The sequence below is a fragment of the Corylus avellana genome, chromosome 3 (genome assembly GCF_965113065.1).
Source record: "Corylus avellana chromosome 3, dhCorAvel1.hap1.2, whole genome shotgun sequence".
NCBI classification, from domain to species: domain Eukaryota; kingdom Viridiplantae; phylum Streptophyta; class Magnoliopsida; order Fagales; family Betulaceae; genus Corylus; species Corylus avellana.
This window is the reverse complement of record NC_142492.1, coordinates 8,751,316-8,812,263: the sequence shown is the minus strand read 5'-3', so window position 1 is coordinate 8,812,263 and position 60,948 is coordinate 8,751,316. Positions and strand designations below refer to the sequence as shown.

Here is a 60,948-nt window from a genome sequence, read left to right as displayed (position 1 = left end):
CTTGTGTAGGTCTAATGATGTTCATTGAGGGTAAGATCAATCATACAGACATTATTAAATGGAAAACACTCACTAGTACCGATGCAGATATTGATGTTTTACAAATGGGGAACAAGTGGAAAACCAAAGTGCTCATTGTAAAGGGTGAAATTAAGACGAATATAATGATTGATCCACAAGTGTGTCCTTCAGCATTTTTTAACTAGTGGGTTGTGTTTTCGAATTGTTTATGTATTAGAGGCTTTGAACAGGGATTTTGAGTTTTAACTTTGATAACTTATTTTTATTTTAATTGAATATTTCATATGTTAGACTTTCTGAACTTTCACGCGTTATGAAATGATATTTTTAATGTTCAAAACTCTTAATTTAGGATATTAAACTTTCAATTTTTTGCAATGCCTCCGTCCGTTAAAATATTCCATTAAATCTAGTCAAAATTCACAAAATACCCCTTTTATTAAAAAAAAATTGCAAAGATTCAGGTGTATGTATTTTTTGCAAATTCAGTTAAATTCTAACGTCTGAATCTTTACAATTTTTATTTTATTTTTTTATAATTAAAAAAAATGGTATTTTGAAGATTTTGACAAGATTTAACTGAAAATCCTAATAGATGGAAGACATTGCAAAAAATGGAAAGTTTAATACCCCAAATCGAGAGTTTTTGAACATTGAGGGGGTAATGTCAAAACGCGTAAAAGTTCATAAGGGTTTTGTAAAGTTTTTTCTTAATTGATCATTTTTTTAAGCTTAAACATTTAGAATAAACAACGTATTAATAAAATTATATTCCAAAACGCCAAAAAAAAAAAAAAAAAAAATGATGTTGGTGTACGTAATGCTAGTTTGAATGGAAACCTTACTATAATCTCACAGACAAAAGCTAATGGACATTGCAATGTGATATGATTAGTACTCTAATGCCTCTGCCAAAAAAAGCATCATCTAAGATTTTCATTACTTACCTCTTCTCTCTTCTAAACATAGATTTTGAAGGCCATGAAAGAGCCAAATATGTAAAGACAAGAATTATAATTTTATATTAGAGTATGATATCTTCATGCTATTTTTCTGCAGCTTTTCATGTAGCTATTAAAATATCAACAAAAAAAATAAAAAACCACAATCATTGAATCACTGCAAAAATAGTTGTGAAAATAAAGAAAAAATAATTTTCAAAACTAAGCCTAGCCTTCTGATAAGATGCAAACACAATATAAAAAAATAAAATAAAATTAAAAATTAAAAAATTAAAAAAAAAAAAATCATTTTCATATCCAACTTTCCCATCAACTTGAAAGCCACGCTTGGAGGCTTACAATTTTTTCTCTTACAAAAAGAAGTTTGCTTTATACCTAGGCTTATCTCCTAAATAAAAGTAGATGATTTGTGAGTGGCTTCAGAATATGAAAGCAAAGTTTAAGGAAAAAGTTTTCCTCCAAAGAAATTCTTGCAAGTCAATTTATCAAACTGACATCTACCAAAGATGCATATAAAAACACATATACTTTAGATAGATGCCAGTTTAATAGATAGAATTGAAAAAAAAAATTTCTCATATTCAGTTTGATTGAAAGAAAACTTTGCCAAAGTTTAACAAAGAAGCATGGCAATCTCACACCTTATGCTTTGGACCACAGCATTATTATTAGCAGATCCGACCTACCCATAATCTATCTTGCTCAAAGGTTTCTAGGAAGGAATTTTTGTTTACACCTTTTATTTTCTTTTTTAAGATGCATATATAAACCGATGGAACAATATAGGAATATTATGTTAATTGACATATCGGCTGCTTCAAATTGGTCTATACTTTGTCTCTAACAAATCAGTCAATAAATACGCGGGAAAAGACCCTCATTTTTCCATCATGACTTACGAGGACTATTATTGTTGGTAGGATTTTCGTGTTAAATTACCGTTTATTTTAAAAATTTAAGCCAACTTAGACCAATAAGAAATTATTGATTTAATACTCTTAACTGACACATTAATTGACATGACGTGTTTTACGTAGTTAACGCTTTTTTCTTTTTTTTTTCAAGTGAATGACATGAAAAGCTGTGTGACATAAATATACATAGGCATGACAAATAAGTGTAAAGAATATCATTACATACTCTTTCTAGAAAGCATTAGAAATCAGTGAGAAAGGTACAAGGTACCCAAAGTAGTTTTGGCATTTAATACACTACCAATGTATTTTTTTTTTTTTTCAAGTATCTTTTTATTAAAACCAAAGTGACATCAACATCTCAAGAGAGATCTGATCATGGGGGGATTTATAAGCATGATATGGCCCTTGCATTCTCATCACGCACTACAAATCCTCCACCACCATCTCTCTTCCTTAATTGGCCGTTACAAAAAGCCCACCAATTGCTCCTCCTTTCCAACACCCTCACGAAACCCATGCACTCGCATATAATTAATATTATCTAACAAGACTCCTGCTGGTTCATATCTATATCCGGAGCAGACCCAGCAAACCCTTTTTCTCTGCAACAATGTCTGAAACTGAGAAAACCATTAATAACCCACCTTCATCTCCTACACCTATAACTCCATGGCCAACTACCATGGCAAAGGTTATGCTTTTGGAGCTGAAAGTGCAGAGGGGAATTGCTGCTCCTTTGGTAGCAATGAACTTAACATGGTTTGCAAAGCTATCAATCACAACAGCTTTCTTAGGTCGGCTTGGGGAACTCAAACTGGCCGGCGGCGTGCTCGGGTTCACGTTTGCTAATGTCACCGGCTTCTCTGTCTTGAACGGGCTCTGTGGCGCCATGGAACCCATCTGTGGTCAAGCTTATGGAGCTAAAAACTTTAAGCTACTTCACAAAACCCTTCTCATAGCTATCTTCTTGTTGCTTCTAGCCATACTGCCTATAACTTTCTTGTGGCTCAATGTTGATAAGATCCTTGTCCGTTTTGGCCAACAAGAAGACATTTCCGCCATCGCGAAGAGCTATCTTTTCTATCTCCTCCCTGATTTGGTAGTCAATGCATTTTTGTGTCCTCTCAAAGCCTACTTGAGCACACAGAGCATAACGGTTCCTATAATGTTTAGCTCGGCTATGGCGCTTGCTTTTCATGTGCCCATCAACATATTGCTTGCAAAAGCTAAGGGTCTTGAGGGAGTTTCAATGGCAGTGTGGGTCTCTGATCTCATAGTAGTGATTTTACTTGCCTTGTATGTGTTTTTTATGGAAAATGGTAAGGAAAGAAGGTGGAAGGAAGGAGGGTGGTGGGATCACAGCGTTAGTGACTGGCTCAGGCTGCTCAAGCTCTGCGGGCCATGTTGTCTCACCACCTGCCTTGAATGGTGGTGTTATGAGATTCTAGTCTTGCTCACAGGCCGGCTAGCAAATGCCAAGCAGGCAGTTGGAGTGTTAGCCATTGTGCTGAACTTCGACTATCTGCTCTACTCTGTGATGCTTTCACTGGCCACGTGCGCCTCCACCCGTGTCTCGAATGAGCTCGGTGCCAACCGAGCCAGCGCTGCATACCGATCAGCATATGTGTCTCTGTCAGCAAGCATTGTCGCTGGTTGCATAGGTGGCTTAGTGATGGTTGCAGCCAGGGGAATATGGGGGCCCTTGTTTAGCCATGACAAGGGAGTTATAAGAGGTGTGAAGAAGATGATGCTGCTAATGGCTTTGGTGGAAGTAGCGAATTTTCCATTAGCAGTATGTGGAGGAATTGTCCGTGGAACAGCTAGGCCATGGTTGGGCATGTATGCCAATCTTGGTGGGTTCTACCTTCTGGCCCTGCCCTTGAGTGTGGTTCTAGCCTTCAAGGCTGCTCTTGGACTTAGTGGGCTGCTGTTAGGGTTCTTGGTCGGCATGGTAGCCTGCTTGGTTTTGCTGTTGGTCTTTGTCACAAGGATCGACTGGGTTGAAGAAGCAGGCAAGGCTCAAATACTTGCCTGTAATGCGGACATTGTTAAGGAAGAAGAAAATCACAGGAGACCTGTGGAAACAGTCAGTAATGCTGAAGTATGAAAATAATTTCAAAATATTTGTTTGTATTAATAAGCATCTCTACCATCACAACACAAATTAGAGTTTTCTTTCAAATTGGGTTCAAAGAAATTTCTCCAATCCAGTCTATTAAACTAACGTCTCCAAAATGCATGTGATTTTTGGATGCATTTTAAACACATGTCAGTTTAATATACTGAGTTGAAGGAAAACTTTGTCCAATTGAGAAGATATAACCCCACAAGTGGCATCAATTCCCTTAAGGAAGCCCATTTAGAATGAAACTGCAGCCAAGCAAGGAAAGTATGACAACCAAAAAAGTTAAACGATTGTCATGACATTAAACTAGCTGCCAAAGATGAGCTCCAAAACATTAGTTGCTCAAAACACTAATCCATATGGAGAAAAAGTTACATTGGCAAGCTCAAAAGGGAAGCAATCTGCGAAGTCCCAAAGGATGAACTCATGAGACAACTTGTAACTTCGAAGGAAAGCAGAGACAGCATCATTTATCCACAGCTGATGAAAAGAATTACACTAATGGTAACCATAGGAATCGAATGAATGCTTCAATCATCTACAATTCCAGATTCAGAACTTAAAGACTCCAGCTCTTTGGCTTTCTCATCATTAAAACCAAGGGTAGCCATTATCTTATGACCTGGCGATCCTGCTTCAGACCATATGCCAAGAAGCAGATGAGATGTTAAAATTTCCCCACCATCACCTGCAGGTCATAGGTTAATCAAGCAGTGAATGTTAAGAAGAATGATCTGGAAAAATTGGGATCATTGGGTGCAACATTGCTTCCTTGGAATTCCAAGGCACAGCAGAGCTGTCTCGAATACAGAGAATTTTATTGAGTACATAAAGCATTATAGCAGCAAGATATTTTAATTTTCATTTATCAGTATTTGAAAGAATCATTCAAAAATCCCACCTAGCAAAATAGTTAAATATACACTAAATATATCCTATCTAGAACAGAAACAATAGGTCCCACTATGCTTCTATCTATACAAAATGTTTTATGCATCCAGAGATTAAAAATACATCATTTGTACCTTAGAGAACGTGGCAGCCATCTCACAAGTGACATCAAGTAAAAGTAGTATTAGCTAAGGACCGCTTAAAAGACACTTATTTTGCATGTCTTCTACAATAGTCTACTCCATATAATTAATTGTTATCCTAGAATACTCGTAAAATTTTAATGCAGCGACATGGAGTGCATACTCTTATGTTATTTTTCTCTTTTCTTAAGTCATTCATAGACACTGCAGGACAGAACTTCTCATTATATAATGGAAACCACTTTGATCTTTGCTTTCTCATTCATAATACTAAGATTTATAATTAGAAGATCTAAAAAGATAAAGAAAACAGAAAAACACTCCAAAACTCGGAGTCTCTCCATGATCAATGCTTCATGTATGACACAGGCTATCTCAGAACATAAAATAAAAAATCCCACTCAGACAACATGAATAGATAATGATATCAAAACAATATTTGGATTTTTTATGTTCTTAACCACAGAGTTGTCAAAGGTAGAAGACCTCAAGGCACCCAAGTCCTTGGCTTGAAAATAAGCAATTACTCTATGTTGAGATCATCTCAGCTATTTTACATAACTTTTCAAACAACTAACTTCTTGTGCAATTGTTTGCATGATCATTATACCCTTCATCTGACCATCTATGTATTCCCCTTTTTGTTTGTGTACATATCTCCAACTATAGCATATGCTCATAAAACATAAAAGAAAGAAATACTACTACATAGAAATTACAACACTAACTGCCAATCGACAGGAACTTACCAGCTTTTAGTTTCTGATCAACAGCCCAGTCAAGGGCCCTTTGAGCTGCTTCAGTCAGGGGAGGATGCTCAGGACTAAAAAAATACATCTCGCCTTTCCCAAGTAACTTGATAGTTTCATCACGCACCTTGAAAAGTGTAATTCCATTCGCCCGCAAAAACTTTGAAGCCAGACTAGTGCCTGCAGCACAAAGGAAAAGATTCAGTATAGTGCATAATAACTGCAGAATAATTGTATTATAAAAGGTGACCATTGAGTGGTGGTGATGATGGTGGCCGATCTTACCGTCTAAGGTCTAACGTGCCCTTAGCAGCAGTGCCATTGGTGAAAGTGGTGTGGATCCAATGGCAAGAGAAGTAGCACAGGTTGGTAAAGATAAACGCGCAAGATGAATGGAAAAATAGGTGTGGAGGGGGGAAGGTGATTTCTTTTTCCCTCCTCTTCCCCTCCCTAATTCCCTGCCCCCTGGGTCAAAGTAAGACATCCCACTTCAACATGGGTGGAAGGCACCATTTGGTCACAACTGCTATATATCCATCAATTGATGTTACATTATTGGTTTTGCTATATGTACAATTAAGTTTTCATGAATAAGGTTGCCGATGAACTCTAGTGCAAATAGTATTTCCTACCTCCATAAGAGGGCAACATCATGGATTCAAGACCCCTTCATTGCGCCCTTTGCGTTCTTAATGAAGTTCTTTTACTCATCAAATAAAAAACAAAGAAAAAAAGTCTTCATGCATAAGGTTGTCACACGAAAGGCTCTAGTTCACCCAAAATATTATAGTCATCAGCAGTGTCCGTTCCGTGGCACATCCAACTTCTTACTTCAACTAACACAAGCTCACGCCTCAAAAATGTCAGGAAAATATTACGATTTAATTAGCCAAATCATCTCAAGATCGTCCACTGCAGTCAATCTTAGATGAATTTAAGACTACCACTTTAAGTTAATTAATCATAACTTTGTTTCACTTTTTGTATTTTCAGGCTTCAACATTCTTACATGTGAAATTCAGGCATAATAATAACATGTAGAAGCATCACTTAATAGTTTATGCCACTGATATTAGCGAGAGACGAATGACTAAATACAGCTACTGAAATATACTTAAGAGAAAAATAAAATCAGGAAAAGAAAAGGCAAAGGTGAATGGAGCTTGGTTTCGTACCCTCAATGAGAATCCCCATGAGAAGGGCTTCAGTCCCAGTAGTTGGATACTTGAGCTTCCGCGCTTCCAATTCCCCCATAGCAAATGACTTGATTGCCTTCCTAGACCATCTGCTCCATTCACCCACTGCAAATGCTCAATCCCCACCAACCCAAAACAAAAACCCCCAAAAAACAAAAAGAAAACCCAACAAAATTTCGACAAAACTCACTTGGGAACTTTCTCAGCTGAGGAAAGTCTCTCTGGGTTCCTGCAAAATCAAAAGAATCTGAAATAACAACTTGGGTACATCCAAAAATGGTGAAAATTTTCCAAGACCGGTGCTTTTCAGTAGTGTGAGAGTTGGAATTTACGCAGTGGGGAGGCTGGACAACACCGAGGCGGCGATGGGTCGGTGCTTTGACTGTTCGTGGGGTCTGAGGTTTGAGTACCGAAGCGAGACGTTGTTGGTGCCTAGCCATGGGAGAGGTAGGCTTTGTGGCCGTCTTCTTCTGGTATTGGAGTTGGAGAATAAGGATGCTGATGTCGAAGATGTTGTTGGGAGCTTCGAGAGCGTGTGAGCAGCCATTTTTGGTTGTTTCCAATTGCGTACGAGTGTACCAAGGATAGAGGATTAGCACACACTAAAACGACACCGCATAGCTCATTGGTGGGTTTTGTCCAGCTAGATTGATGCAAAATCAGAAGGTTTTTTTTTTTTTTTTGGTTTTTAAAATAAAATCAGAGGGTTTTGGCTAGGCTTGAAGGAGTGCAAATTGGGAATGTTTTGGGGATTCTGAATTTCTGATCGGCAGCAATACGGTATGAGAGAGTATTTAGGGTCTCGTTTATTTCAGTAGGGAGTTCAGACGTATATTTGAACTCTCCGAACACTTATCCAATCAAGTGGGAGCTCAGTAATCCTCTAACATGAGTTGTCTATATTGCATGCAATACGTGCGGCTCATTGTACTTTATCCCTATAATTTGAGCTTAGTTCATAGGCAAGCTGAATGTACGGTCCGTCTAAGAGTACAGTATAGATAAGTTCACATGATAAACACTTTGGTGAGTCTTTTCGTTGAGATTAGTATAATAATATTAAAATACCACTGAATCTAAAAGCTTAAACTAATAGTTTAGACCTAATTATGTGATAGTTATGATATTATTTTAAATGTAAGACTTAATTCTTGTTTATTCACAAATGTGTACTCAATGCACTCGTTTACTTCTTCCTATTGGGAAGACATAACCTTTATAATCAAATGTTAGTTTTGGATTCTTTTGTTTAAGTTGATTGGAGGTTTTGAACTAATACACTGCCTTCTGGGATGTAGCAATCTGCATTCTCCTTAAACACTAGACTTTGTTCAATAATTCTTTTTTTCAAAACAAAAATATTAATAGATAATTCAAAACATAAAATACTTACAATAGATTCAAAACTACTTTTATTTTTTATGTCATATCACAATGTGTTTTCAAACAAAAAAAAAACATTTAAAAAAGTATTAACAAATGAAGTCTTAATCTTGTCTGGTACGACACCAAGATCATAAATTCAAATAGATATTCCCTAGCAATATTGTTAGCAATTCAAGCAGCAAATGTGAAAAAGCTTTTATAAGACTTAGTTATTCGAGCAAGTCAAGGATAGTTTACCCGCTTACTCGACAAATAAATCCTATGAAAACTCTTTTACATTTACTGTTCAAGTTATTATCAATTCAAACAATAAATTGCCATAAATTTACATGAGGCCATATGCAATGGGCCGAGACTAGAAGAAAGAGAGTAAAAGAGAACCCAATTGGTATATGACCAGCCCAACCTCCTGAATTTGCTGTCATCGTCCAAGGAACAGAACAGTAAGGAATAGAACTGACGGGCCCAGGCCTACCAGAAAGGATGTATGTGAATTGGTGATACCTTGTCCCAGGTATTGCCCATTTAATATTGGGCATACAAGCCACTGAAGATAATATTCTTTTCCCTAACTTTTTGGGCCTCTAATGCAATGCTAAGAAATTATGTAACAACAAGAGGGATATTTCTAATATGTGCGTCTTCCAAATATATTCTTAAAAAACATTTAGGATACTACCGTTTTTACTATAGTATTTTTTAGTCAACTGCCACGTAACCCGTCACGTCAATTTATAAGAAACTTATAATAAATAGTGTACGGCAAAATGAAAGTTTGATACCCTAACTACTGCATGGTACGTAGAAATAGTGTATCCCTAGATATACAAGTAGACTTGTAGCTTTTATGGAATCCAAAAATAACACATACTAATAAAAACACTATCCTTAACAGCAATTCAAGTATGCCCTTTTTTTCACGGCTCTCGAGAGAATCTTGGGTCTCTCGGTTAACCATTTCTTTTCTGAATAGCTTTGTTTGTTAATGCTTTTTTATTCTCTATTTCCTTTGTTTTTCATTTTCAAACAAAAATATTAACAAACAACCAAAAACACAAAATACTTAAAACTATCAATTAATAAAAAGTTACAACATGATTACAAGGCAAGACCTGAACGTTAAACCATCAATTAACCTAAATGGATTCGCCCGACCACCGTTAATCGAGGAAAATGTCCAGAAAAACCAGACCCAAAACTTTATTACAACATCATGTGGTGCCACAATGTCATGTGATTAGGCAACAAGTGAGGGACCAAATAAAATCTCTCAAGGGGCACAAAACCCTTTGGGCAGAACCAAAGGTCAACCTTGTATATGAACACTTTCACATGATTATGTTATATTATGTTATGTCAATCTCTGCAAAGAAAAATCTTGCACAGTCCCAAGCTCTAGACCTTCTTTAATTACTACCCCACAGCCCATCACCATAGCCGACCAGCTGTGGAAGATAATCCTCCGTGACATGTTGCAGTAGATTGAGGAAGATTTACAGAGAATTGGGTTGACTGAATGGTCAAATTTGAATCTTCTTTTTTTTTTTTTTTTTGGTTGATAGAAAAAAAGCAGTCAAAACTAGAATTGGGGAGAACATGTGGGGATCGGACATGGAGATCTCTGCATGTGCAGCTACCGCCTATCAGATCTCGTGTGTGGGACCCAAATCCAGCTTCGCATGTGCTCTTGTGCAGTACATTAGCCTCACCATATTGACGTTACTCGTTTGAGGAGTAAATTTAATTTTTTTTTTTTTAAAAAAAAAAAATTAATTACTTATATTTGGGCTCTTTATTTTAGTTTTTTTATTTTTATTTTTTTTTAGAGAAGAGAGAATGTTATATATTAAAAAATACTTTATTTTTATATTTGGTGAGTAAATAATTCATCAAATATTCTTTTAAATTGTTGAGCGGTAAGCAACTTATTTTGCTTCTATTTTAACATATCCGCTAACCAAAGTAACACTTAATTGGCTTGCCATATGAGAATTCTTTGTACAATGTTCTTTTGAATTTTCTATTTGTGCAATGTCTTCGCTTAAACTACTCTTTGGGTTTCAATGTCCCTTTTTTGTGCAAAAAATTACAAAAATATCCCTAATAAAAAAAATTAAAAGAAAAATTCGAAGTTTTTTTTTTTTTTTTTTTCTTCGCACAAAATGAGTATATTGCAACCCGAATAATAGTTTAGGAGAGATATTTTACGAATTGAAAGTTTAAGATGAAACATTGCAACTCGCTTAATAGTTAGAAGATGATAAATGCACTTTCCTCTTTTTTTTCTTTTTAAGGATTCCCAAGGTAAAGAATTTTCAAAAATTATATCATTTATAATTTTTTTTTACAACTTACTAGACATGTTAACATGCAATTGGAGTCACGTTAGTGATTAAAAATAGAGAAATGATTGATGTCAATAATTTATTCATATTTTTCTCATATTCTCCTATAAATTTAAGAGTTAATCATTAGATTTGTATAATACACCATTGACTTATATGAAATTCACAGAAGTCCACAAATCTAGTAGTTGATTTGTAAAATTAGATAAAAAAAATATACATATATATGAAAAAAATATTGACACCAATTATTTCTTATGTTAACGCCTTTCAATTATATGTTAATACGTGTCTATCAGTTATAGTTACATGTAAGATTTTCAGATAACATATATTTGGTTTAAGGTCCGTGGACTCGTGGAATTGTTCAATTCAAGGGCATCAGACACGTTATCATGAATTCGGGTGTGTTTTGGAAATGTCATTGGAACCACACCACACACGCGAAGAAATATGAGTCCGCAGGGTCCCACAAAGGTATTTGTGTTTAGATTTTTATTTGAATGTAATTGAGGCTGATTTTTGAATTTTTCTGTCTCGTTTCACATTACGGTTCTCTGTTTGGTTGCTGAGGAAAAGTAGGAAAGAAATTGACTTTAAACGTGGAAAAAAAACAGGTCCTTTGTTTTGCTTCCAGATGGAATGATACAGATTTTCTTTGCATGGAAGATGAGATATTTGCTTGATTCAGTGCTTAGTTTTATAGATTGAGCACTTGGTAGTAAAATTACTAGGACATAGAGATTAATGAATTACAATACCAATTTTAGCATGCATTCCAACTAAAAGGAAAAATAATAACGAGGGGATAAAAAATAATATGTAAATAAAATAAATAGAGATTTATGGCCTATTTGGGATTGCGTTTGATGGGTTTAAAAGTGCGTTTAATACTCAAAAAGTTCGTTTGAAGAAAAAAATATTCGTTTGGTAAAAAAATTAAAAGCGCTTTTAAGGGTTTAAAAAGTCTAAAAATGGCAAAAACGTACTTTTAACAAAAGTTTTAAAATGAAGCTTTTGCCAAAAAGTAATTTTTGATTTAAAAACTCTATTTCTTAAACGCAATCCTAAATAGGCTCTTAGAGAATTTGTTGTTAAGTACTTTTGGAATAGTAGCTACACTAGGAATAAAATAAAAAAAGGATTTTTCTAGCCATATTTTAGCTAGAGAGTAGATAGTTCAAAACATTCACATTCGACTAGTAAAGTTTCTCTCAATTTCAGCTAAAAATTCACATTTTTTTATTTTACTTATTCATTTTTCTAAAACACATATATCTCACTTTCTATTTTGGTTACCCACTTCCACCATTCCAATTAAATATGATTTATCCATAATTTTTTTATTCTTTCTTTTGATGAGTGAAGAATAATGAAATTTAAAATATATATATAAAAAAAAAAAAAATTATAGATTGAGAATAAGGAAATAATATTTAAATGAAATAAAAAGAGATTTAGAGAATTTGTTATTGTGTACTTTTGGAAAGTGAGTAGCTAAATTAAAAAAATAAATAATAACCAATAAAAACTAGCTACTGCACAACATTCACATTCTAACTTAGTAAATTTTCTCTCAATTTTAACGAAAAAAATCACAATTTTATATTTTACGTACTAATTTTTTTTCTTTATTTTTTTTAAACGGAATCAATACCAGTCTCATTCATAGAAATCATGAGCATAAAGCTCTTACAAGCAACCATAGCCAAATTACGAGGCTACAAACGTCACAGATGACGTATTATATTTCAGACTCAAAACCAATCCACTAACCTATGACTAATTTACATATTAAAAAAATAGATATGTGCCAAACAAACTCAAATTAATGCATAGATAGTGTTTATTCCTCGAAACTGACGGTAGACAAACTTCCAACCAAAACTCTTCCTTTTCGACCCAACCTACTGATCTTTCTAAAGCACCTACATCTCTCAATTCTTATATTGGCTATCAATTTCCACTATTCAATTTAAATATTCATTCTCCATAATTTCTATGTTCTTTCATTGGGTGAGTGGAGATTTTTTTTTTGGTATACTAGTGATGAGCATAAAAATTTGGCGAACACGGTAGTTTTGTTAATCGAATGTCAATGATTTTTCACCAAAATTTACATTCCGCCCAGCCAAAATAAAAATAGATTTGTACTTAATTATTTGTTTATCATTTGGGGGGGAGCCCTGGCCACTTCCAGTCCCCCCTTCCTGAGGCGAGAACTTAGAAAGTGTCACAACTTCAATGTTGACGACTTAATCATAGTTTAAGACATCTTAAACTAGTGGATGTCATAAACAAATCAACTTGTCACCATCTCCATATAAACAAATAAAAATGTATGAATTGCAAGTCCATGGAGGGCAAAATAAGATGGAGGGGAGAGAGTTAACTAATTAAAAAATGGGAAAATATATATATATATATATATATATATATATATATATATATATAAAGTCCCATGTGAAAGGGTCCCATGTGAAAGGCACCCACATGACCTAAAATCTGCTTAGGGCACCCACATGCAACCCTATATTTGCGGATATATGAAGACTGTTGCATACCAGTGGTTAAGGGAAGACTAAAAAGGATTTCACATGTGAGTTAATTAATTGTGATGCACAGATTATTGGAGTTGTTTTTAGAGATCGACTTAAGGAAACGACAAACCTGGAAATCCGCGTGATTAATTGCAGCTTATCATTTGGAATCTTTCTGGTCATCGCTTCATGACCTCCATCAATATAAACATTATCCCAGTTTTCTAGCATTGTGTCAAAGATCCCCTTCCACGTTGAAGGTTAGATGTCAAGATCCTCATTTAAGACATATATAATTAATAATAATTAGATCATCATTTTACCCTTTCCAATATTTAGGTTTTTGGGATAAGTGATAATAAGTTGTTTTTTAATCAAGAGACGGTGGGCCTGGTGGTTTTATCAATGGGTATTTTGTCAAGAAAAGAAAAATAATTTGGTGTTAAAAGTTATATTATTTTTTGGTGTTTTAAGCTTAGGTGTCTATTTCATATTCGATTGTGCAAAATACCCAGTTTACATCACAACCTGATTGAAGTTATTCTCTTACAGCAAAGCTCTGGTAATAAGTTTGAAATTGAGTAATGCTACTCTTTGCACTTATATATTACACGCATTTCACACTAGTTGACTTTGTCATGTTTTTTTAAGTAGGTTTTTTTTGAAGTGGCTAATATTAGAAGCTAATTAAAACACATCATGTCAACTGGGTATAATAAATAAGTGAAGAGTAGCATTATTCTTTGAAATTTCACATATTAAGCTCTACTGATCATTAAAAGGAGAGTATTGCTAGAAACCACATTCTTATTCCATAATTATCTCACAATACTAATGTGGGAGTTCCAACCAACTCTTTAATCAGTCCAAAAAAAATTAAAAATTAAAAAGTCCAATGGTTAGTTGAGATTGTGACATCAACATTGTAAAATAGTTATGAGATAAAAATATGATTTCTAAGAAGATTGGCAATTCATGTGTGTAACGAAAGTGAGAGACTTTCCTTACTTACCATAGCTGAAACATGTGGTAAATACAACATAACACATATTGTTACTGAACTAATCTTTTCCTTAACCAGTGCTGAACTTTCTACCTTCTTCAACCTAAGGGTGTTGAATGTTCTCTCACATTCAACTAAAATGATCGAGCAAACCATCCTGCTCAAATAAGGCTTCGAATGATTTACTGTCGGATTGGATTTCTTAGATGTCATCCCTCATTCAACCAAAAGAGTCAAGTATGCGACCTTGCTTAACTAGGGCGCCGCATATGAACTTCATACGACTTAAGTTTGTTGAGCGCACCACCCTGCTCAACTTTGGGTAGCGAAGGGCTAACCCATTCGATTTGGGCACATTGAGCATGGGCTCAACACTAAGTTTTGAACACATAATCCCCGATCGAACTAGGTTATATATCATGTGTTGGAATTATCCCACATCGGTTGCGGAAGGGGCTGGTAGTCAGTTTATAAGTATGAGGAAAAGCCTCACTTCTTGAGCTAGCTTTTGGGGTCGAAAGAAGTCTAAGACCACCCAACACGGCTATCAAAGCCTAGGTTCAATCAACAAGTCTCAATCCAACATTTCACGAGAAAAACGGGTTGTCTCTGGTCCAACCCAATGCTCAATGTGTAAGGAAGTGATTATTGGGATTGTCCCACATCAATTGTGGAAGGAGTTGATGGTCAATTTATAAATGTGAGGAAAAGCCTCACCTTTAAGCTAAGTTTTGGGTTTGAGAGAAGCCCAAGACCATCTAACACGGGTATTATAGCACAAATTCAACCAACAAGTCTCGGTCCAACAGTCCAAGAGAGAAACGGATTGTCTCTGCTCCGACCTAGGACTCGATGTGTGAGGGTAAGATTATTGGGATTATTCCACATCGGTTGTGGAATGAGCTGGTAGTCAGTTTATAAATGTGAAAAAAAGTCTCACCTCTTGATAGAGCTACCTTTTGGGGTTGAGAGATGCCCAAGACCACCCAACATCTTGAGTAAAATTTCATACTTTATTCTTTATACCTTTAATTTATTTAATCATAAGACTAGTCTTAAAAATAACCTCTAACATTTGATCCAAGTTGTGATACGTACGCATACTAAGAGCAAAATAAATCAGCCCTTCGACAAAGTTTCAAAAGTAAAATATGTTTCACTTATATAATATTGCATTAATATTTGATCCAATTAGTTGTGGCCTGCTAGACACTATTGTCTTCATCAAAAGTGTACGGATGAATAAATATTGCAAGAAAACTGATATCAAGATTTTTATTTTATTTTTTTACTTTTTTTTTAAATAATCTTTAAAATATAATAGCCATTTGAAAAGCCTAAAAGATCATGATATCTAGGGGAATAATATTTTAACTAGAGATCAATCCATAGGAACAAAGCCTACAAGATAAGAATAAAGACAACAATATATATATATACCCGATAGTTCTTTCTAGTCCTCAGTTGTCGATCTGTGCTGGACCAAGAATTATGCTTGAGATGAGTTATTTAATGAGGTAAATACAGATATGATAATATAAAACATTCTTTCTTTTGTAAATAATGATATCCACAGTACTTTTGAGTCATATAAATCAAAACCAATAGGGTTCAAGAAATAAATGTTTTATTTCACAAGCAACAACAATATCATATTGATGCCTAGGGAAAAAGTCATTTAATTAATGGCGATTTGGATCATTCTTTCTTGCACAATAAATCCTAATTGATTTTTGGCAAAGACCAATAGAGGAATATTGAATCCCTCTGCCAACAATTAAGTAAATTAAAGAGTACACACACTTCATGTCAATAGCATCATATTATTCTAGAATTGCAATTAATGAGTTCGATAGTAATAAGATTTATAACACATTACATATACCTAAATCATAATCAACAAACCAAACCCATGCTATAGGTTCACACAAATATGAGCCTTAGGGGTCCTTAGGTTTTGTTGAGGTTTTTCATTAAATTCTTACATATATATATATACTCTTTCAAGCTCAGATAATTATTTTGCTTGTAGTTTGAGCGATATAATTATTTTGCTTGTAGTTTGAGCAATATGGGCCTGGCACAAATATATAGGCTCAGATAATTATTTGACTTGTGGACTGTGTAAGTTTTGGTGAATGGGCTTGATTGTGATAATGATATGTTATTGTCTGGTTGTGGGCTGTGTGTGGGTGTGGGTATGGTGTTTTTTAATCCATGAAGTAATTTTTCTTCTAAATATTATAATTTTTATTATAATTCATTCACAAACTTAAGTAATACATTTTATGAAAATGAGTATCACATGGACTACTATATAGCAATTTACATTTTAGTGGTTGATACATTGTATTTACATTTATTGTAAATACAATAAATGTTATGTGAACTGTTACATGGCTTCACATTTTAGTGCTTGACTTAGTAAGTGTCACATAAACTATCACATCGATCAGTTTATGAGTGATTTTTTAGTAAAAACTGTAATACCCCTAACAACAATACTCTTAAGATAATGGTTACCGGTTAAAATATATACACCCATGTTTGCTTTGGATTTGATTTTGCATGAATTATAGTACAATTGAAAGTCTTTGTTATTCGTTTACGAGTAATGTTATATACCATATAAGCATTCCATAAATATTTTACAAAGCTGAAGTAATATCACAGACTTAGAATCTAACTCGATCATCTTCTAGAACCCATAGTTCGTACATATAGTAACCTCACTAACTTAAAACTACTTGTGGCAAAAACCAATTATTGGGACACATACCTAGTGGAAGAGATTCATCGAATTTTTATGTATTAAATTGGATCAACATAATCCCATTAATTGTTGGATTCTGCACCAGCTTGTAATCATTAATGGATAGGATAATAAGTCATCATTTCCATCATTATTATCATTATACTCTTTTTATAGATTAAAAAAAAAAAAAAACACTTGGATAGTACTAGAGTTCAATCTAATCCATTGGCTCAGATAGAGGTATTCAATTAAGATAGTGTCAAAACATGTATGATAAATATTATACGTCTAAGTTAAATTTTTGTGCACACTGTATTGTGTAACGGAGTCTTAAGTTAAATTTTTATGTATACTGCACTGCGTAAATGATCAATATGGTATTTTCTTTTACGTTGTCATTAAGGTTTCGTGCCAATATATAAAGATGATGACTCATATCCCAAATAAAAAAAAATATCAGAGACTTTAATATAAAGGTCATATGAGTGGAGCATAGCGGAAGGAGTAGAGTGTACGCGAACTATTTCCCCAAAAAAAACCCTAACATGATAAATATTTGAGATGTTTGAAGCAACATGCGATTAATGGACATAATACTCGTATTGATTGTAATGTAATGTAGTAAACGATTTAGGCTAATTAACTTTGGGTGGAAAATGAGACATCTCCTGAATGGTCCAAATTAAACGTCGTTTTTATTAATTTATATGCTCTATCGTTATTGTGTGTGTTGTGTTAGAAATTCTAATGAAGACAATTCTGAGTCTTTTATTTTTCGAAATCGACATGGAAAGTTGTCTATTAATTTCTACTGTCATCAATCAATCATTGTCTGGACAAAGTGAAGAGGAACACATTTGATTCCACGACTAAAGCACAAAGGCCTTGTCAACTGTCAAGGACTCTGGTGCTCTCTCACTAGAATACAGCCAACTCACACCATGCACTCTCCTAACAAACTTGGGAAAGGAATCTCTACATCAGTAATCGACTACTAGCGAGAATTTCTGAAACCCTAGAAGGAAGTGCGAGGATCCAAAGCCTATAAAAGGAGTAGGAGGGTATTCGTTCAGGTATGCCTAATTGACCATATCATTACACTGTTAAAATTCCCTCTTACCGCACCAAAACTGACTTGGCAAACTTCCTTGCATATCCTCCCCGTAGCTAGCGATGTGCGATCACTATATTAACACAGCAAATTAAGCTTCTCTTTAATTTGAAATATATATATATATAATTTTGAATGCATCGATCATTGAACAATGATGGTAACTAAGTAAATCATGAATGGGCATTAATGATCCCTATCTTTTTCCGTTATATGGTGACCAACTAATCATATGTAAGTTGCTCTTCTGCAGTACTTTTTTATTCCGTAATCATCATCATAACTAAAACGTCATAACATGCTCATATGGGCCACTTGACAAATAGCTAGAGATAAAGCTTCCCACCTGCTAGTACTTGGCCTCATCTCTCACTCAGTGCCACTTCCACTTTACATCTATAGTAGTGCTGAATCTAGCTTTCTTTTCATTGCAAAGTGGACATGGAGAGAAACTAGCTAGGTCAGGTGCCTCTACCTTTACAACAAAATATGAATATAGCCCTCCCTTTTGTGATGTACATGCTGCCTATGATTGATGAATGCATGTTGTATTTAAAAATCCATTTATTTGTTAAGCTTAATTTGTTAAAATATTAATTAAATTTATCGTTTAAATGAAATAACGGGTGATTTAACATGTCATGAGTTTTAATTTTTAAGATAAATCATAATTCAACAAGCTCGATGGAAAATATATATATATATATTAAAAAAATGCTTTCTTTGTTATGTTCCTCATATTTTTTTCAACATCTCCCTTGATTCGCAGTACATTCCTGAAATCCTTGAAAGTTGCACTAAAAATACTCGATCTTCTTATGTTCTTTATACTAAAATTCCTCCTAAAATTTAATACCTAGTTTTAAAGACTATGGCAACTTGTCCTTACTCTTATTCTTATTCTTATTCGTCAACCTAACATTCATATTGCAGATTTGCATAAATTAAGAAAGTATTATGGAATTAATCTCATCGAACTTCGAGTCATACAAGCAACAAATTCACCCATAGTCAATGCGAAAATAGATGCCCACCCAAGATTGATTCTTCAACATTTTTATGCTCATGAACAAACCATTAAATTACTATGTATCCCAGAAGTTTAAGTTAATAAGAAACGAAAATTTTAATTATTTAATTAATATTCTAATACTCTTTCTCACATGTTTTTTTAATATCGTGTTAAATTATCGCTTATCTCGAAAGCTTGAAATGATTATAAAAATAAATAAATTTAATCATTTGAAAAACTCTAAACAGATAAATATCATAATTTTATGCGGAATTAATGGATATTTAAATCTAAGCAAACAATCACCAAAAACAAGTAAAATCAAACACAGATTTTGGTGACGAAAATGAAATCTTTTAGAAAACGTTCTAAAAGTAAAACCTCTCCAGAGCAGCCAAACCCAAGAAATCACTATCAAAAGATTATCCAGAGATTACAGACACTAGGAACACTTACAACCCTTTGCAAGACTTTGACTCTGTAAGATCAACAAGCTTCCAACTTGTCTCCTCGCTCACAATCTTCTTCAACGTGATTCTCCTTTATCGGACCCTTCCGATAGACTTCAATTAAGCACACAATCAAAACTAACAAAAATCTTCTAAGAGGGATCAATTTGGCTCACAACAAAATAATCACTAAAGCACAGCCTCACACGAACTCTCTGGGGTTGAAGATTTGTACCTCTCTCTTCTATAATGATGTATATATACCCCCGACAAAACCCACTTAAAATCACGTTTTTGGGCCTAAAACTTACGGGGTGTCCGGACAGGGCTTTACGGAGCAGAAACAGAGTTTCTGGAAATGCGGTCCGGACCCGGGGAAGGCCTGTTCGGACAGGGCATGCAAGGGGTGAAACAGCATTTTGGAAATGCTGTCCAGTCTTAATCAACAGCTCCGATCGATAGGCGTTTGTGGTCCGATTGAGCTAAAATTTTGCAGGGACATTCATAACACATGAATCTACATTATGAGCAGTGGAGATTGGATTCTGAGCATTCTATACCAGTGTTTGAGTTTGTAAACAGTAACATTTACATTTTGAAACTGAATTAAACCAACACAATAGCTATCATTTAATTAATATTTTAATACGCGAAGAAGTCGATGCAAGCTATGTTACAGCCATCTTGTGTAGGTCTAATGATGTTCATTGAGGGTAAGATCAATCATACAGACATTATTAAATGGAAAACACTCACTAGTACCGATGCAGATATTGATGTTTTACAAATGGGGAACAAGTGGAAAACCAAAGTGCTCATTGTAAAGGGTGAAATTAAGACGAATATAATGATTGATCCACAAGTGTGTCCTTCAGCATTTTTTAACTAGTGGGTTTTGTGTTTTCGAATTGTTTATGTATTAGAGGCTTTGAACAGGGATTTTGAGTTTGAACTTTGATAACTTATTTTTATTTTAATTGAATATTTCATATGTTAGACTTTCTGAACTTTCACGCGTTATGAAATGACATTTTTAATGTTTAAAAACTCTTAATTTAGGATATTAAACTTTCAATTTTTTGCAATGCCTCCGTCCGTTAGAATATTCCATTAAATCTAGTCAAAATTCACAAAATACCCCTTTTATTAAAAAAAATTGCAAAGATTCAGGTGTATGTATTTTTTGCAAATTCAGTTAAATTCTAACGTCTGAATCTTTACAATTTTTATTTTATTTTTTTATAATTAAAAAAAAATGGTATTTTGAAGATTTTGACAAGATTTAACTGAAAATCCTAATAGAGGGGGACATTGCAAAAAATGGAAAGTTTAATACCCCAAATCGAGAGTTTTTGAACATTGAGGGGGTAATGTCAAAACGCGTGAAAGTTCATAGGGGTTTTGTAAAGTTTTTTCTTAATTGATCATTTTTTTAAGCTTATACATTTAGAATAAACAACGTATTAATAAAATTCTACTCCAAAACGCAAAAAAAAAAAAAAAAAAAAAGAAAGAAAGAAAATGATGTTGGTGTACATAATGCTAGTTTGAATGGAAACCTTACTATAATTTCACAGACAAAAGCTAATGGACATTGCAATGTGATATGATTAGTACTCTCATGCCTCTGCCAAAAAAAGCATCATCTAAGATTTTCATTACTTACCTCTTCTCTCTTCTAAACATAGATTTTGAAGGCCATGAAAGAGCCAAATATGTAAAGACAAGAATTATAATTTTATATTAGAGTATGATATCTTCATGCTATTTTTCTGCAGCTTTTCATGTAGCTATTAAAATATCAACAACAAAAAATAAAAAACCACAATCATTGAATCACTGCAAAAATAGTTGTGAAAATAAATAAAAATTAATTTTCAAAACTAAGCCTAGCCTTCTGATAAGATGCAAACACAATATAAAAAAATAAAATAAAATAAAAAATAAAAAAATAAAAAAATAAAAAAAAAATCATTTTCATATCCAACTTTCCCATCAACTTGAAAGCCACGCTTGGAGGCTTACAATTTTTTCTCTTACAAAAAGAAGTTTGCTTTATACCTAGGCTTATCTCCTAAATAAAAGTAGATGATTTGTGAGTGGCTTCAGAATATGAAAGCAAAGTTTAAGGAAAAAGTTTTCCTCCAAAGAAATTCTTGCAAGTCAATTTATCAAACTGACATCTACCAAAGATGCATATAAAAACACATATACTTTAGATAGATGCCAGTTTAATAGATAGAATTGAAAAAAAATTTCTAATATTCAGTTTGATTGAAAGAAAACTTTGCCAAAGTTTAACAGAGAAGCATGGCAATCTCACACCTTATGCTTTGGACCACAGCATTATTATTAGCAGATCCGACCTACCCGTAATCTATCTTGCTCAAAGGTTTCTAGGAAGGAATTTTTGTTTACACCTTTTATTTTCTTTTTTAAGATGCATATATAAACCGATGGAACAATATAGGAATATTATGTTAATTGACATATCGGCTGCTTCAAATTGGTCTATACTTTGTCTCTAACAAATCAGTCAATAAATACGCGGGAAAAGACCCTCATTTTTCCATCATGACTTACGAGGACTATTATTGTTGGTAGGATTTTCGTGTTAAATTACCGTTTATTTTAAAAATTTAAGCCAACTTAGACCAATAAGAAATTATTGATTTAATACTCTTAACTGACACATTAATTGACATGACGTGTTTTACGTAGTTAACGCTTTTTTCTTTTTTTTTTCAAGTGAATGACATGAAAAGCTGTGTGACATAAATATACATAGGCATGACAAATAAGTGTAAAGAATATCATTACATACTCTTTCTAGAAAGCATTAGAAATCAGTGAGAAAGGTACAAGGTACCCAAAGTAGTTTTGGCATTTAATACACTACCAATGTATTTTTTTTTTTTTTCAAGTATCTTTTTATTAAAACCAAAGTGACATCAACATCTCAAGAGAGATCTGATCATGGGGGGATTTATAAGCATGATATGGCCCTTGCATTCTCATCACGCACTACAAATCCTCCACCACCATCTCTCTTCCTTAATTGGCCGTTACAAAAAGCCCACCAATTGCTCCTCCTTTCCAACACCCTCACGAAACCCATGCACTCGCATATAATTAATATTATCTAACAAGACTCCTGCTGGTTCATATCTATATCCGGAGCAGACCCAGCAAACCCTTTTTCTCTGCAACAATGTCTGAAACTGAGAAAACCATTAATAACCCACCTTCATCTCCTACACCTATAACTCCATGGCCAACTACCATGGCAAAGGTTATGCTTTTGGAGCTGAAAGTGCAGAGGGGAATTGCTGCTCCTTTGGTAGCAATGAACTTAACATGGTTTGCAAAGCTATCAATCACAACAGCTTTCTTAGGTCGGCTTGGGGAACTCAAACTGGCCGGCGGCGTGCTCGGGTTCACGTTTGCTAATGTCACCGGCTTCTCTGTCTTGAACGGGCTCTGTGGCGCCATGGAACCCATCTGTGGTCAAGCTTATGGAGCTAAAAACTTTAAGCTACTTCACAAAACCCTTCTCATAGCTATCTTCTTGTTGCTTCTAGCCATACTGCCTATAACTTTCTTGTGGCTCAATGTTGATAAGATCCTTGTCCGTTTTGGCCAACAAGAAGACATTTCCGCCATCGCGAAGAGCTATCTTTTCTATCTCCTCCCTGATTTGGTAGTCAATGCATTTTTGTGTCCTCTCAAAGCCTACTTGAGCACACAGAGCATAACGGTTCCTATAATGTTTAGCTCGGCTATGGCGCTTGCTTTTCATGTGCCCATCAACATATTGCTTGCAAAAGCTAAGGGTCTTGAGGGAGTTTCAATGGCAGTGTGGGTCTCTGATCTCATAGTAGTGATTTTACTTGCCTTGTATGTGTTTTTTATGGAAAATGGTAAGGAAAGAAGGTGGAAGGAAGGAGGGTGGTGGGATCACAGCGTTAGTGACTGGCTCAGGCTGCTCAAGCTCTGCGGGCCATGTTGTCTCACCACCTGCCTTGAATGGTGGTGTTATGAGATTCTAGTCTTGCTCACAGGCCGGCTAGCAAATGCCAAGCAGGCAGTTGGAGTGTTAGCCATTGTGCTGAACTTCGACTATCTGCTCTACTCTGTGATGCTTTCACTGGCCACGTGCGCCTCCACCCGTGTCTCGAATGAGCTCGGTGCCAACCGAGCCAGCGCTGCATACCGATCAGCATATGTGTCTCTGTCAGCAAGCATTGTCGCTGGTTGCATAGGTGGCTTAGTGATGGTTGCAGCCAGGGGAATATGGGGGCCCTTGTTTAGCCATGACAAGGGAGTTATAAGAGGTGTGAAGAAGATGATGCTGCTAATGGCTTTGGTGGAAGTAGCGAATTTTCCATTAGCAGTATGTGGAGGAATTGTCCGTGGAACAGCTAGGCCATGGTTGGGCATGTATGCCAATCTTGGTGGGTTCTACCTTCTGGCCCTGCCCTTGAGTGTGGTTCTAGCCTTCAAGGCTGCTCTTGGACTTAGTGGGCTGCTGTTAGGGTTCTTGGTCGGCATGGTAGCCTGCTTGGTTTTGCTGTTGGTCTTTGTCACAAGGATCGACTGGGTTGAAGAAGCAGGCAAGGCTCAAATACTTGCCTGTAATGCGGACATTGTTAAGGAAGAAGAAAATCACAGGAGACCTGTGGAAACAGTCAGTAATGCTGAAGTATGAAAATAATTTCAAAATATTTGTTTGTATTAATAAGCATCTCTACCATCACAACACAAATTAGAGTTTTCTTTCAAATTGGGTTCAAAGAAATTTCTCCAATCCAGTCTATTAAACTAACGTCTCCAAAATGCATGTGATTTTTGGATGCATTTTAAACACATGTCAGTTTAATATACTGAGTTGAAGGAAAACTTTGTCCAATTGAGAAGATATAACCCCACAAGTGGCATCAATTCCCTTAAGGAAGCCCATTTAGAATGAAACTGCAGCCAAGCAAGGAAAGTATGACAACCAAAAAAGTTAAACGATTGTCATGACATTAAACTAGCTGCCAAAGATGAGCTCCAAAACATTAGTTGCTCAAAACACTAATCCATATGGAGAAAAAGTTACATTGGCAAGCTCAAAAGGGAAGCAATCTGCGAAGTCCCAAAGGATGAACTCATGAGACAACTTGTAACTTCGAAGGAAAGCAGAGACAGCATCATTTATCCACAGCTGATGAAAAGAATTACACTAATGGTAACCATAGGAATCGAATGAATGCTTCAATCATCTACAATTCCAGATTCAGAACTTAAAGACTCCAGCTCTTTGGCTTTCTCATCATTAAAACCAAGGGTAGCCATTATCTTATGACCTGGCGATCCTGCTTCAGACCATATGCCAAGAAGCAGATGAGATGTTAAAATTTCCCCACCATCACCTGCAGGTCATAGGTTAATCAAGCAGTGAATGTTAAGAAGAATGATCTGGAAAAATTGGGATCATTGGGTGCAACATTGCTTCCTTGGAATTCCAAGGCACAGCAGAGCTGTCTCGAATACAGAGAATTTTATTGAGTACATAAAGCATTATAGCAGCAAGATATTTTAATTTTCATTTATCAGTATTTGAAAGAATCATTCAAAAATCCCACCTAGCAAAATAGTTAAATATACACTAAATATATCCTATCTAGAACAGAAACAATAGGTCCCACTATGCTTCTATCTATACAAAATGTTTTATGCATCCAGAGATTAAAAATACATCATTTGTACCTTAGAGAACGTGGCAGCCATCTCACAAGTGACATCAAGTAAAAGTAGTATTAGCTAAGGACCGCTTAAAAGACACTTATTTTGCATGTCTTCTACAATAGTCTACTCCATATAATTAATTGTTATCCTAGAATACTCGTAAAATTTTAATGCAGCGACATGGAGTGCATACTCTTATGTTATTTTTCTCTTTTCTTAAGTCATTCATAGACACTGCAGGACAGAACTTCTCATTATATAATGGAAACCACTTTGATCTTTGCTTTCTCATTCATAATACTAAGATTTATAATTAGAAGATCTAAAAAGATAAAGAAAACAGAAAAACACTCCAAAACTCGGAGTCTCTCCATGATCAATGCTTCATGTATGACACAGGCTATCTCAGAACATAAAATAAAAAATCCCACTCAGACAACATGAATAGATAATGATATCAAAACAATATTTGGATTTTTTATGTTCTTAACCACAGAGTTGTCAAAGGTAGAAGACCTCAAGGCACCCAAGTCCTTGGCTTGAAAATAAGCAATTACTCTATGTTGAGATCATCTCAGCTATTTTACATAACTTTTCAAACAACTAACTTCTTGTGCAATTGTTTGCATGATCATTATACCCTTCATCTGACCATCTATGTATTCCCCTTTTTGTTTGTGTACATATCTCCAACTATAGCATATGCTCATAAAACATAAAAGAAAGAAATACTACTACATAGAAATTACAACACTAACTGCCAATCGACAGGAACTTACCAGCTTTTAGTTTCTGATCAACAGCCCAGTCAAGGGCCCTTTGAGCTGCTTCAGTCAGGGGAGGATGCTCAGGACTAAAAAAATACATCTCGCCTTTCCCAAGTAACTTGATAGTTTCATCACGCACCTTGAAAAGTGTAATTCCATTCGCCCGCAAAAACTTTGAAGCCAGACTAGTGCCTGCAGCACAAAGGAAAAGATTCAGTATAGTGCATAATAACTGCAGAATAATTGTATTATAAAAGGTGACCATTGAGTGGTGGTGATGATGGTGGCCGATCTTACCGTCTAAGGTCTAACGTGCCCTTAGCAGCAGTGCCATTGGTGAAAGTGGTGTGGATCCAATGGCAAGAGAAGTAGCACAGGTTGGTAAAGATAAACGCGCAAGATGAATGGAAAAATAGGTGTGGAGGGGGGAAGGTGATTTCTTTTTCCCTCCTCTTCCCCTCCCTAATTCCCTGCCCCCTGGGTCAAAGTAAGACATCCCACTTCAACATGGGTGGAAGGCACCATTTGGTCACAACTGCTATATATCCATCAATTGATGTTACATTATTGGTTTTGCTATATGTACAATTAAGTTTTCATGAATAAGGTTGCCGATGAACTCTAGTGCAAATAGTATTTCCTACCTCCATAAGAGGGCAACATCATGGATTCAAGACCCCTTCATTGCGCCCTTTGCGTTCTTAATGAAGTTCTTTTACTCATCAAATAAAAAACAAAGAAAAAAAGTCTTCATGCATAAGGTTGTCACACGAAAGGCTCTAGTTCACCCAAAATATTATAGTCATCAGCAGTGTCCGTTCCGTGGCACATCCAACTTCTTACTTCAACTAACACAAGCTCACGCCTCAAAAATGTCAGGAAAATATTACGATTTAATTAGCCAAATCATCTCAAGATCGTCCACTGCAGTCAATCTTAGATGAATTTAAGACTACCACTTTAAGTTAATTAATCATAACTTTGTTTCACTTTTTGTATTTTCAGGCTTCAACATTCTTACATGTGAAATTCAGGCATAATAATAACATGTAGAAGCATCACTTAATAGTTTATGCCACTGATATTAGCGAGAGACGAATGACTAAATACAGCTACTGAAATATACTTAAGAGAAAAATAAAATCAGGAAAAGAAAAGGCAAAGGTGAATGGAGCTTGGTTTCGTACCCTCAATGAGAATCCCCATGAGAAGGGCTTCAGTCCCAGTAGTTGGATACTTGAGCTTCCGCGCTTCCAATTCCCCCATAGCAAATGACTTGATTGCCTTCCTAGACCATCTGCTCCATTCACCCACTGCAAATGCTCAATCCCCACCAACCCAAAACAAAAACCCCCAAAAAACAAAAAGAAAACCCAACAAAATTTCGACAAAACTCACTTGGGAACTTTCTCAGCTGAGGAAAGTCTCTCTGGGTTCCTGCAAAATCAAAAGAATCTGAAATAACAACTTGGGTACATCCAAAAATGGTGAAAATTTTCCAAGACCGGTGCTTTTCAGTAGTGTGAGAGTTGGAATTTACGCAGTGGGGAGGCTGGACAACACCGAGGCGGCGATGGGTCGGTGCTTTGACTGTTCGTGGGGTCTGAGGTTTGAGTACCGAAGCGAGACGTTGTTGGTGCCTAGCCATGGGAGAGGTAGGCTTTGTGGCCGTCTTCTTCTGGTATTGGAGTTGGAGAATAAGGATGCTGATGTCGAAGATGTTGTTGGGAGCTTCGAGAGCGTGTGAGCAGCCATTTTTGGTTGTTTCCAATTGCGTACGAGTGTACCAAGGATAGAGGATTAGCACACACTAAAACGACACCGCATAGCTCATTGGTGGGTTTTGTCCAGCTAGATTGATGCAAAATCAGAAGGTTTTTTTTTTTTTTTTGGTTTTTAAAATAAAATCAGAGGGTTTTGGCTAGGCTTGAAGGAGTGCAAATTGGGAATGTTTTGGGGATTCTGAATTTCTGATCGGCAGCAATACGGTATGAGAGAGTATTTAGGGTCTCGTTTATTTCAGTAGGGAGTTCAGACGTATATTTGAACTCTCCGAACACTTATCCAATCAAGTGGGAGCTCAGTAATCCTCTAACATGAGTTGTCTATATTGCATGCAATACGTGCGGCTCATTGTACTTTATCCCTATAATTTGAGCTTAGTTCATAGGCAAGCTGAATGTACGGTCCGTCTAAGAGTACAGTATAGATAAGTTCACATGATAAACACTTTGGTGAGTCTTTTCGTTGAGATTAGTATAATAATATTAAAATACCACTGAATCTAAAAGCTTAAACTAATAGTTTAGACCTAATTATGTGATAGTTATGATATTATTTTAAATGTAAGACTTAATTCTTGTTTATTCACAAATGTGTACTCAATGCACTCGTTTACTTCTTCCTATTGGGAAGACATAACCTTTATAATCAAATGTTAGTTTTGGATTCTTTTGTTTAAGTTGATTGGAGGTTTTGAACTAATACACTGCCTTCTGGGATGTAGCAATCTGCATTCTCCTTAAACACTAGACTTTGTTCAATAATTCTTTTTTTCAAAACAAAAATATTAATAGATAATTCAAAACATAAAATACTTACAATACACTCAAAACTACTTTTATTTTTTTCAAAAAAAAAAAACATTAAAGCATTAACAAATGAAGCCTTAAATCTTAATCTTCTCTCATACGACACCAAGATCATAAATTCAAATAGATATGTCCTAGCAATATTGTTAGCAATTCAAGTAGCAAATGTGAAAAAACTTTTATAAGACTTAGTTATTCGAGCAAGTCAAGGATAGCCTACCCGCTTACTCGACAAATAAATCCTATGAAAACTCTTTTGCATTTACTGTTCAAGTTATTATCAATTCAAACAATAAATTGCCATAAATTTACATGAGGCCATATGCAATGGGCCGAGACTAGAAGAAAGAGAGTAAAAGAGAACCCAATTGGTATATGACCAGCCCAACCTCCTGAATTTGCTGTCATCGTCCAAGGAACAGAACAGAAAGGAATAGAACTGACGGGCCCAGGCCTACCAGAAAGGATGTATGTGAATTGGTGATACCTCGGCCCAGGTATAGCCCATTTAATATTGGGCATACAAGCCACTGAAGATAATATTCTTTTCCCTAACTTTTTGGGCCTCTAATGCAATGCTAAGAAATTATGTAACAACAAGAGGGATATTTCTAATAGGTGCATCTTCCAAATATATTCTAAAAAAACATTTAGGGTACTACCGTTTTTACTATAGTATTTTTTAGTCAAACTGCCACGTAACCCGTCACGTCAATTTATAAGAAACTTATAATAAATGGTGTAGTACCGGCAAAATGAAAGTTTGATACCCTAGCTACTGCATGGTACGTGGAAATAGTGTATCCCTAGATATACAAGTAGACTTGTAGCTTTTACGGAATCCAAAAATAACACATACTAATAAAAACACTATCCTTAACAGCAATTCAAGTATGCCCTTTTTTCACGGCTCTCGAGAGAATCTTGGGTCTCTCGGTTAACCATTTCTTTTCTGAATAGCTTTGTTTGTTAATGCTTTTTTATTTTCTATTTCCTTTGTTTTTCATTTTCAAACAAAAATATTAACAAACAACCAAAAACACAATATACTTAAAACTATCATTTAATAAAAAGTTACAGCATGATTACAAGGCAAGACCTGAACGTTAAACCATCAATTAACCTAAATGGATTCGCCCTACCACCGTTAATAGAGGAAAATGTCCAGAAAAACCAGACCCAAAACTTTATTACAACATCATGTGGTGCCACAATGTCATGTGATTAGGCAACAAGTGAGGGACCTAATAAAATCTCTCAAGGGGCACAAAACCCTTTGGGCAGAACCAAAGGTCAACCTTGTATATGAACACTTTAACATGATTATGTTATATTATGTTATGTCAATCTCTGCAAAGAAAAATCTTGCACAGTCCCAAGCTCTAGACCTTCTTTAATTACTACCCCACAGCCCATCACCATAGCCGACCAGCTGTGGAAGATAATCCTCCGTGACATGTTGCAGTAGATTGAGGAAGATTTACAGAGAATTGGGTTGACTGAATGGTCAAATTTGAATCTCCTTTTTTTTTTGTTGATAGAAAAAAAAAGCAGTCAAAACTAGAATTGGGGAGAACATGTGGGGATCGGACATGGAGATCTCTGCATGTGCAGCTACCGCTTATCAGATCTCGTGTGTGGGACCCAAATCCAGCTTCGCATGTGCTCTTGTGCAGTACATTAGCCTCACCATATTGACGTTACTCGTTTGAGGAGTAAATTTAAATTTTTTTTTTTTTTTTTTAAATAATACTTTTTTATAAAAAAAAATAATTACTTATATTTGGGCTCTTTATTTTAGTTTTTTTTATTTTTTTTTATTTTTAGAGAAGATAGAATGTTATATATTAAAAAATAATTTATTTTTATATTTGGTGAGTAAATAATTCATCAAATATTCTTTTAAATTGTTGAGCCGTACGCAACTTATTTTACGTCTATTTTAACATCTCCGCTAGCCAAAGTAACACTTAATTGGCTTGCCATATGAGAATTCTTTGTACAATGTTCTTTTGAATTTTCTATTTGTGCAATGTCTTCGCTTAAACTACTCTTTGGGTTTCAATGTCCCTTTTTTGTGCAAAAAATTTCAAAAATATCCCTAATAAAAAAAATTAAAAGAAAAATTCGAAGTTTTTTTTTTTTTTTTTTTTTTTCTTCGCACAAAATGAGTACATTGCAACCCAAATAATAGTTTAGGAGAGACATTTTACGAATTGAAAGTTTAAGATGAAACATTGCAAATCGCTTAATAATTAGAAGATGATAAATGCACTTTCCTCCTTTTTTTTCTTTTTTGGGATTCCCAAGGTAAAGAATTTTCAAAAATTATATCATTTATAATTTTTTTTTACAACTTACTAGACATGTTAACATGCAATTGGAGTCACATCAGTGATTAAAAATAGAAAAATAATTAGTGTCAATAATTTGTTTATATCTTTATCATATTTTCCTATAAATTTAAGAGATTAATCATTAGATTTGTATAATCCATCATTGACTTATATGGAATTCACAGAAGTCTACAAATCTAATAATTGTTTTGTAAAATGAGATAAAAAAAATATTAACACCAATCATTTCTCATGTTAACGCCTTTCAATTATATGTTGATACGTGTCAATCAATTATAGTTACATATAAGATTTTCCGATAACATATATTTGGCTTAAGGTCCGTGGACTCGTGGAATTGTTCAATTCAAGGGCATCAGACACGTTATCATGAATTCGGGTGTGTTTTGGAAATGTCATTGGAACCACACCACACACGCGAAGAAATATGAGTCCGCAGGGTCCCACAAAGGTATTTGTGTTTAGATTTTTATTTGAATGTAGTTGAGGTTGATTTTTGAATTTTTCTGTCTCGTTTCACATTACGGTTCTCTGTTTGGTTGCTGAGGAAAAGTAGGAAAGAAATTGACTTTAAACGTGGAAAAAAAACAGGTCCTTTGTTTTGCTTCCAGATGGAATGATACAGATTTTCTTTGCATGGAAGATGAGATATTTGCTTGATTCAGTGCTTAGTTTTATAGATTGAGCACTTGGTAGTAAAATTACTAGGACATAGAGATTAATGAATTACAATACCAATTTTAGCATGCATTCCAACTAAAAGGAAAAATAATAACGAGGGGATAAAAAATAATATGTAAATAAAATAAATAGAGATTTATGGCCTATTTGGGATTGCGTTTGATGGGTCTAAAAGTGCGTTTAATACTCAAAAAGTTCGTTTGAAGAAAAAAAATGCGTTTGGTAAAAAAATTAAAAGCGCTTTTAAGGGTTTAAAAAGTCTAAAAATAAAAAAATAAAAAAAAACGTACTTTTAACAAAAGCTTAAAAATGAAGCTTTTGTCAAAAAACATTTTTTGACTTAAAAGCTCTATTTCTTAAACACAATCTCAAACAGGCTCTTAGAGAATTTGTTGTTAAGCACTTTTGGAATTAGCTACACTAGGGGAAAAAAAGAAAGAAAGGATTTTTCTAGCCATATTTTAGCTAGAGAGTAGATAGCTCAAAACATTCACATTCGACTCAGTAAAGTTTCTCTCAATTTCAGCTAAAAATTCACCCTTTTTTTTTACTTTTTATTTTTGCCTATTCATTTTTCTAAAACACATATATCTCACTTTCTATTTTGGTTACCCACTTCCACCATTCCATTTAAATATTATTTATCCATAATTTTTTTATTCTTTCTTTTGATGAGTGAAGAATAATGAAATTTAAAATATATATATATATATAAAAAAAAAAAAAAAGTTTTATAGATTGAGAATAAGGAAATAATATTTAAATGAAATAAAGAGAGATTTAGAGAATTTGTTATTGTGTACTTTTGGAAAGTGAGTAACTAAATTAAAAAAATAAATAATAACCAATAAAGACTAGCTACTTCACAACATTCACATTCTAACTTAGTAAATTTTCTCTCAATTTTAACGAAAAAATCACAATTTTCTATTTTACCTATTAATTTTTTTTTTTTTTTTTTATTTTATTTTTTTTTTAAACAGAATCAATACAAGTCTCATTCATAGAAATCATGAGCATAAAGCTCGTACAAGCAACCATAACCAAAATTACAAGGCTACAAATGTCACAGATGACATATTATATTTCAAACTCAAAACCAATCCACTAACCTATGACTAATTTACATATTAAAAAATAGATATGTACCAAACAAACTCAAACTAATACATAGATAGTGTTTATTCCTCAGAACTGATGGTAGACAAACCTCCAGCCAAAACTCTTTCTCTTCGACCCAACCTACAGATTTTTCTAAAGCACCTACATCTCTCAATTCTTATATTGGCTATCAATTTCCACTATTCAATTTAAATATTCATTCTCCATAATTTCTATGTTCTTTCATTGGGTGAGTGGAGATTTTTTTTTGGTATACTAGTGATGAGCATAAAATTTTGGCGAACACGGTAGTTTCGTTAATCGAATGTGAATGATTTTTCACCAAAATTTACATTCCGACCAGCCAAAATAAAAATAGATTTGTACTTAATTATTTGTTTATAACTATAAAAGTCACCATATAAGAACCGAATTTCGTTGTTGAATGACTCCAGCAATTACGTAAAACATGTCGTCGGGGATGAAAAGCAAGATCTGATTGTAGATTAGAAAAAAGATATTTACTTTTAATAATGCAAATTTGTTGTAACCATCTCTACCTGCATGCTTTTCTTTTCTTTTCTAATGTTTGAAAAACACGACAAGTTGAAAGAGTAAAACATGATTAGGTCGCATATTCCAGATTTGTGTCAATTTCTCATTAATTATATATGTATTCGATTCCCTATATATATATTTATTTATGTTGAAATTACCATTGACTTCTACAACTAAAAAGGGATTATATAAACTTTCGAAGCCACCTTTCATCATTTTCTAAAAGGTATTCATTCCTTTAACAATTTGACAAGTCAAAATCACCTTTCTTCTGTGTGCTCGCAAGGCTGCCAAATCAGCAGCTAGCTTTATAAAGAGTTTTAGGGCCGGCTATCCCACTACAAAACGAACAAAATTATACTTCTAAATCTTCCCATATATTATTTACTTGTTATAAAGAACTAAATCTTAGATTAATTATAATTAATGAAAGTTTTAAGAGAAATAGAGAGTTATAAAGATGACAAAAGCTTATTATTTACTTGTTACAATGAACTTCTATTTATAAGGAAGGAAATGTAGTATCTATGTCACGTGGTTGTAACTCAGGCTATACGATGCCATTTAGTTGGAAAGCACATTGTCGATATAAATTGCTTATCCCTGAACAGCTGACATCCTATAAATACAGATTGCTTTGCATGGGATAGCTAACAAACGCTTCCCTTAACACAATTGTTAAGAGTGGTCCCTCTGCCACCACATGCTTGTTGGGCTAGAAACCGTCACTCGACGTCTCCCTTGAGGGAAATGGCTAACTCATCCACACTTGTCCTCGTTGGCCAACGAGCACAACCTAGCCTGAAAGCCAATGAAGCCTTCTAAGGCCAAAAGGTGAACGAGCCTTGTTGAGCTTGAGTGGGCCTTGAAAAGCTCAAACAAGCCTATAATAAAAAGTATCATCACGTAGTATTAGCTTTTATTATAAATTCTTTACAAATTGATGTATTAGACTACATGATATGTGCCACGTTAACCACTAAAATGTATACTATAACGTAGTAGTCCACACAACGGTTCTGAATTTGATAAATCTCTTGCACATTTTTTGGTTCACTTTCAGAGTTCACTATTTAGTATAGCTTTCTTTTTTATTTTTCCATATTTTTGGTAGGTGTCGGCAAAACCCAAAGAATAATGATCCATCATAATCATTTTAAGATGGGAGATTAGTTGGACTTGGGCAAATCTTTCTTTCCCTCTAGACCCTTTGAAAAGTGACCCTAGTTAGAGCTGCCATGTCTTCTCAGAGGGAGCCAAAAGGACTAAAAATGGCCACCCTCTCATCTTCTCGAAGTCACATCCCAAGACTCCCTTCCATCTCAAGGAAATCTCCTTGGAAGGTGTTTTCCAGCTGGCTTATAACTGCTAGCATCTGTCCGATGGGTATGTTGAACCAACTAAAGTGATTGAGAAGGCCACTTCTTCACCTAAATAAAACGCAAGTTTCTTATTTTATTACTTGTGACCTAAAAAACTATATAGAATTGTTTGAGAGGGCTTTCAGTTCCTGTTGGAGTTTGATTGAACAAGACATGTTTGTGCTTCACGTGGTAAACAGGCACACATATATACATCATCTATCCTATTCTTGACAGAACAATTTATATGTATCGAGTTTGATGGAATTAAGTGATACATGTGCAGTAAATATGGTGCATATATGATGCATTATGTCCCCAAGAGTAAGACAAATGCCAAATTATCTCCCTCTTTTTCTCTCTAGTTTTTTTTTTTTTTTTTTTTTTTTCTCCTCTCTTTTGGTTAGAAATAGTAATAAGAACTCATTTAATTGAGTAGGAATGACAATTCATGTTTGTTTGTAGAGTCCAGATCATATTGAGACATGTGTATAAGATTATATATGTCAATTTTAAATTAGCTAATTTAATTAAACGGAAAAAACTACTCAATCCTAATCCACTAATTTCTGATCAAATCGATTTAAAACATAAATATTAGACTACATAGGTCAACCATACCTCAATTCATTTAGTTAAACGAATCAAACCTATTAAACTTAATTCATTAATTTTGTGTTAAGTTCGTAGATCGTGTGAAAATTTTAACCATGGAACTGAGATATATATGTATTGGAGGAAAAGATTTTAATTTAGTCTATTAAATTTATATATGTTTTTCGACTATGTAATTTTTACTTGCAATTTTTAAAATATATCCAAAAATGCATGTGATTTATTAATCCTATTACAAATTCACATGAAAATCACATATTCTAAGAGCATATAATAATTTAATAGATTGAGTTTGAGAAAAATGTTTCAATCCGATGTATTAAGTTGAGAACAAGGATCCTCTAATCCTCTCAATTTCAAATCAAACAATCATCTATTAATCCCATTAATATATATAATCATGTATTCTAAAAATATATTCAGTTAATAAATTAAATTGAATAAAATATTTCTTCCACCAAATTGCATTAAGAGAAGCTTGGGAGCCACACGACAAATGAGGAATAGCAAAGGCTTTGTAGTGGAATAATTTGGAAAATTGAAAGAGAAGTCAAACCCGTAGCTGGATCAAGATTAGTCTATAGACAGACAATCCAAGAATGGTCGGATGATCCGATCTTCCATTGCTTTGATAAATGTGAAGCTCTAAGCCACAAGAATGAGGTGGAACTTACTTGGATATTTTGCTTTGGAATGTCTGCTAATTCATGCTCAACTCTATTCTTATAAGCATCTGAATTTTTTATTTTATTTATTTATTTTTTTTTCAAATTGTTAGGAAATTGAACAGTAAATGCAAGAAAATATAAAACATGATGATGGCGTTATTACAAACTAAGATATCCTATAATTACAAGAAGTTCTGATAGGGTTTACTTTGAAATTCACTTGGAGCCAATAATTTTTTCAAACATGTAATTCGAAATTATAAGTTTTATCGCAAAGGGTTATGTGAAATTCAAACCAGGGATTAGAAGAGATCCAAATCTCTTTATCGCATGGGTGTGACAATCTAGATTGTTAGATTAGTATGAGATAATGTACATGTTTAGATGGGGGACATTGAAATATGTTTATTGCCCCTTTTTTTTTCTTTTTTTTTCTAAGTTAATAGAAAAATAATTACAAAGGATAATTTTTTTCATCCTTGATCCGAATAAAAGAGAAAATGGGAAACCAATTACGAATGCTTCCGAATACGAAGTTGAAAGCAGCCCATCTAGATAAAAGATGTGTGCAATAATTTGTACTCGTGGACACGTTATAAGTCTTCTGACTATGAAAAAAGGACAAATAAAAATGAATATATATGAGACGGTAGAAGCGAAATTTCAAACCTCGGAGAGATCCAACAAGTGGCAAGTGATCCAAAGACCATTTCCTGTTCCATCTCAATCTGAAATTTGTTTTTATCTTTTTGGGATAAGGCAATGAAATGCAGTGGCATTTCCAAACTACTTAACTACTCGGAAATTCTTGAAAACCTTTTGGTGAAGCTTTCCAAGTAGTCCTTAAGTAGTACTCGGAAATTCTTGAAAACCTTTTGGTGAAGCTTTCCAAGTAGTCCTTTTGGTTTTGGCATTCCCACCTCTTTGACAGCTTGATAAACTTCTAGATAAGCCACCAAGGTGGTAGTTGAGTTCGTAGCAGAACTCCTTTCATCTTAGTGGTCGCGTGTTCGAATCCGCTTGCGGTAGTAGATGCATGAACCAGATGCTACTATGAAGGGGTTCTACTGGCTCACACTTTGGTGGGGTTGTGGTGACGGGCTCGCCTTCCCAAGCAGTAGCTTTGGCTCAAACCGGACATTCCACAGCGGATGGAAACCCCGATGGTCACGCCCAAGGGGGGAAACTACACTGGTCGCCCCTTCCCATCCTTTCTTAAAAAAAAAAAAAAAAAAAAAAAAAAACTTCTAGATAAGCACTATTCTTTTTATCCTAGATTCTTCGATCTACAAAAATAATATATATATACATAAAGGCCAAATTCAGTTGTATTAATCTTGGAGCTGAAATTATTGAATATTTCGGACGCCCAAAAGGCCACTAATTGCTTTAAATGTGTGGAGCTAAGTCACTATATCCTATATTCTGTTTTTCTGAGCAGTCACCATCTTAAATTCACTACAAATCCACCATCTTAATGTTTTGTTTTTTTGGCAAAGGGTATTCTTGCAAGAATCATTTACAAGCCGGCGGACTTTGATTTAGCGGTTTTAGAATTCGAAACACATTTACAAATATGTGTTTGGTAAATTCCGTTAAAAAAAAAATAATGATGTTTTTTGCGATTTTGCAAACGCATAATTTTTAAACTCGCACGTTTTTTTTTTTAAAAAAATACATCATTTGGTTAAGGTTTGCAAACGTGAATTTTATACATTTTTAAAGTGCAATGTTTTTCAAATATGCTGCCAAAATACAACTTTTTCACGAATTTAATTGAAGATACAAAATTTGAAGTAGGAAGGCGATGTTGCAACTTGCAAGGATTGAAAATTCTATTTCCATCGATTATATATATATTTGTTACGTAGATTAGATGGTATGCATGATCTGCACGACTTGTTCATGCTCTTCATGAAGGTGACACCCATCGTATTCCAATGAGACTAATATTACAGCCATTTTTCTATTAAAAAAAAAAAAGAAAAAGAAAAGAAGAAGGTATATAAAAAGTATTTGATTTTTAATAATAGTGTGAGAAATGATTTAAAGTCAAATAATAAATAATCAAATATGAAAAAAAAAAAAAAAAAATTATTTAGGTTCGACTTTAAATGTCAATGCCTAAAATTTGCAATTCATGTAAAGGAACCCAATTTTTTTTTTTTTTTTTTTTTTTTCAAACTGACGTGGCAGACCATGAGTAGCAGACAATGGAGAAAGAATTACATTTTTTTAAAAAAAATTTAGAAACCCTTGCCACGTCAATTTAGAAATTTTTCTATATAGGTTCATTTATTTGGGTCTCTAACACTTCTCAAATCTATATTAAGTTTTTTGATTTGGTATGAATTTAAAGGTTTTATGGATTATAATCGTTTATATATAGTGTATGATTTTAAAGATTTCATTAATGGAGACAATGAGAAAGTATAGAGAATTTTATTGAATTGTCATTAAAAAAAAAAAAAAATGAAAGTGAAATTCTATCTGCATTAACATTATTGAGAAGTCATTTAAAGTACTTGAAAAACTATTTATTAATATTTTATTTTAAGGGCCAATCCTAAGTTTACTTTTTTGTTTTTTCTAAGCCCTAAGTTTATAGATTGTGATTTGCTACAATTAGGTTGTGCCCACAAAAAAAAAAAGAATTCATGTCTATTTGCTCGAGGTAGGTGGGCTCTATATCTTAGGTTGCTCAGAATAGGTAAACAGTAAACTCAATGACAGCTCTTAGGTTGCTCATAATAGGTAGACAATAAACACTACAACGGCACAACATACTCTCTATGAGCTGTGCAAAACTAAGTGCCAACGGTTCTTTATAGTCAGATTACCTTTCATTTGTTTACAACTTGTGCACATAATACATTAACATGTATTTATATTTGTTGTAGATGAAGTTCTCAAATATCTGTTTAACCCTAAATTAAGGATGAAAATAAGCTATGTAACGCATAATCTAACTACTATAACTTGATAACGATATTACAACTTTATTACAAGTCTCATAAAGACACACGAGACATTAAATAATTAAGCTAACTTATTAAATTTTATTGCTTAATTTTTTTGTCCGATACCACGTTAATTATGCGAGTTTGTATATTTTCATAAATTTATAATTTTTTGCTTTTATTTAAAAAATTAAAAAAAAAAAAAAAACTCAGAATAATGAATAGTTAGTGATTTACTCCTACCCATGTGTATAATGCTTACAAAAATGAGAACAATTTCCGAAGTTGCAAGGAAAGCCAATTGGGGGGCTGAGACATTGCTTGGTATTTACGTTATCTTGGTGTGAAATGTGAATGTCAGTCCACCTGAATCATCTTGTTTGCCTGCTCTTTAGTGGAAACATAAGCCGTCCGATAGTGATCAGACGGTCCGTCACGTCGCAATCCACTTGGCATGCTCATATATAGAAGAGATGGTGGGGAGATGGTATTGAGAATGAAAAGACGAATATCTCTATATAGAACCACTATCAAATTTGAGTTACACCGCCTCATCAATCGTCATCATTCACAACCAGCAACTTCCTTGCTTTTTCGTTTTTTTTTTTTTAATTTTTAAAAATATATATAAGTTTAAGATTTTTTTTTTATGAAGGGCATTTTTGTCATTGAGAGGCATCAACATAATTGAAAATTATGATCATTTCCGAACTGAATAATATTTAATTAGTTATATTAAAGGAATATTTGTGTCCCTTAAAAAAATAAAAAGACAAAAATATTTTTGTAATTCATTTGAACCGGGAGAGAATCATGTTCCCATGATTGGTAGTTTGTAAAGAACATCAACAATAAAGTAAAAGTTTGAGAAAATACATATATATTTTTAAAAATTTACTGATGTAACGATGTGATGTGACACGACTATATTAGTTTGAGAAAAATTTGCAAGGTTGCCTCAACCGGATGCAACCACCTTGGAGCTATTAGGAATAGTTGTGACCACATCTAGCGTGCTATTTGGTAATTGACATCGCTAATCTTGATGGTTCGACCTCTCCGGTACGGTGGTCGAAGGTGGACAAATTTTTTTATTTGACCTAGCATTATTGACGTACATCAAGGAATAAAGAAGAAAGAGTGAAATGGGAGATTACTCATAACAAATGTGGCCACTGACCATCAAGATCTCCTAGACTATGCCCCATGTGATTGGGTTTGCTCAGTTGGTCTAATAGATTAGGAAAGTAGACCATTTTGAGGGTGTGACAAAATTAAACAAAGAGGCTTGTTTTGGGATGTGGGCAGACAAAACCAGCTATTTGATTTACAAATCATGGAAAGGAAGAAAAAAACATGCATTTAATGCAAACCCATTTCCAGAAAACATTCAAACAAAGAAAGAGTGAGAAAATCATGCTTTTGACCGACAAGTTTTTGTTAACAAAATATAAGAAAGAAACACCCTTGAGGCACAGAGTCACTCACATGGAGGCTGCAGCTACTTTGACTCATCCCTAAGCTTGCCTGGTTTTGAAGTGCAAAATCCTCTATTTCACTTACCTTTTTCTTTCGAGATTCCAAATTCATTGCATGCGGAAACCCACATAAAAGGTCCAATGAAAATGCCTTATTTTTTGTTCACACCAGCCAGCCAATACAACCAAATAAAGTAAGGATGTGGAAACCCATTTACCCAAAAAAGGTTAACCAAAGCAAGAATGACAAGAAATCACATTTGGTTTGATTTTTAACTCCAATGGAGTGTCTAGGTGGGACAAGTACTTTGTTCACTGTATTTTGAGACCAGACCAAGCTAACAACTTTTAAAACGATCCGCGAACATGATACGAATTTAAGATAAAATTAATCAGTTATAATTAAAGAGTTTGACCAATTTAATAAAATAAGTTAAGTAAAATTTGGCTTATATAGTCTTATTTTCATATCTTGATACGATCTGAACCTAATACACGAAATTAATGAATTAGAATTTGAGGATTTGACATATAATCTTATACAAATCCTTTAATATGATTCAAATTGCGAATTACCGCCCCTATATTTCTAGAGTTCCTTACTTCTCTAATACAATAATCCCCCATTTTCACTATGTGACATGATCTGAGAATCGTTCATTGAAAATAAAAGAGTTTTGCTTGGGTCTGGTTCTAATTAAAATAGGTATTGATTGTATGAGGAAAACACTTCAATTATATATTAGAAAGAAAGAAAAAGAACAAAGTTTGAATGTCGATTTGTAGCCAATTAATTAATTTAATCAGAACATGTTTAATCACGTCGCACGAAAACATGCGTCGAGTGTCTGACGGAGAGATATGCGGCGCCGCTGTATGGAATCCCCACCTCCCCCATCAAAGCCCCCGCTCGAGTGTGAATCTGGTTTTCGAATTTGGCGCCAACGTTTTAACGGTCAAAAAAGCAAGCCAAGGGGAGTTGTCGAGAGGCCCAAGAAAAGGCGGGATTTTCAAAAAAAAAAAAATCAAATTATCTTACGTGGGGACCGGTGAGCTGTCATTCATCCACGTGTCACCAATCCATGACTCTGATGGGCCTCTCCTCGTACTCTCCACGTCGAACACGAGGGACCTCTCCACCCCTACGGCCCCATCCTTTGCTTTTTCCGCCCACGATGTGTTGTGGATCTCTTCCGTGATGGCTTGGCGTGGACCCACCACCGTCCAATTTGGCGGGAATCCGGTGACCTTCCCGCCAACAGCACTTGAATACCAACCCAAAAAGGGCCAAGCGGCGAGCGGTGTATTCAATTTCAACCGCCAGACATGTCGTTTCTAACCGACGCTCCGTTTCTCTCGAACATAACGGTCGTTAGTTTTTTTAGATTGTCGAGGGACTCCCGTACTGCCACGTGGAGGGTCGTTCGGCATAACGGCGAGGGACTTTTTGAAAGGTGGAGGTGGGAGGGGGGGGGGGGGGGGACCGTTACGGCGTTACCGTTGGGACGGGTTTTTTTCGGTAGTGCCACGTAGGAGAGAGTCGGTGGCGAGAGACATCGGACCAGCCAGGGAACGTGTTTTCTGACGGGCCTCCACGTGATGGGTCAGAGGAAAACGAGGGTCAGCCTGGGGGGGCCCAAAATGGTGGGCCATGACAGCATTCGGTTTGACATTTCTCGTTGTCCGACACGTGTCGGAGGTTTCAACATTTCAAAAGGGTAACTCTACAGTGAGGAAGGAAAACATAATAAGTCCGAAAGCGTGCCTCCACGACTACGTTACGAGTCATGCGCGTAATTGTGCTGCCCAACCAATCACGTGGGACCACTTCATTCTTGTAAGGAAAACTCTACAGTGAGGGTGGCCTCACAGCATTCCCAGTGCCCCCCCGGCCCCGCTCTCTCTCACATCAATGATCTTAAATTTTATTTTATTTTATTTTAGAGTAAATTTGTAAGGAATTGTAGTTTATATATATATATGAGAATTTTTAAAGAAAGAAAATAAATATTAATGCTACAATAAAAAGGAATAATATCTCAATTTTACTTGAAATCACTCTTTTATGGTTAAAATTCTATTTCATTAGATTATTTCAAATATTTTAATTGTGTATATATTGTCATATCATATATAGTACTCTAAATGCAACAAAATATTCTATAAAAAAAAAATATATATATTTAACTGTAAAATAGCTTCTAAACCCAGAAAAAAGCCAATTAATGATATGTAAATTATATTTTTATGGATAGAAGTTTGTAAAGATTCTTTCTCGTTCTTTCACGTGCTCATGAGGTTCACAACTCCAATTAAGGATATCTATATTATTGGACTTTTAACAAAATATGCGAAATCTCTCTTTAAATTCATGGGAGTTTATTCTAAACGTGAAAGGTCAATGTAATGTAATCACCTAAACAAGTAGGATTAAGAATCATTGATATTATTTTATCATGAACAATATTTTAATTTTTAACACACAATAATGTAATAATTAAAAAAAAAAAAAAAAAGAAGCAAATTGCAATGAATAATTCATTAAAATTTATGTCAGATTTCATAAAAAGGTTGATGAGATCACCAAATAATACAAACCAACTCTTTTGAAACGCCAGTCGGCTAATTTGTCCTCTCACCCATCTCACGTACCAGGGGAATATGCCTTATTCTGTCAATTATGGCTCCGAAATTACTAATTAACCCTTGCTGGTGGATGATTTTAGTGAAGCTGAACGAGGGCAGGACAGGGAAATAAAACGGTTATAAGCAGAACCAAATATCAGAAAACCGGCCGAAACAAGGACAGAGGAAAGGCCGATACGAAGGGGGGCGGTGTGGTGTACGTGGTATGGACGTAGTGTCCACGTGTGGACGTAATGATTCGGGTCGGCAAAAAAAAAAATCACAGCGTAATTACGAAGTTACCGGGTCGCCACGTGGGCCATTGAGTCCAATCCAAGCAAAGAGACGCTCTCGTGGCATCCGAGTTGGACTCTTGAACTACCGAAGAAAGGCGTTAGTGACGCGTGGCGGAAGAGAAGGGTCAGGGCGGGCAGGGTCTCGGGCAGGCGCCCCTTTGCTTGGAGGAGTGTATTTGGAAACAATAAAATATTCGCTTAATAAATAAATATTATATATTTTAAAGCAATAATATAAATATATATATACAGACATAGAGAGGCAGAGAGTTAAGAACAAGGCGTGCTTTGCGCTTCAAAGAGAGAGAGAGAGAGAGAGAAGGGTTTGGTGGGTGTTGTTAATAGCGATTGAGACGAGGGTTTTTGGAGGCAATAAAGCGAGAGATTTTGCAGCGTTTTTTGGGCAGAGAAGTTTTGAGGGTTCGCTGAGAGCAGTGTAAGAAAGGCGCTTCTTTAGGGGGGGTTTTGTGTTCGTTCTTGGAGTGCTCTGTTTTTTTTAGAAAGAAAAGGAAGATGGAGATGGAGTGGTCTGCTAGTGGGAACGAATACGAGAAGCTTGTGCTTCGAATGAACACTCCAAGGTTTGTTCCTTCTCCTTCTACGAATTTTAGCTTCTGGGTCAGGCTTTGCCTCTTATGAGTCTTCTTCCCTCTCCCTCTCTCTCTCACGCACACACAGAAAAACAGTGAGTGTGCTGAGTCGACCTTTCAGTTCTTTTTGTGTCTGGGTTTCTGATTTTGCAAATTTTTTTTGGATTTTTGTTTGATTTGGCCTTTAATTTCGAACTTTCTCCGCTTTGAACTTCCCCTTTGATATTGGGTTGTGTTGTTTCAGACCGAATCAACGTGATCATGGTACAAATTTAGCGATTTTAAGGTTTTTCGTGAAAACCCTGCAATCTCTGCTCTCCTTTTTCTAGAAAATCTTTCTGAGAACCGAGTTTGATCTCCCCCTGATTTCCCTTTTTTGATGCAAATATGTAATTAGTGCACCAAATTTTCACCGACTTTTAATTAATTAATTAATTAATTAAAAGTAATTAAACGAATTTCATATTTTTTAAATTATTTTTCTGACTTTTCCTCCGAAATTTCTTATGTCTTACAAAGACTTTTCAAAGACCCTTGCTAATTGCCAGTTCAAAATCTAGAAGAAATCTTGGAAAGAAAAAAGTGTCTCCCTCTCTGACTTGACCATTCACTCTCTCTCTGCGCAGGGTCGTCATCGACAATGCCGTTTGCCCCTCTGCGACTCTGGTCACGGTAAGCCTTTCACGAAACCCCCAAACCACGTGCTTTGAATTTTCCCAGGAAAGAAAAAGTCACAGAAAATATTACCCATTTTTTTGGTTTTCACTTTTACTTGATTTACAGGTCGATAGCGCTAGAAGACATGGGATTTTACTGGAGGCCGTGCAGGTTCTCACCGATCTTAACCTTTCCATAAAGAAGGCTTACATATCTTCAGACGCAAGCTGGTTCATGGATGGTAAGAAGAAACCCCCCAAAGTCTTGTTCTTGGTGCTTGGAATTTTCGTAGAAGCTTCCCAAACATGTTTTAACGTTTTCTCACCATTTTTTCTCGCAGTTTTCCATGTCACTGATCAGAACGGAGACAAACTGACGGATGAGAGCGTTATCAGCTACATTGAGCAGGTAGTTATAATTAGTTTACATTTAATAATTTAATGCTCTGATTTAGAGCGTTTTGGAAACCAATTGGGGACTAATATGTGTGTTTGATTTTTTTACAGTCCATGCGCACCATTCATTGTGGTCGAACCAGCGACTATAACGGCCTGACAGCCCTGGAGCTCACCGGATCCGACCGAGTGGGTCTGCTTTCCGAGGTTTTTGCGGTACTAGCTAACCTTCAATGCAACGTGGTGGAGTCCAAAGTTTGGACACACAATGGCCGAATCGCAGCGTTGATCTATGTGAAGGATTGTGATTCCGGGTGCCCCATTGAGGACTCGCAGAAAATAGACAGAATTGAGGCACGTTTGAGGAATGTGCTCAAGGGTGCTGACGATATTTGCAGTGCCAGGACCTCGGTGTCTATGGCTGTCACCCACACTGAAAGGAGGCTGCATCAGATGATGTTTGCTGATCGTGATTATGAGAGAAAACCAATTTTGAAGGCCGGTGTGGAGTCCCCGGTCGTCACGGTTCAGAATTGGGCCGAGCGGGGTTACTCCGTGGTGAATGTTCAGTGCAAGGACCGGTCCAAGCTTCTCTTTGATATTGTTTGCACGATGACTGACATGGGATATGTTGTTTTTCATGCCACCATCACCACTGGTGGAGACTACGGTTATCTGGTACTTACTTTGAATTGGAAATTGTATAGAATTTTAGGCTTTTTAGTATTTTACTCGGTTTTCTGACTTATTTTGTGCTTGATTTTGTTTCTCAGGAGTTTTACATTAGGCACACAGATGGGACTCCAATCAGTTCTGAACCCGAAAGGCAGCGTGTGATCCTGTGCCTACAAGCGGCCGTCGAAAGAAGAGAGTCTCAGGTAATGTTCTATGCTCGTTTGATTTAACGGTTTCAAAAAGTAAGCTTGTCGTCCTTAAAAATTGGAAGACCAAATGTGCTCTTCTTCATGTGTGGCTTTATGAATTTATGAGTGTGCAATAAAATGTGTTAATGGTTTTAGTTTGTTTGATTACAGGGTGTGAGGCTAGAACTATGCGTTGCTGATAGTCGGGGGCTTTTGGCGGATGTGACAAGAACGTTTCGAGAGAATGGGCTAAATGTGACGAGAGCGGAAATATCAACACAAGGGGACATGGCTTTAAATGTGTTTTATGTGACAGATGCGATTGGGAACCCGGCAGATCCAAAAATCATTGAAGGTGTTAGACAGAGAATTGGGTTGAGTAATTTGAAAGTAAAGGAACTGCCATTGGTGTGCCATAAAAAGGTGGAGAGGGAAGAACAAGCAGTTGGTGTGGGTGGGGCAGTGCTGGTTTCACTTGGGAGCTTGGTGAGAAGGAATCTGTACAACTTGGGATTGATCAGATCTTATTCTTAAAAGGGTTTTCTTTTTACTAAATGAGAGTTGTAGCCTAATATTCTTTGCTTCAGGTTTGGGCTTTGTGTACATAAAAAGAGAGATAAGGTGTTGGGGGGGATTTGGTGATGGTAGTTGTTATAGTTGGTTGGGTTTGGTTGGTTCGACAGACAGACAGACAGACACTTTGAAGGAGGTGGGGGCTCACCACCATCTTAAAAGCTCTACTTTATTTGAAGAAGGATTTGAATTAGAATAGGGGGAAACAGGTGGAAAAAGTAAAAGGGTGTTTGTTGTTGGTGGGGAGTGATGAGCTCCATAAGCTTGTTCTTGCTGGCTGGCTGGCATAGAGATTAAGAGAATAGTAGGTAGAACAATAGGGAATTTGTTTTCATACAGCACAAAATGTGTACAGAATGACTTTTGAAGTTTATCAAGTTTTAATAGTTGACTTGATTTTTTAAATCATATTTGTTCAATTGATTCTCTTGGTATCCTGGGGTTATGTTGTTGGAAGAACATTCTTGGATTAAGGCTCTCTTTTGGATGCTCTTTTGCCCTTTGCCATTAGCTCCCCCTTTAATTGAATAATTTTAATCATTTTGGTTATGTTTAAGTAATCTCTCTAGTCACAATCAAATCTTGGGTCCAGTTGTTGGAAAAGAGAATCTAGTGAAGTTAAATGAGGAATCTTATTTGATGCGGAAGTTGCTTGAAATGAATTAGGATAATTTTCAATTTATTTGAACCGGATAATATTCAATTGTGAAAGTTGCTTAAAACGAATTAAGATCATCTTTAGTTTATTTGAATTTAATAATATTTAATCACTTATATTAGAAGTGTATTTTTGTTATTTTAAAAAGTGAAAAGACTAAAAGATCATTTTAATATAATGAGTGAAGTCCACTTAACTCTCTCAAACTACCACCCCAAATTATCAATGACGACAATTTACCCCCGAAACTACTAAAACAATGACATTAATATACTGTACGGTTATGTAGCATCAATTTTAACAAAATAATGAAATTACCCTCATTAAAATAAAAACAAAAATACTAAAATTTATTTATTTATTTATTTTTCAAATTTTAAGAGTATTTTTGTCTTAATGAAAATTTTATAGGAGTAATTTCGTCATTTTGTTAGTTTTAGGAGCACATTGTCATTGTTTTAGTAGTTTGGTGGGTAAATTGTGAATTGTGAATTGTCATTAGAATGATAGTTTAAGGGAGTTAAGTAGACTTTAATCTAATATAATTAATTTGATATTATCCAATTTAAATGAATAAAAATAATCTTGTTCTACTAAAAACATTACTGTATCGAATCTTTCTTTCCATTTTTTCTCCCCTTATAGTGACATGTTGAAAAAAAAAAGTAGTGTAATAAATGAATTTTCTTTCCATTTTTCCTCCACTTATTGGGACATGTTGAAAAAGAAAAGGAGTGTAATAAATGAATTTTGACTAATGAAGTTAGAATTGGCTATATGATTAGGTCTTGCTGTATTTTTTTTGTCTTTTTTAATACGTAAAAACTGTTATTTGAAAGACGGCAATTTTACCACACGCTTAGTTGGATTTTACTGCCCTAGTGGTTTTCTGATATTTACTAGCCAAAGAAAAGCTTCCATGTTCCTAGAAACAAGAGCCGACGCCTATTGGGAGTTGACGTGGCGGTTCAAGTCAATTCACAGATGCCAAGTCGGGCGGACCGGGTGGGGTGGGCAATGCCCAGCCCTAGGAACCCGGAACCCTACCCCTACATGTTCTTTACTGAGACATGTCAGAGATAAATCTTAATGCTACTATGCCAACTCTGCCAAGTGCCAGGAGATGTCTGAGACTTTTACGAGTCTCTTCTCTTTATTTATTTCTTCCTTTATTGTGTTATTCAGCAAAATGGCTGTGAACAAGGAATTAGGTAACAACAATCAGTTACTGGAACCAATTTGGTGAATATTGTGCAATTGATATAAATCATCTTAAATGTAACACCCACCTAGATAATTGCATTATTTGCAATGTCCATGTATCATTACTACTATTCCTGATCAAAAGTACGGCCAACAGTCTTCAAAGAGTATCTTAATCAGTTGTGCATCACGTCTTATGAAGCGAAGATCATTAGTTTAAATCTTTTCTCACTCGTCTTGTGCGGACATGTCAAAAAAAAAAATACATCCAACAAAAAATTGAAACTTATGCACAATTTAGTTCAATATATGTCCCATTATTGTTCCTAAGTTTAAAACTACATTAAAACAAAACGGCACGTAGGCCAACTTGACTTAAACCTTAAGTCTTCAAAAGATATGCCCCGACCCTAAAGCCCTATGGGTCATTTGGTGCAGTTATAATTGTAAGATTAACAGTTTTACAAGTGGAAATTATTAGTCTACAGCTCAGCAAGTAAAAGCCTCAAATAATCTTATGAAAATACGTCACACGCATAAAAAGTGTCTTGTCATGCCGCATCATGCTGACCTACACAATTGATAGCGCCTACATTATTCCAACGCTATCAAGTCAAATACATTTATTAGACCATTAGTAGTAGTTTTTTAATTATTATTATTTTTTTAATTTATAGAATAAAATTATTTTTTGATTCTCTATAAAAAAAAATAAAAAATTCATAATTTTTATTTTTTATTTTTTCTTACATGAATTAAATACTATTTATTTTTATTATTGTAACCGATAAAAAAGAAGAGAGAAGAGAGAATTATTGGGACATGTGAAAGAGAGATGAGATAATCAATTTTTTATAATTTAATAATGCATTGGATGCCCTTTCATGTTGGTTATATTTAGGGCTTCTGATGTGAGTGTTTTTTGTCATTTTTTAAAGATTTTTCCTAAACATAAGGAAGATAATGGGCTATAGAGAGTCTGCTGTTACTGCTCTTAGACATTGTATCGCGTTGCAAGTCACCTAACTTGCAAACCTGTTGACACGTAGAGATGTTATGTTCGAATGCGATTGATCCTAAGCTCCTAAACGACATGTGGCATCTTGTCTCTTCATCAATGTTTTTTATCACTACCTTGTTTGATTTTAACTCCAATTTTCTTTTGTCCTTTTGAAAAACCCCAAATGTTACATTAAATGTGAATTGATTCCGAGTGCGATGTTAGGGAATTAGGATCCTCTCCATTTCCTATTCAAAAAAAAAAAAAAAAGACCATCTCCATTTTCATTTGAACGGGATAATATCCAGTTAGTTATAAAGTGAAGGGGTATTTTTGTCATTTCAAAAAGTGAAAAGACAAAAATGTTTATCCACTATAACTAACTGGATAATATTCAATTAAAATGAAATGGAGAAGTTCCTATTCCGATGTTAGGTGCCAACCACAATCCTAGCCCTCTCATTCTCATATAGACGTTCACACACGAAGGAAGAAAAAACACCCATTTGAATTTTAGTTTGGTAGTTTTGTAGCAAAGGGAAAAGAACAAAATTAGGAAAAAAGTTTTTCTTTAGAAATTTTTTCGATTTAATCTATTAAATTAATATATGTTTTCTCGTCCTACCATATCATCCTTTGAGCTTGTGGATGAAATCAAATTAAACATTTTTAATTTATGGGTAGATTTGGATTATGTGTAAAACAAAATTAGAGGGTATTTCTTGTAACTTTTTTAACGGTTCATATTTAATTTTAAATTTTTTTTTATAAAAAATGAATAAAATTAAATCTAAACAGCATGCAATCCAAACCCGTCTCTATTTTTGTGTAGATTATGATTGCGAAGATTTACTGGATTGCTCAATCATTGATGGACATGTTTTGGAACGAAATACTTGTTCTTGAGCATGTAATTTGACCAAGTTACTAATTTTTGTTATTTTAATAAGTTCTGACAGGATAAGATTTGTAGCTATTATTTTCCTTTCAATTTGTTTACTCTGATAATTCAAATATATTATAATTTATACAATTCGAACCCTACTGTTATTCGTACCCTATGATTTAATAGATTTAAAAGTAGTCAAAAAGAAGAACAAAAAAAGAAAAAAAAAATAATAATAATAATAAAAAGTGGGGAAGAAAATTATGAGTGTGAAGGAGAGAGGCGGCTGGCTTTCTTTACTATGTTTTTGTCTGTCCAAGACTCCCGACAAATAGTCGAATCCCAACAGTGAAAGAGTTGCTAATTGCAGCCTTGGATTCGTCAATTCTCTTTAATTTGTTTTATTTTATATTCAAAAAAATCTACCATTTTGGAATATATATATTTTTTTATCCCTTTTAAGTTGTCCTCTAACTTGCTAAAGATCCTTTTCTTGTGTTAGTAATACTCAGGCTACAAATCTTTTTACGTGGCCTAAGGTTTTTTTATGTGGTTTGATTGGTTGATGAAAAACAAAAAGAGGAATCAAGTCTGTTTAGGCTTAAAAGGTGTTTAAGAACCTCTTTAAGATTAGTGAAAAATAGCCTATAGGTCTTCAAATAGTCGTGACTTACGAGGCTTACATAGTTGGTGAGATAACTGAAGTTTTTAGGTTAAGTCGGTTAGGTTAAAACAATAATTTGCTTCAATCAATGTTAAACGAGCTTTAACTGAGCCATTGACCGACCTAGTATTGAGACTTGACACACTGGTTCGTTCAATCGAGCCATTATATCCAAACTTTTAAGTCTCTATTTACATTTTGACCTATTTAGTAAATACTTAAATTGAAAACAATTTCGTGAAATACATAGTTGTATCCCTTTGAATCAGATTTTCAAAGCCACCGTGCATGCTTTCATATGATGTGTCGAAATAAAAAGATAGGATGGTTTTACTCGAACTAGGTATTTACTATACATGTATAGAATATCACGGGGAAGAATTTTAAACCCCCGTGGCCTTTGGGCATTACCAAGAGCCGTAAAGAATCTATGAAAGTCTTCAGCGGGGTGGTCTTCAACCCCCATTTGCTAAGCTGTAAAGAATCTATGCCAGTAAGTCTTGGTGGTCCATGCATGGACTTTTTTAGGGTTTGATAATCTGTGGACCGTAACAGCGACAGGTTGGTGGTGAACAGCTAGCTATGAGTTTTTTTTTGTTTTTGTTTTTTTTTACTTAAAACGACAACGACATGATGGTTAGGGTTTTACAGAGGTTTACCTGAGTAACATGGCGGCAACCACGCCGGTTTGTGTGGGTTCACTCACATGTCATGCAGTGGCACCGTTTTGTTGTTTGTTTGTTTTTCTTTTCTTTTCTTTGGTTTTTCCATTGGCTCTGCTTTTCATGGACTTCGTAAAATGGTGAAGACAGCACATGAGATGAGAGAGGATTACTCTCCAAATAAATATTATATTTGGATAGAAAATATATTTTTTTTTTCTTCAAATTTATAAGGGTATTTTGTCTTTTTAAAAAATTATTAAGGACACTTTTGTCTTTTTGCAAAACAAAAATGGTACATTAACTGTCACAAGGATTTTGAAAACATGTCAATTTAGTAAATTAAGTTTGATTCGGAGGAAAATATTGTCAGACCAACATTTGCTTATTTATTCCAGAGAATTGGTTCCGAAAGATTGTTTAGAGATTATTTACAAGTACGTAGAGGCAGAGCTAGGTGTATGAGCAGGGGTGGTAGCCCTCCAAAATCTTAAATTTTTCTTAAATTGTACTCTCTAAAATTAATTGATTACCCCTCCCAAATGGTATTCTTTTTAGTTTCCCCAAAACTTAAATTTTTAGTTCCGCCCCTAACTGTCGGCTAGCTTATGGTGCTGGAATAATTTCCCCCCTCTTTAATAAGCAAACCTAAAACCAGATAGTGCATGTGACTGCAACAGGGCAGAGAATACCTCCCAACCAGTTATTCTTGAGAATAGTAGGCTGATTCTTTGAGTGTATAAAAGAAAAACTTAGGCAGCATTGTGAAGTAGCCAGGCCTCATCAAGTATATAGCAACCTATCACATTTATTGAAAGGTAGGGTTTTGATGCTTTATGTTTCCCAGCAGCTTCCTGCATAATTTTGGTGCACATGTGCAAGAAAAACTTGGTGAGATAGAGAGCCTAATTGATCACTTAAAGCTTTACAGCTCAAAGTTAAAAGCAGTATTAAATAGATGCGTCAGGCCTTATGGGCAAAGCCTTTAACCTGCCCTGCATAATTGAGCTAAAGCCTGGACAGAAGAATCATGGATGCCTTTAGCTGTATAGCTACCAATTAAGAAAGGATTCATTGATTGATCAAAAAGGCTTTAAAGTATTCATTCAAAGGAAGCTTGTAGCATAAACGAATAGTTGGTATTTACTCCAAAGTTGAGATTAGTTAGGGTCGGTAATTTTTGACATGATCAAATTAGGGTAGACGAGTTTGACCCGTTTAATTAAATGAGTCGAGTTATGGTTGATCTATATACTCTTATATCCATGTCACGGCACGATCTGAACCTAACACGCAACATTTAGAGCTGGCAATTTTTAATACAATATGCGAAACCATTTTATATCAACAAACTATACCTCTTTACAATTTCTTCAGAAATAGAAGAAAAACAGACTTTGAAACAAGCTACAAAGTCTCTCTACACACTAATCTAAAACAAACAAAACCTATACCAATATCTTGTGATCAATACCCCAATCACAGAAATTTTTTTCATTCCCCTTGGTCCTCTTAAATTGCCTTCCCCCATTAAACATATCTAAGACGAAATTTGTGTGTTACGGTTGCGATGTCTAACCCATTTAATTAAGGAGTTAGGTTATATTTAGTTTATATAGTTGTATACCCATAACTCAATACGACCCAAATCCGATACGTAAAATTCGAATTGCCACTCATAGAGGAGACAAAATGTACATTGTACGTTTGCCTACCAAGAGAAGAAAGAAAATAAGCCAACAGAGTTAGCTAGCTGATGAGATACAAGACAAGAAGACAACTCTTAAATAAACTAGCTTAAATTAGTAGATCGTAGTTTTCCACATAATCCTACCGTCGTTTAGTGCATATATCCAAATTCTTTGGTGGGTTTATATATAAATATATATATTGAGGAGTTTGATCGGAGAATCAACAAAGCAAGTGCTTCGTCATGAGACTTGTCTCTTCATGACTATTACCCATTTCCTTGTGTAATTTGGACTCTTTTTTATGCTTTTATGCTTTTTCTGCGTTCACATAGCTTTTTCTCAGCCATGCGAAGCATCCCCTGTTTACCTAGTAAGACTTTTCTATAAAGAAGATCCTCAGCTGTCTTTTGCCAATACTCATAAGATACTCTGCATTATAGAATCACTAAATGTTCTTTCAACTGTCATTTGTCATAGATAATGTCTCATCTTCTTTCCCGAATAATCATAAGGTTCTAACAATTAGAATATGTGAATCACTAAATGTTCTTCTTAGATAATATATCATCATCTATGAGTGTATCTAATTTAATTTTTTTCTTTGTTGGCCTCTAGGAAAAGTAGGAAGGTTCCAAAGTGACCCGTTTCTCCTTTTCATTCCATTCTCATAACTAACGTACCTAATGTTCTTGTTCTCTTCTAGGTGTTCCATTCATTATTAATATCGCGTGTTGAGTATATATATATAAATGGGTTAGACCTATTAATCATAAGTTTATAATCCGCTAATCTCGTATTGGGTTCGTGTCGAGTTTGTGAGTTGTGTAAAAAATTATCAGCCCTATCCAACCTATAATTGCTACTTATATATAGATTTTGCACTCATTTCCTTTAATTTTCAAAGTACTCACACATTTGTTCTGATACTATTGTTTAATCATCAATTATTTCAAAATTTTAAATTAATAGGAACGAATGATCCATTGGATCATTTAATTAATATTCTAAATACAAACCTATATTTACTAATCATCGCTATGAGAAAGACAGTTGGGAGATGGGGCAAGTTATCTTATCTGTGAAAATTAAAAATATTTGCATCAAAATGATAGGAGGGACCAAAGTCGAAAGACAAAACTTTTAAGTTAAAAGGTGTAACATGGCATAAATAAATCATTCGGTAATTAATATTTGATTAAACTAGGCAGACAATAATATTGCACTGCTAATTAACATCATTAGTTCTTTGCCATTCTTTGAAACAAATAAACATGATTTCTTTACCTACCATTACCAATAAATTAAAGAGACAGAAGATAAGCCAAAAGTTATGATAATGATGAGGGAAAAACCAAAGAATAGTAGTTTAAAAAATATTGTCCTGCATGTTGGATATTGTTAATTAATTCGCTTATCATATATATGGACACTTCTTTACTAAAGAAAATTTAGTTTTGTGATTAGAATCTCTTTAGGTTTGCTTCTCTAAGCCTTTTGTTTGTTTGTGTTCATACAGCTTTGCAAGTTCCCTTTTTTCTTTTTTAAGTGAGCAAAGAACAAAATTCAAAATACAATGACGAAAAAGAAAATTAATCTTGACAGCAATTCCAATAACAGCTCCAGAAGCTATTCTGATGGCTAGGGATGGTTCGGCCAGTCCTTGGCCAGCAATAGAGGATGATCGAGCCTACTCATAAATTTTTTTAAAATATATATATTTTAAAAAAATTATATTAATGAAGCATATGATACATGTGGTAGTCGCTGATTAGTTTGATGTGGCACACTTTCAAATTATTAGAAAGAACATAAACAAAAATACCAACTACATTTATCAAATTTTCATGGGTATCATCTGCGATGCTTGAGTAATTCTATACTCTACCATTTTATCCCACTTACGTCAGCGTGGCCCCCTCATAGCATTTGTGCATAGAAATTAGTTTTATGGTTGGAGGGCCATGCCACATCAGCTTTTCGAGGATGAAAAGGGAGATAATAGGGTGGAGTATAAAATTACTTCTACTTTTTCGAAACTATGAGGTCTATTTGATTTCGCATTATACCACATGTCTGCTGGGATAAAATCACTATATCTTAACTTCTTAAGATATTATCATTACAAAGTTAACTATATATGCTTATCAAAAGTGTTTTTTTGACGCGATATCATTAAGATATTATTTAGATTAACATGTCATAATAAATTTACTCCTACATCCATTTGAGATGATTTTGTTAAATTTAGTATAACTTTTTAGACTTACGAAGATTGAAATAGAGAATAACGATCCATAGGAAACAAAATATATATATATATAGCAATGTTTCTTGAAGTCTTCCAGAAAGTTATAATTGTTTAATTTGTTTTATACAATTTGAAAAAGTGAATTTAAGAAGACAAAAAAAATAAAAAATAAAGTTTAAATTACTTATTTATATGAAAGCTAATGTGATCGAAAATATTAACAAAGACGAGGTAATCAAATGTAATGGGTTCAAATTTTGAAATAGAGCACGTGAGAAACGCGTATTCTAAAGGCAAATATCAATTAAAAAAAAAAAAAAAAATCACTCAAATCTAATTTGAAAGAAAACTGTCCTTTTCACGATACTAGCCCTCTTGACATGGTGGTTTGTCATGTTGAGAGCAAGTTTAGGTTAGAATATCCATTGCAGTTGACCCTTTGGATACCCAAATATAAACAAAACAATTAAGCAAAAGACAGCAAGACATGTTGGAGAGAAAGACAATATATAGCACAGTTTGAGGAGACCATGTTCATCATCTTCTCCACTATGTAACCACCACATAGCCGGCCAAATAACTAAATCTTTTTAGGTTTACGTCACAAACAAGCTTGAGTTTGACCAAAGGATACAACAAAAACTGTCTGTTTCCTAAGAATCTTGGCTGTGAACTCCAACTCCTTTCTATTTGTACGTGGCATCTGTCCGATGCCTTTGTTTGGCCCTTTTTACTTGTATTTTACGGAGCGTTGACAATTTTTAGACGCAACATGTGTCTAAAAAGCATATGCTTTATTAAAAATGTTTCAGTTGAATAGATTGAATTAGAAAAATGTCTTCTGACCCAATTTGGAGGAAACTGTTGTCCAAGATAAGGTATTTGATAAGTGATAAGTTCGATGTTCCAGATGACATTTAGTTATGTAATTAATGAAAATATTAAAAGGAAGATCCCAAGGCAATTTTGTGGGAGTCATTGCATGATGCTTCAAAATTGGCACCAACTAGTTGTCATATGGTAGATGTCAGTATATTCTCTTGATGTCATGCAACAAACTTATGCCTCCTCTTGATAATGATGAGACTAATCAAGCTGATCAACTTGCCAAAAAAATCCCATCGTTTGTCATGTTATAAGGCATAGAGTGAGGCTAATACAAAAAGGATTTTTCAAATTGACAATGGGACATATACTAGGTTCAGATCTTTGGATAATAATGGTAGTAATAACAACAATAAGAAAAAACGAAAAAACATAAAACTAAAAAATAAAACGACTTTTCTCATCGAACTGAGCCCATAGATCCCAACAAGTTGATAATTAGGATTTAGAGTGACCTAATCAGAATTAATTAGGTCACGTGTTTGAATCTTAACTCTACACTTTACAATAGTCCATGTAATATTAGGTCCATTGTTACACATGCTTGATGACAATTAGCTTTGACCCATGGACTTTAAAAATGCACACCACTAGCACCCGGATTCATTGGGAACCATGGTCCATTGGACTATATATTGCAATTTGCATGGTAGCCCTCTTCCCTCTCTATTGACTAATTGACACCCACACAACCTAATCTTCTATTTACATTAATTATACCATCAAAACGTTTCAAATTTGAATTCTCTTTATAATTCTTGATGAGAGAGCTCATACCCCTATTTGTTTCCAAAGTTTTTTGTAGCATAAATTTATTCACATTTTTATGGCATAAATTATGAAATATATATATATATATATATATATATATATATATATATATATATATATATATATATAACCAAATTGGAGTAAGACCTAGCTAGCCAAGTTGCAGACCAGCTAAAATTTTAATAGCATATATATATATATAAGCAACCTGCTTACTTGTGAACAATGGATAAAAACAGGCTGATTTTCATTCTGACTCGGCCCAAACTCTTATACTTAGAATGAACTTGGTCTCATTTCATGACTTGGGCTAAGACTAGGCCCTAAAGTGGGTAGGGATCTGGACTCACCTCAGCCTGGTGTGCAAGCATAATTCGTAAAATGTAGACTGTTACGTAAATTTATAAAAAAAATTATAGTAAAAGGTATAGTACTATAAGCATTTCTCATGTATTAAACCTTGCCAACTTTCCAGCGGAGATGGCAAGGGCTTGTCTCAGGCTTTGGCTTTTTATTTTTATTTTTTAAAATCCAAGCACCAATGTGATAGATTTTGGAACAATACCAAGTTTGTGATAGACAAATTTCTCCCTTATATTGTAAGCATAATGTTAAAAGAGTAATGCTATTCTTTACACATATTTTATACTGGTTAATGTGACGTATTTTAAGTTTTTTTTTTTTTTTAAAGAACTAATATGAAAACTACTTAAAACATGCTGCGTCAGCCAAAATTGCTCGGCATATAATAAAATATATGTAAAAAGTAGCATTATTCAGCCCGAAAAATGAGAGGTATTCAGTTGTTTATTAATTAGGAGTCTTCAAGCCCAAGTCTCAGCCTAGAGACATCAACCAAGGGCCGATCCTCAAAATTAATTAACCATAACCCAAGTGGCTCTGATATTTTTTAGCCCTTTTTGGGCCACTAAACTATGCTCTTGCTCTATGAAATTTCCCTATGAGCACAGGCATTTTGGAGCAGAAGGGTAGCCCAGCCTGCTACTGCTAAAAAATCAAATGTAAAAAAGAAACCCATCAAAGGAGCTATGTTCTTATTCTTGTTTCTCAAATAGGAGTTGGATTGATTTACAATCAGCTTCTTAAGGTTTAAAAAGTAATTTAAATATCTTTATGGTAAGCAAAAATGACAAATCACTTTACGTTCCAAACGTTCGTTTCAAATTTTGACGAAAACCGTCATAGTACTACTTCAGCACCAATAATAATAAACATGTATCACTTTATAATAGAAAAAAATAAAAAATCAATTTCAATTTTGACAATTAAATCAGTAAGTTTTCCATTAGTTTCAAATAGGTTCCATTATCAATTTATTCTATGGCTTAATTAATTAACGGTATGTCACGTTAAACTAATCCTGCTACGTGACTCTTGTTTGAAACACCATGTTTTAATTGTACGTGTCACGTGTCACAATTATTTTATATTTTATATTTTTATTTTGTATTATAAAAAAAATACGTATCGTATCGTATTATTATTGATGGTAATGTGAGGCTATGAAGATATACTTGGATAAAAGTATATCTTGGGAGCAAGAATCTCCTTGTACAAAGGAGGGAAGCTACGATGATGATAGATAGCCGTAGAAATACTCAAAGAAATACATTGGCCAAGTCATTTCGAGTCTAGTGAAAAAGAATAATTTGACTAATATTCCAACTGGACTTGACTTATACTTAGCCAAAATTTTGAGCTTGACAGTGAACAGACTTCTTTTCTAATTGGTCACAAATTCACCAATTGTTACCAATCCTATTTTTTTATTCTCCTAAAACCATAACCTAATAATAATACTACATCCTCCTCATTTCTTAAACATTTTTCCTGGGCACTCAACATGTTGATTATTGGCACAACATTTCAGCAAAGTATATTTAAGTAAATAAAAAATTAGATAAGTACAGAATAAAGATAATTAACCTATTTCAGCATTTCACCTTTGCCCAGGGTACGTAGATTCTCAGTAATTTTGCTAGTCAGATTGCTAGTAATTCGGGTAATAATCCACTCACCTGTTTGGATAAATAAGTCCCATAAGAACGACTGTCTTACATTTGTTACGAATCTAAATCCTTATTTCCAGTAGTCACAAGCTCTGCTACTCTCGGTTTCAAAAGTCAGTATTTTATGCAAATTCAAAAAACACCCGATTGTTAAATTGGTCACTTCCTACCATGTGTTCAGAAGTTTTCCGGCAAATTTACCGCATGTTTCCTATATTCGGATTAACAACGGAAAAGATCCCCTTAACCCCTTCTCCTTCTTATTGACTAAAATTATATATTTTTTTAAATAAAAAAAATATGCTAAAAAATTCCAGTCTAGGTCTTTTTGACATGGACATACAACACCTGTAAAGTAAATTGGAGTGGTAATTACTAATTACTGTCAAAATTTCTTAAATATGCCCTATCGCTTTCCATAAGTTAGGTCTGAATAACAAATAGATGGAAAAATAAATAAATAAATAAAATAAAGACAATTATGCATATATATGCAGGCGGATATATTAGATAATTAAATAAAGCGAAAATGAAAGTTGTGGAAGCTAATGTACATCGACCTCTTCACTATATATATATATATATATATATATATATATATATATAAAGACAATTTCTTTATTATTTCCTTTGTTTTTGGTAGCTTACCTAAAACCTTGTTTAGAAAAATATACCTCTAATCTTTGTCAATAATATACTTGTTTATTTGTATTTAGTTAGTCAATGCTTGTGGCCCCATATTTAAATCAATATTGTTATTGTCTATTTGAGGGCGATCACATCCATTTTCTCCCATTTTGTAGCCCACTTTGATTAAACATCTTTAGAAAAAAGAAAAAAGAAAAGAAAAAAAAAAAGAAAAAGAAGATAAATCAAAGCTTTGTGTTAAAAGTAAGGAGTGCTATTACTTTAAACTCCAAACAATGTTTATCTTTCCCCAATTTATTAAAAATTGTATATGAAAATCATGTGCGCTATAACATATGTCACTTTAATAAACTGTGTTGAAATAATTTTCTCCAACCCAATTTAGAAAAAAAATTAAACTTTGTTTGTTAACGGTTTTTCATTTTATGTTAAATCACTACTTATTCCAAAAACTTAACCATGGTTTTTTTTTTAAAAAAAGCTTAAACATGTAAGAAATGGTAAATTTAATCAAGTAATTAATATTCTAATACTCCCCCCTAATAAGTAAGACTCAACACGTAAATTTTAATTGAAATGAGAGGTAAATTGCTGGAAACAAGATTAAAATTTAAGGTTTTTTACTCTGATACTCTATTAAATGACTACTTATCCTATAAGCTTAGATTGTAGGAAATGGTAAATTAAATTAATATTTTAATATTCTCCACTTTGTTTTCTGTTTTAAGAAGAAAAAATAATAACAAACACAAAAAACAAAAAAAAAAACAAAAAAAAAACATTGCCCTAAAAAGCATTAACAAATGAAACCTGTCTGGACCATGACATGGTGTGGTGGGGTGTCAAAATGTAAGTTTACATTATTCTTTCAAAGTTTCCAAAGGAAAAAGAGGATTAGCTCCACTATGGCTTAAATAATTTTTTTTTGGAGTGGATAAGAACAGTAAGAATAGGTTAAGGATGCACTAAAAGGCTTTTACCATGTGCAGCCACTAACATCCACTTGAAAATCCAAGCACATGAGATGATCCAAAGTTCCCCTTTGGGTCTTGGAAGTGATAACAAAATTAAACAAATTGACTATATCTAGATGGGTCTCCCCTAGACTTTCCCTTCCCATAACAACTAGTT

The 60,948-nt window shown here is 34.4% G+C and overlaps 5 protein-coding genes across 5 annotated transcripts; 3 read left to right on the top strand and 2 right to left on the bottom strand.

Annotated features, from left to right (window-relative positions):
• Positions 1-2,214: 2,214 nt before the first annotated feature.
• LOC148586749 (protein DETOXIFICATION 56-like) lies at positions 2,215-4,380 on the top strand. Its single transcript, XM_088514814.1, has one exon. It carries the CDS (start codon positions 2,511-2,513, stop codon positions 4,005-4,007), a length of 1,497 nt encoding a protein of 498 aa, XP_088370940.1. The 5' UTR covers positions 2,215-2,510; the 3' UTR covers positions 4,008-4,380.
• LOC132175342 (ATP-dependent Clp protease ATP-binding subunit CLPT2, chloroplastic) lies at positions 4,305-7,589 on the bottom strand. The gene is made up of 5 exons (XM_088514815.1): positions 7,337-7,589; positions 7,195-7,233; positions 6,984-7,093; positions 5,809-5,988; positions 4,305-4,713 (listed from the first exon to the last, which is right to left on the bottom strand). The coding sequence occupies exons 1-5, from the start codon at positions 7,549-7,551 to the stop codon at positions 4,556-4,558; spliced, it is 702 nt and encodes a 233-aa protein (XP_088370941.1). The 5' UTR covers positions 7,552-7,589; the 3' UTR covers positions 4,305-4,555.
• A 14,931-nt stretch (positions 7,590-22,520) lies between these two features.
• Positions 22,521-24,686, top strand: LOC132175191 (protein DETOXIFICATION 56). Its single transcript, XM_059587057.2, has one exon. The coding sequence runs from the start codon at positions 22,817-22,819 to the stop codon at positions 24,311-24,313; it is 1,497 nt and encodes a 498-aa protein (XP_059443040.2). The 5' UTR covers positions 22,521-22,816; the 3' UTR covers positions 24,314-24,686.
• On the bottom strand, positions 24,611-27,895 carry LOC132175192 (ATP-dependent Clp protease ATP-binding subunit CLPT2, chloroplastic). Its single transcript, XM_088514791.1, has 5 exons — positions 27,643-27,895; positions 27,501-27,539; positions 27,290-27,399; positions 26,115-26,294; positions 24,611-25,019 (listed from the first exon to the last, which is right to left on the bottom strand). Exons 1-5 carry the CDS (start codon positions 27,855-27,857, stop codon positions 24,862-24,864), a joined length of 702 nt encoding a protein of 233 aa, XP_088370917.1. The 5' UTR covers positions 27,858-27,895; the 3' UTR covers positions 24,611-24,861.
• A 15,778-nt stretch (positions 27,896-43,673) lies between these two features.
• Positions 43,674-46,905, top strand: ACR7 (ACT domain repeat 7). Its single transcript, XM_059585694.2, has 7 exons — positions 43,674-43,974; positions 44,610-44,655; positions 44,767-44,881; positions 44,981-45,048; positions 45,147-45,713; positions 45,809-45,913; positions 46,070-46,905. Exons 1-7 carry the CDS (start codon positions 43,907-43,909, stop codon positions 46,430-46,432), a joined length of 1,332 nt encoding a protein of 443 aa, XP_059441677.2. The 5' UTR covers positions 43,674-43,906; the 3' UTR covers positions 46,433-46,905.
• Positions 46,906-60,948: the final 14,043 nt, after the last annotated feature.

Coding starts and splice junctions, on each gene's coding strand:
- LOC148586749 (XM_088514814.1), top strand. CDS start 2,511: ATGTCTGAAACTGAGAAAACCATTAATAACCCACCTTCATCTCCTACA.
- LOC132175342 (XM_088514815.1), bottom strand. CDS start 7,551: ATGGCTGCTCACACGCTCTCGAAGCTCCCAACAACATCTTCGACATCA. Junction 7,234..7,336: donor TTGTCCAGCCTCCCCACTGC/GTAAATTCCAAC, acceptor TTGATTTTGCAG/GAACCCAGAGAGACTTTCCT. Junction 4,714..5,808: donor TGATCAGAAACTAAAAGCTG/GTAAGTTCCTGT, acceptor TATGACCTGCAG/GTGATGGTGGGGAAATTTTA.
- LOC132175191 (XM_059587057.2), top strand. CDS start 22,817: ATGTCTGAAACTGAGAAAACCATTAATAACCCACCTTCATCTCCTACA.
- LOC132175192 (XM_088514791.1), bottom strand. CDS start 27,857: ATGGCTGCTCACACGCTCTCGAAGCTCCCAACAACATCTTCGACATCA. Junction 27,400..27,500: donor TCAGCTGAGAAAGTTCCCAA/GTGAGTTTTGTC, acceptor TGAATGGAGCAG/ATGGTCTAGGAAGGCAATCA. Junction 25,020..26,114: donor TGATCAGAAACTAAAAGCTG/GTAAGTTCCTGT, acceptor TATGACCTGCAG/GTGATGGTGGGGAAATTTTA.
- ACR7 (XM_059585694.2), top strand. CDS start 43,907: ATGGAGATGGAGTGGTCTGCTAGTGGGAACGAATACGAGAAGCTTGTG. Junction 45,049..45,146: donor TTATCAGCTACATTGAGCAG/GTAGTTATAATT, acceptor ATTTTTTTACAG/TCCATGCGCACCATTCATTG. Junction 45,714..45,808: donor GTGGAGACTACGGTTATCTG/GTACTTACTTTG, acceptor TTTGTTTCTCAG/GAGTTTTACATTAGGCACAC.